Consider the following 67,639-nt stretch of genomic DNA (forward strand, 5'->3'; position numbering starts at 1 on the left):
CGACTCGATGTATTAGCTTGTCGTGCGGGGAGCAGTAGAAGCTTGGACTCGGCAACGGGGCAGCAAGGAGGCAGCTCCCCTGAAGGGTGATGGAGTAGGGCCGGGGCAGCGGACGGCGGGGACCCTGCAGACCCACCTGGGCCACTTGGACAAACTCACTCAGGACTCAGGAAGGGATGGGGAAGGTGGGTTTCAGTGACGCGTTGTCGCGGAGCAGACAGCCCCAAGTTAGCGACCTAAAACCGCCGTTTTTTACTTGCCGGGAGTCTGCATCCTGGGCTGGTCCCAGTGGGACAGCTGTCTGGTCCACACAGTGGCTGTTGGGGCTGGAGTCCCCTCACTGTCGGGGTCTAGCTGGGCACCGACCCAGACCTCGGTGTGGCTGCTTGGGCTTCCTCCCAGCGTGGGGGACGCAGAATGGTCAGCCTTCCTCCCCGGTGACCCTTGCAGTGGGCAGAAGCAGAAGCTGCAGGCCGAGGACCTCACGTCTGCCCCATTCTGCTGGCCAGAGCGTCCCCACCCAGATTCAAGGGGGATTTGACTCCACTGCTCCACCGGGGAGCTGCCAGATGGCACTGCTGGCTCTGGAGACGAGCCGCCCGCCGCACTGAGAGAGAGCCTGAGTGTCGGGCGGCATCCCTGGGTTCCGGCCCATATTCTGCCTCTGGACGCCCAGTTTCCTTAGTTTGAAATGAATGGATGTATTTCGTGCTTCGCAAAATCAGGGGTGACTTTCTCTGTGGGCCCTGCTGAATTTGGAGTTGTTTAAAAAGAAATTGGGTGGAGGTAAATTGTGAGACAGGTGAGGGGTGACCCAGCTGCTCATGTCTCTCCTCCTTCCCCTTTTCTCATGTGACCCTCTCTTTCTCTTTATTGAGGGAGATTTCAAGCAACTGCTGGTTTTTTAAATTTTATTTTATTGAAGTACAGTTGATTTACAATGTTGTGTTAGTTTCTGCTGTACAGCAAAGTGACTCAGTTATACACATATATTCTTTTTCATATTCTTCTCCATTATGGTTTATCAAAGGATATTGAACATGGTTCCCTGTGCTCTACAGTAGGACCTTGTTGTTTATCCAGCCTATATATAATAGTTTACATCTGCTAATTCCAAACTCCCAATCCATCCTTCCCCCACCCCCCTCCCCCTTGGCAGTCACAAGTCTGTTCTCTATGTCTGTGAGTCTGTTTCTGTTTCGTAGACAAGTTCATTTGTGTATATGTGACCGTCTCTTATTCCATCTATTCATCCATCCATCCTGCCATCCACTCATTCATGCTGTAAAGAACACCCATGAATAAGAACGTCATCAGTAACTTCCCCATCTACAATCTCCACAGGCAACACTGTCCTGAATCCTTTACACGGTCGCTGTTCTCTCCCTCTTAAGAGCCCATCACGTGCACATGTACCCATGTGGACGTGCTCTTTCCTCTCGGCTTTGCTCCTGAGCTGTGTCTGTGCTGCTCTGTGGCCGTGGTCATTCATGGTCCCTGCTGTACAGGACTCCGCTGCTCAGGTCACCAGTCTCCCATCCGCTCGCCTGTGAGTGGGGTCCTGGGCTGTTTTCTGCTCTTTCCCACTGCGAACGGGGCTGGTCTGAGCAGCCTTGCTCGGGTCTCCTGATGGATGTGCTGGGATCAATCCAGGAGTGAAATTGCTGGACGTTAGGGCAGACCAGTGTTCAACTTGATGAGATGATGCCAAATTGGTTTCCAAAGCTGGACCAAATCACTCATTGATCCATATCCTCTCCAACGTTTGAATGGTTGGCCTTTAACATTTCTGCCAGTTGAATGGATGTGAAATATGATCTTACTAGTCTCTGCCTTCACTTCCCTGACACCAGGCACCTGCTCCTTTTTTTCTTTTTTAAAATTAATTAATTAATTTTTGGCTGCGTTGGGTCTTCGTTGCTGCGCGTGGGCTTTCTCTAGCTGTGGAGAGTGGGGGCTACTCTTCGTTGCAGTGTGCGGGCTTCTAATTGCGGTGGCTTCTCTTGTTTTGGAGCACGGGCTCTAGGCGCGCGGGCTTCACTAGTTGTGGCTCGCGACCTCTAGAGCGCAGGCTCAGTAGTTGTGGCGCACGGGCTTAGTTGCTCCGCAGCATGTAGGATCTTCCCGGACCGGGCCTTGAACCCGTGTCCCCTGTATTGGCTGGCGGACCCCCAACCATTGCGCCACGAGGGAAGTCCCTGTTGTATTTTTTCAATTCCACCTACAAGTGTTGTCATACGGTATTTGTCTTTCTTTGTCTGACTTACTTCACTTAGTATAATACCCTCCACGTCCATCCACGTTGTTGAAAATGGCAAGATTTCATTCTTTTTAAATGACTGAGTAGTATTTCATAGTATATATGTACCACATCTTCTTTATCCATTCGTATGTCGATGGACACTTAGGTTGCTTCCATGTCTTGGCTATTGTAAATAGTGCTGCTATAAACATTGGGGTGCATGTATCTTTTTTTTTTCTCCTTTTCAACATTATATTGTGCACAATTTCAAACACATACAAAAGTAAAAGGAAACCATATTGCGTTGTAAACGTCAATCTTGTTTCCTCTGTACTTGTAGCCTTCTCTTACCCATGTATCCTCCACTGCTACTGAAGCACATTCTAGGCTTTCTCTTGACGAGATCTTTCATTGGATCCAGTGATAACTTAAAGAAACTGTTATTCATTGAGCACGCACTGTGTGCCAGGTGCTTTGCACCTGTGGCCTCATGCACACCTGAGGACTCTGAGGGAGGGGCTGGAGCTCAGAGCAGCAGTGGGAGAAAGGGGGGTTGGTTGTAATCCAGGTAAAGGCCAGGCACTGGGAGGGCCAACCCTCCCCGCTTCACGAGGGGCTGGGGTTCTCTCCTGTTCTTCCTGGGCTGAGCTCTGAGAAGCCCGTGTCCATCCCGTCAGAGGCCTGGGGAGCAAGAAGGGCCAGGGTGAGTTGGGGCCTCGCTCCCCGCCCTCTGCCCCTGCCCCGACACCCTGCTCGGCCCTCCCTCGCAGACTTGGGCCTCTTCTCCACCAAGACGCTGGTGGAGGCGAGTGGTGAGCACAGGGTGGAGGTGCAGCAGCCCTCAGACAAGAATTGGGACTCGACGGGCACGCGACAGATCCGGCCCTGCGAGAGCTCCCGTTCCCACACCACCATTGCCAGGTACACGCAGGACCAGGCCTCCTCCTTCCAGGAGTCCCTGCCGGTGAGAGGCGCGCACGGGCAGAGGCAGGGGTTGCAGAATCGGGGGACTTGGAGCCCCGGCTGCGGTGGGAGGGCTCCTGGAAGGCCGCTGACCCAGGCCTACCTACCCCTGTGGCCAAGCAGGAGGAGGAGACTGAAGACGAGGAGTGGGAGCCGGACAGCAGCACAGGAGCCCCTCCTAGGTAGGGACGCTTTGCCCCTGCCCTTCACGACTCCTTCCCTTCCCTGCGCTTCTCCACCAACCTGTGCTCTTCACCCCCGCAGCAGCGCACCGGGCCCGAAGAACCATCACATCGTCAAGTTTGGCACCAACATCGACCTGTCCGATGCCAAGCGGTCAGTGGGGCTGAGGCCAGCAAAGCGGGGGCGGGAGCACTGATGGGTCGGCGGAGTCGGGGTCGCGGCTCACTTGTGTTGCCCCCTCGCCACGGCAGGCGGAAGCCCCAGCTGCAGGAGCCGCTGAAGCTGCCCGCCTTCACGCGGGTAACCTCCACGGGCACCGTGCCGAGCCGCGTGGGCCGCACCATCCCGGGCACGAACACGGCGCAGCTGTACATGAAGGTCCCAGGCAGCCGAACCTATTTTTTTTTTTTATAAATTTATTTATTTATTATTTATTAATTATTTTTAGCTGTGTTGGTGCTTCGTTTCTGTGCGAGGGCTTTCTCTAGTTGCGGCAAGCGGGGGCCACTCTTCATCGCGGTGCGCGGGCCTCTCACTATCGCGGCCTCTCTTGTTGCGGAGCACAGGCTCCAGACGCGCAGGCTCAGTAGTCGTGGCTCACGGGCCTAGTTGCTCCGTGGCATGTGGGATCTTCCCAGACCAGGGCTCGAACCCGTGTCCCCTGCATTGGCAGGCAGATTCTCAACCACTGCGCCACCAGGGAGACCCCCCTAACTTTTTGAATTAGTGATTTTTTCCGGTTATATACCCAGGAGTGGGATTGCTGGATCATATAGTAGTTCTATATTTAGTTTTTTAAGGAACCTCCATACTGTTTTCCATAGCAGCTGTACCAATTTACATTCCCACCAACAGTGTAGGAGGGTTCCCTTTTCTCACACCCTCTCCAGCATTTGTTATTTGTAGACTTTTTGATGATGGGCATTCTGACAGGTGTGAGGTGATATCTCATAGTAGTTTTCATTTGCATTTCCCTGATGATTAATGATGTTGAGTGTCTTTTCATGTGTCTGTTGGCCATTTGTATGTCTTCTCTGGAAAAAATGTCTATTCAGGTCTTCTGCCCATTTTTTAATCAAATTTTTTTTTTTTGATGTTGAGGTTTTTGTTAGTTTGCTTTTTCTTAGTTCCTTGATTTCCTTTTTTTAAATTGAATTATACTTGATTTACAATGTTGTGTTAGTTTCAGGTGTGTAGTAAAGTGACTCAGTTATATATATATATATATATATACCCTTTTTCAGATTCTTTTTCACTGTAGGTTATTACAAGATATTGAATATAGTCCCCTGTGCTATACACTAGGCACTTGTTGTTCATCTGTTTTATATATAGTAGTTTGTATCTGCTAATCCCAAATTCCTAATTTATCCCTCTTCCACTCCATTTCCCCTTTGGCCATAAGTTTGTTTTCTATGTCTGGGAGTCTATTTCGGTTTTATAAATAAGTTCATTTGTGTCATATTTAGATTCCACATATCAGTGATATCATATGGTATTTGTATTTCTCTGTCTGAGTTACTTAGTATGATAATCTCTAGGTCCATCCATGTTGCTGCAAATGGCATTATTTCATTCTTTTTTATGGCTGAGTAGTATTCCATTGTATATATGTACCACATCTTCTTTATCCATTCATCTGTTGATGGACACTAAGGTTGCTTCCATGTATTGGCTATTGTAAATAGTGCTGCTAGATGTTGACTTGTATGAGCTGTTTATATATGTTGGATATTAACCCCTTATCAGTCATATCATTTGCAAATATTTTCTCTCATTCGGTAGTCTGCGTTTTCATTTTGTGGATGGTTTCCTTTGCTATGCAAAAGATTTTAAGTTAAATTAGGTTCCATTTGTTTATTTTTGCTTTTATTTCCTTTGCTTTAGGAGACAAATCCAAAAAAGTATTGCTGAGATTTATGTCAAAGAGTGTCCTGCCTGTGTTTTCTGGTTTCTCGTCTTACGTTTAGGTCTTTAATCCCTTTTGAGTTTGTTTTTGTGTTTGGTGTTAGAGAATCTTCCAATTTCATTCTTTGACATGTAGCACTCAGTGAAGAGACTGTCTTTTCTCCATTGTATGTTCTTGCCTCCTTTGTTGTAGATTAATTGACCAATTAATTAATTGCGTGGGTTTATTTCTGGGCTTTCTATGCTGTTCCATTGATCTGTGTGTCTGTTATTGTGCCACGTGTCTAGATTTTTCATTTTATTGTCTTTTGATGATCAGAAGAACTAAAATTTAGCACGGTCATTTATGATTAGCATTTTTGTGTCTTGTGAAATAAAAACCCTTTCCTACCCTAAGGGCAGAAAGATGGCTACCTTAATTTCTTTCCATAAGTTTTAAAGTTTTGTTTTGGCCTTTAAATCCTGAATTGATTTAGAGTTGCTTTGGAGTGTGGTGTGAGGTAAGTGTGGTGGAAAGAATAACGGCCCCCAAAGGTGCACCCATCTTAATATCTAGACCCTGGGAACCTGTCACCTTATATGGCCAAAGGGATGCAGACGGTGAGGTGGGCAGATTGGCCTGGTGACCCAGATGGGCAGAACTTAATCCTGTGGGTCCTTAAAAGCTGAGACCCTCTCCCGGCTGTGGTCAGAGAAGCGAGAAGAGAGTCTAAACATGAGAGAGACAGGCCTTGCCTTGAATATGGAGGAAGGGGGTCTGGGCCGAGCCATGCGGGGGACTCTGGATGCCGTGAGCGGCCCTCCGTTGACAGCCAGGAGGAAACAGGGACCCAGTCCCGGCACTGCGAGGAACTGAACTCTGCCGACCCCCAAAGGGGCAGGGGACTGGTCCTCTGGAGCCTCAGGAAGGAGCCAGCCCCACCCAGTGCAACCCATCTTGGACATCTGACCTCCAGAACTGTCAGATGTTACACCCCTCCCGTGTGAGCCTCTAAGTTTGTGGTGATTCGTAGGCAGCAGTAGAAGAGGAATCCAGAGGGATCCGGTCTTATTTTCTGCTGTCTGCGTGCCCCGGGCCCAGCACCTGCAGTGAGATGTCTCCCAGCTGCTGCCCCTGCTCTCTTTCCGTCAAAGTTCCAAATGCCCCTCAGCCTGTGCCAGTGCCCCTTCATTTTCTGCCCAGTGAATCTCAGCTCCTGGACTGTGAACTTCCTTGCTTCTTTACTTGTCCGAGCAGCAGAAATGGACCCCGGCTCTCCTTCAAGGGCTGGCAGAGCTCTGGCCCCTGGAACGCCCCCTCCTGACCCCATATGAGCGCCTGGCTGGAAAGAGGGATGTGGGGCTACGGTGAAGCCACACCCTGCCCCTGCTATGTGACTGTGGGTGGGGGAGGGCACGTCTCAGCCTCCCTGGAGCCCGATGCCCAGTCTGCACCCCAGGCTGTGACCAGTCCCCTCTCCTGGGGTTGTCATGGGGACAAATGCACTGCCTGATGGGCTCCCTCGTGCAGGATGGCAGACATGGTCGCAGCTCGTTGGAAGTGGGTCTAGTGAGCCATCTCGTAGCTAAGTGGCCTCGATTGTTTTAGTGTCTTAAAAAGATTTTTATTGGAGTATAGTTGATTTACAGGGTTGTGTTAGTTTCTGCTGTACAGCAAAGTGACTCAGTTATACATATATATATACATTCTTTTTTATATTCTTTTCCATTATGGTTTATTACAGGATTCGAATATAGTTCCCTGTGCTCTTCAGAAGGACCTTGTTGTTTATTTAAAAAAAATTTTTATTGGCATATAGTTGATTTACAGTGTTGTGTTAGTTTCTGCTATACAGCAAAGTGACTCAGTTATACATACACATATATCCACTCTTTTTTAGATTCTTTTCCCGTATAGGTTATTACAGAGTGTTGAGTAGAGTTCCCTGTGCTATATACTAGGTCCTTACTAGTTATCTATTTTATATATAGGACCTTGTTTTTTACAAGTGGCCTCACTTTTTTTTTTTTTTTTAATTGCTATTTTTTCTTTTTTTTTTTAAATTTATTTATTATTTTTATTTATTTTTGGCTGTGTTGGGTCTTCATTTCTGTGCGAGGGCTTTCTCTAGTTGCGGCAAGCGGGGTCCACTCTTCATCGCGGTGCGCGGGCCTCTCACTGTCGCGGCCTCTCTTGTTGCGGAGCACAGGCTCCAGACGCGCAGGCTCAGTAGTTGTGGCTCACGGGCCCAGTTGCTCCGTGGCATGTGGGATCTTCCCAGACCAGGGCTCGAACCCATGTCTCCTGTATCGGCAGGCAGACTCGCAACCACTGCGCCACCAGGGAAACCCCATGGCCTCACTTTTGAACAAAGATTTCTTATGGGACTTTGCAGTGATGACAGATCTCTCTGGTTGCAACAACGTGGAACTTATCTTTTTGTGAGTCACTGCATGCAAGGTGAGGGTTTAGGACACTTCACAACAATGGGATTTCTCGAGGGTCTCCCAGATTGGACCAGATGCTCTCTAAGGCCTTCCTGTCTGGGACCCTCACAGAGGTGATGGCAAGGCCACACCCAGGGGCAAAGCATCAGGGGCACGGGAGTCTTAAATGATGCATAGGGAACAGCCACGCAAAGGAATGGAGAGTCACGCTGCGTGGGGTCTCCACACAGAGGGTTTGGGGGATGTAGTCCTGTGATGCCCTGAGGGGGTTTCCCAAAGGCTGGATCCCGGGATGGGGGGCGGGTGTTGGGGTGGTGAGGAAAAAGCAGCTATCCTAACAATCACTTTCTCACTTTTTTTTTTTTTCCTCTTTTTTTGGCTGCATGGCTTGCAGGATCTTAGTTCCCTGACTAGGGATTGAACCCGGGCCCTGACAGTGAAAGCGCTGAGTCCTAACCACTGGACCACCAGGGATTTCCCATGATCACCTTCTTTTGACCACGTGAGACAGCCTATTTTGAACACCAGCTATCGCTGAAGTTATTTCTCGTGAAATGCTGGGGCTGGAAGGGTATGTATCAGGGCGCTTGTGGTTGCAGGGAACAGAAAGCCCAGCTACAACAACTCAGCCTTAAGAGAACTATATGTGTCAAGTAACAGGAAGCCCAGACACAGAAGGCTCCAGGGTCGCCAAGTCGATGATCTTTCAGCTCACATCCTTAGACTAGCAGGTCTCATGGTCACACTGTAACAGGGAAGAACAAATCTGACTCCATGTTAAGATCTGTTTCTTTTGCTTTAAACTTTGTGCCCTGTTGCCTGTGCTTAGTCATGCTGGCTCTGCAACTTTTGTACAAGAATGTTGCCTGTAGCCTGAAATATACAGGAGAGCCCTAGTCTCAGGGCTCTGACCTTTAAGAGCCCATTCATAGGGAGATAAAAAGTGCAGGACAAAAAAAAAAAAAAAAAAGTTCAGGACAGAGAATAACATTTGTCTTGCTGGAGGTTTACAGGAACATCATGACCTGACGTAGGTGCACGCCCCTCCCACACCTTGCCTTTAAAAAGGCTTTGCTGAAACCCTTTCGCGGAGTTCAGGGTTTTGGAGGCACTAGCACCCGTCTCCTTGCTCGGCCCTGTGATAAACCTTTCTCTGCTCCAAACTCTGGTGTTACAGTTTGCTTGGCCTCCCTGTGTGTCGGCCACATGGACTTGTGTCTGGTAGCAAGATGACTGCCTGTGCTCTAGACATCACACACAGTCCCAGAAATAACCAAGAAAAAGACACAGGGTCTCTTCCTCCTGTCTCAAGAGAGGACACCATCCCTCAGAGCCCTTGCAGACCTCCTCTCAGGTCCCATTCCTGAGCCAGTCCTGGGGAGGAGGTGGGACCCCTGGTGAACTGTCACCCCCAGCACCGACTCCCCCATCTGAACACAAACAGGTCCTTTACTAAGAAGAAACGTAGGGTGGAGCTGGGTGTGTGCCCCAGCACCGAGCCCTGTTCCCAGGGTAAGTGCTCACTCAGCAGCCCTTCCCCGAGAGCCCTCCCAGGCCCCGGGACACCAGTGAATGGGGCACTCGCGGCCCCTGGCCTGGAAAGGCGACTTGCTACAAGGCTGTGCCAAACACCATGGAGAAGTCAAACCAGTGCCGAGATGCAGGGAGACCCAGGAATGGGGCTGCCTTCCCGAGAAGGAGCCCCCAGGACGTGTGCGGGCAGAGGCACTGACAAGTGCAAAGGCCCTGGGGTAGGTGCATGTTTAAGGAGCAGGAAAGCAGAGCGGCAGGAGGGGAGCGGGCGGGCTGAGGTTGGAGGGGTGGGCAGCCCCACGAGGGGTGCCCACCGCCTCAGATGCTCTGGGCATGGAATGTAGGCTGAGAATGTGGGCGGGCCGTGCTCCTGTTGCCTGGTGACCACAGACAACAGGAGCAAAGCTGCAGGGCTGGGAAGGGCCCAGCACATGGGGGACCACCAGCAAAGCTCGCTCTACAGCCACCGCATGTCGGAGGCCGAGGACCAGCCAGAAAGGGGGCAGGATGACGGCACCCTGGGCCTCCAGGGCCCCAAGTATGAGAAACGAGGGTCCAGGAACCTCAAATACCAGGGTCTGGACGATGGGGACCTGGGATTGGAAGACCAAGAGGAGGAAGCTTCCTCTGAGGAGGTGACTGGGGAAGAATTCGTGGACGCCCAGAACCCGGAGGAGGCCCTCGTGGGGCTGGAGAGGGTTATGGAGAAAGACGCGGAGGAGGGCGTGCCTGAGATGAGGTGGGCAGGAGGAGCGGGCGCCCAGGCTGGGGTGGGCGGGGGTGGCCCTGGGGGTGGCTGCACTGGCCTGGGTGCTCACTCTAGGGGTGAAGTTGTCAGCACCTCGCTGCTCTGAGGAGGAGGGCGGCAAACAGCCCCTGTCCAGGTGGCAGGTGAGTCGTCGTGGAAAACCCTACGCAAATGCCAACTTTGGAGGTGGCAGAGTTGAGAGGTCGTGAGCCCTCCATCCCAACAGAAAGAAAAAGAAATGGGGGAAAATCTTCCAACCCCCAAAGCTGAAACCATTGCAAGTACCATAAATTGCCAGAAACGCTTTTGGCGGCCAGGAGGACACCCGGAAAAACACGGGTGCTCCCTGTAGGGAGGGACCCTGTGCCCTATTGTGTTCATGGGTTCCTCGGCTGGAACCCCTCGCCTCCTGGTGCTGGGTAAGCACGCGTCCCCTCAGGCACTGCGGAGGGGCCTTTGCCCTCCCGGCACAGTGATGGAGCTCATGTGATGAGCGCACAGTGTGGTGTGTGATGTGGCCGGCGGGGCAGGGGACGCGTGCCGTGTAGAGGGCGGCGCTCGGGGAGGGGTCTGAGCCGGGAGAGGAGACTGCATGTCTTGGTGCTCTGGGGGCTTCCTGGGGGCACTGTCCATGACTCAGCAGCCCCTCTGTGGCCCTGCAGGCGGGAGCAGGTCTCTGTTCCATTTCACAAAGGAGGGAACCCAGGGCACTGGCTGGTGGCAAAGCTAGGATTTCAGATCAGGTCTTTGTGGTGCCAGGGCTCTCCTCCAGAGGGTGGGGCGAGAACACAAGGATGGTTCTACCCCGCCGGGGGAGCAAGGGCTCTGGCCTCAGCATCCACCTTCCCTCAGCCGGCTGTCCATCTCCCAGAGGACCCCCGGCACCTCCGTGGGCTGGGAGAGGAGGAGGAAGAGGCGGCTGTTTGAGTTGGCGAAACCCAAGACCAACTGGCAAGTCTTGAAAGACAGGTGAGGTGTCGGGTGGCCTGGATGGGGGGGTCTGAGAGGGGACACGGTGCCCTCGGCAGCCTCTGGGTACCAGCCGGACCAGCGGAGCCCAGCGCAGAGGCGGGCGGGGGCCTGTCTCTCGCAGGATGGGGTGTTGCTGCAGGGGTTACGCCTGGATCTCCCCCCGCATGAGGAACCTGCAGTTCTGTGTCTACTGGTGAGTCCCGCCCCACCCCGCCCCCGCTGCCCACATCATCGGGAAGGGGGCCTTCACCGAACCACCCTTCCTCTCCTGGGACAGGGTTGGGGGAAGGACTCTGCACTGGGGGCCCCGCCCCAGGATTCCCAGCTCTACCTGGAGCTCTGGACCCCAGTCCCCGGCTTGAGATGGGTCTGCTCCTAGACGCCGGGCCGCTTCTCAGTTGCGCCTCTTTTTTTCCAGCTCCCTCCTTCTCTGAACACCAGCCTTGCTCAGAATAACCTACACTCCCCGTGCCTCTAAGACTTTTCTCCCGTGTCCGTCTCTGACCTGCCTCTGCTGCCCATCTACTTACTCTCTCCTTTCTTCCCACCTGGAAGCTCTCCCTTCCTCCCCCTCCAGCTGCCCCTCTCCCCGCTATCTGTGTTTATGGGGTGCTCTGAGTTTTGCTGCTGAATGGGGCGCAGACCGCCGGGGCCCTGGCTTCCCTCACGCTGAGCCCCACTGGGTGTGTTCCAGGCCATCTGTGTACTGGACAGAGAGGTTTCTTGAGGATACCACCCTCACCATCACGGTGCCCGGTAGGTTGACCCGCCTAACCCTGACCCTAACCCTAACGCCTTCTCCGCGGGGCGGGGGGGGGGGGCATCAGGGGGAGGGGAGCTGGCCAGGCGCCTGCGGCCGGGTCACCCCCATCTCACCGTGACCTGCACCTGGCTCTGTTTGGGGAGACCGAGGGGCCTCCCAGCCCCAACCCTCCCAGGGGTCCCTGCGGGACTGCCCCTCCCCCATCTCCCAGGAGCGCCCCCACCCCCAGTCTTCCAGGGGTCTCCTCTCTGGAGTCTGTCCCCAAGCTGGAGGCTGGTCCTGGCGGGGGAGGGGTGGGGGGCAAGCTCTCCAGGGGAAATCACAGTTTGCACCTCAGTCAAAGTGGGGTCGGTAGTAACTTCACAAAAGACCCCTTTCCTTCCCAGAGCCGCTGATCCCTTTGAATAAAACATTTCAAGAAAACTCATTTCTGGAGAGCCGCTCAGGGCGAGTTCTCTCTTGGATTTAGAATCCCGTGCAGTGAGCACGGAGGCCCCCGGAGCCCAGGCCCGTCCTGCAGAGGAGCCTGAGCCCCCGTTCCCCCCACCCCTGTGTGCCCCGCGGTCCCCAGGTGAGGGTGTCTGGTGCGAGCTGTCCCTTGTGTGAAGCTGGATGCAGGAGGAAGGAAGCCCGCGGGGAGGGGCGGGTTTCCAGGGAGCTGTTTCCCCTTTTGTGCAGAGGTGTCCCGCCGGTTGGAGGAGCTGGCCCGACCTAAGAGGTTCTACTCGGAGTATTACAACAACAGGTAGGGGGTGGCCGGGCAGGGACCCCTTTCCGTCGGGGCTTGCAGGAGAGGGCCCAGGTCCCTGGGACCAGGAGACCCATTCACGCCGGCCAGACACTGAGCCTTTGAAGCTCAGCTCCCCAGACAGGACGCAGGAGGCTCTCAGGGCTGCAGGGCAGGTGCTGGTGTCGCTCTGGGCAGCTGGTGGTTGTGAGACTGATGGTTTTAGGCGCCTGCCTCCTGGCACGACTCTGTCTCAGTTCTTGCGGCTTCCACGCTTGCTGACGTGGGGTTCGGTGTTATTAGACACAGACTGGTTTCCTATCTCACGCACGTGTGGAAAGGAAAACATGCCCAAGAGTCCCACTCACCCATGTTGACAGGCTCCAGCCACCGTTTCTGTGGCCGTCATTGTGACCACAACTTCTCACCTTAATGCTGGTTGGAGCGTAATCTGGAGGCACCTCTGTGTGACCTGTAATCTGGGGTGACCTCTGTGATCTGTAATCTGCGGGGTGACTTCTGTGATCTGTAATCTGGGGTGACCTCTGTGTGACCTGTAATCTGGGAGGTGACCTCTGTGTGATCTGTAATCTGGGGGGGTGACCTCTGTGTGATCTGTAATCTGGAATGACCTCTGTGTGATCTGTAATCTGGGGTGACCTCTGTGTGACCTGTAATCTGGGAGGTGACCTCTGTGTGATCTGTAATCTGGGGGGTGACCTCTGTGTGATCTGTAATCTGGAATGACCTCTGTGTGATCTGTAATCTGGGGTGACCTCTGTGTGACCTGTAATCTGGGAGGTGACCTCTGTGTGATCTGTAATCTGGGGGGTGACCTCTGTGTGATCTGTAATCTGGAATGACATCTGTGTGATCTGTAATCTGGGGTGACCTCTGTGTGACCTGTAATCTGGGAGGTGACCTCTGTGTGATCTGTAATCTGGAATGACCTCTGTGTGACCTGTAATCTGGGGTGACCTCTGTGTGATCTGTAATCTGGAATGACCTCTGTGTGATCTGTAATCTGGGGGGTGACCTCTGTGATCTGTAATCTGGAATGACCTCTGTGTGATCTGTAATCTGGGGGGTGACCTCTGTGATCTGTAATCTGGAATGACCTCTGTGTGATCTGTAATCTGGGGGTGACCTCTGTGTGACCTGTAATCTGGGGTGACCTCTGTGTAAACAGCTCCGTGGAGCACAGCCCGTCGTGGATGGCCTCGGGCCTTCTGGTCGGGCTGACGGTGTTTATCCGCTGCATTCCAGCCTCAGAGATGTGAAGATAAGAGTCTGCCTCGGATCAATGAAATACGGCTGTTTCTGGGGCAGAGGCAGAGCTGAGACCCGGTTTTAGGAGGTGGGGTGGTGGCAGGGCTGACTTTCATCCCTTTGATCCACCTCCTGCCCCCAGCCTGATGGTGGGAGTAGGGGAGACGGCTGGGAGGAGACTACCAGGGAGAGGGTTGCTCCATCCTCGGGAATAGGGGGGCTCTGTTAGGGATTCTTTTAGGAGCCCCTCTTGGAGGTATTTTGAAAACCCTGCACTGCACCAGGCTCTCCCTGAGCCCCAGAGTCAGAGAGGAGTCGTACACACACAAGCACACAGACGTAGCCCCGGGTGGCGGGTTAGGGTCTCAGGCCTGGCTCTCCCTTAGGACCACCCCCATCTGGCCCATTCCCCGGTCCACCTTGGAGTACCGAGCGTCCAGCCGCCTGCGGGAACTGGCCACCCCGAAGGTCCGGAATAACATCTGGAGCATACACATGTCTGAGGTGGGTGCCCTTCTCCCCCTGGAGCTCCCCAGCTCCCCCCGGGGGCTCAGCGGGTCCGGAAGGACCAGAGGCAACAGGTGTGTGACTGCTTCCCTGAACCATCGGGAGTCACCGGGGTTTGTTCAAGAAAAGGCTTTACTTTCCTCCCCTGGGCCTTGAAGGCAGCGCAGGGACCACCCTCCCCTGCCTGTCAGCTCAGAGGGGAGCCGGAGCTGTCTGCTCCCACGGGGGCGGGACAACCGCCGTTCAGAGGTGACAGCGGAGTTCAGTCCATTCTCAATCTGGTCCTTTGCGCTCCTCCAGTTGAGGCTCCACCCCCCCCGCCCCCGGCTCAGGCCCGACTCCGCCCCGGCGGCCCACAGCTACCCTCCGGCACCTGCGCGGTGCCCGGCCTGGCCAGCAGGATGGAGTCGTGCTCTCCTGGGAGGGGCCGCCATGGGGGCATCTCGCACCCACCGAAGGACACGCGCTTGTTTCTGGGTTTTGGTTCCTGCACACACGGCTGCCGTGAGCATCTGGGTCTCTGTGGGATACGTCGCCGTATCTCCAGGGTCAACACCCAGAAGCAGGGTCCTGGCCAGGAGGCCTGTCCGACTTTATCAGAGACTGACCACCTGCTCCCACAGTGGCCGCCCCGTCTGGCACCGTGTGTCCGTTTGCTGGTTTGTCCGTTTATTTCTTTACGGCCGGCCGCCCTGACGGGTGTGCGGTGGGACGGCCTTGTGGTTTAATGTGCGTTGGATCCGTGTCTTTTCATGTGGTTGTTTGACAGAACCCCAACTTGAACACTCTTACAACTAAATGCAGACAACACACTGCTTCTTCCAGAAACTCTTCATATGGATTTCTAACAGGTGAGGGTAGTTTAAAACCCCTAACAACAAAGATCCCACTGAAAGAATTTAACAATAATACTTTAGTGTCCAAATACCCAGTCCATGTTCCGTTTCCCCAGTTGTCTCAAAAAAAGGCTTCAGCAGTCAGTTTGGTTGGATCAGGATCCGGAGGAGGATCTGGCCCCACCTCTTACCTGGAGACGTACCTGCTGTTTTCCCGGACCCTGCCTTGCCTTTGCCAGTTTAGCCTTCGAGTCCTTCTGCGCTCCAGCACCCTCTGTGGCTCCCCAGTGCCCCGGGAAAGCCAGCAGGACGGGGCCTTCTCCATCCCTACTACCCCACGTGCCCCCTGTTGGACTTAATGCGGGTCCCTCAACAAGCCCCTGGGCCTTGGCATGTGCAGCTGGGCATGTTCCTGCCCAGCCTGGTGGGGCCCCCATCCGACACCCCTTCTTGCTCCTTCCCAGCCCCTTTCACGTGTGCTCTGGATGGGCTATCATCCCTCCCTCAAATGTGAGCTCCCCGAGGACATGTGTCCGTGTCTGCTGTGGCCTTACAGCAGAGCTGGCCTTGCCCCGTGCAGGGCACGAAGCGGTTGTCAATATTCTTCGAATGCATGGATAAGTGACTGTTTCCCTGCCTGTCACCCCTGCAGACGGGGGGCCCCTTGAGGGCAAGACCGCAGGCTGACTCACCTGCCTCATCTGGTGACCTGGGCTGTGGGGGCCGTCGTGGTGGGCAGAGAAGGAGGGGAAGAAAGGAGAGGGGATGGAAGGGGTGGTTGAGAGGGGCGTGAAATTGTAAGCGCCAGGATGTCTTTGACGAGAGTAGTGTCTGTGATTTCTCAGCAGGACACTTTCAGGAGGAAAGGGACTCATCTTTCAGTCTCCCTAGAGGACATTACAGCCAATCCTCTGCCTCTGGGCAGTCTCCTACCCAAAGTGCACCCAACAGAGAGCTTCTGTAAAACATTAAATGTTATACGCACACCAAGTGCTTGTACAATTCACCCTCCTACCAGCCATGTATCGGGATCTCTCTCCTCCCACCTTCCTGCCAGGGCTTGATAACGCCAGACCTTTTCACTTTTGCCAAATTTGTTGGCATGGAGTGATATTTTGCTGTTTTAATTTACATTTCCCTGGTGCACAGAGAGGATTACTGATCCTTTGGGTTTACTTTCCTGCACGATTAGCTCAGTTTCCTATTGATTTTTCATGTTATTGATTTAGGGAAGCTCTTTATTTATGATGGCTACTACTAATCCTTTGCTGAACACACTGCAAACTAACTTCTTCCCAGTCAGTCTTTTGTCTTTCAGTGTTGCCTTCAGGGTCTTTCTGATCCAGGGGCCATGAGGAATCATGGGCTGCTTTACTCTTTCCCCTCTAATTCTGTTTCTAGGTGTCCCAAGTGTCCAGGGCAGCCCAGATGGCCACCCCCAGTCCGAGGATCATCCAGCTGGCAAAGCCCAGGGCTCCAGCCACCCTGCTGGAAGAGTGGGACCCCATGCCAAAACCTAAGCCACACGTGTCAGACTATAACCGCCTCCTTCACCTGGCCAGTAAGCAGGTCCCCGGGGACTCGACATCTTATGAAGCGTCCTTCCCCACTGGATGTGGGCGGGGGCAGCCAGTCGACTTGGACCTGCTTCTGCCAGTTTTGTGCTTCCCTAGCTCCACCTGCACTGCAGACCAGCTGTCCGAATCCCTGTGGGCAGTTCATCTGTGGCCTGCATGGGCTCCCTGGGGGCTGGCAGAGAGAATTGCTCCCTCTGGGTGCGGGGCGGTTTGTGGGTCTCTCAGCACAGCAAGTGGGTGCAGAAGGGAAACTTGGGGTGCAGGGCCAGGGCCGAAGGAGCCAAGCTGGGGCAAAAGGGCTCTTTACATGGTGTTGGCCTGACTCTCTTCCTGTCCTTTATTTAATTTTTTTTTTTATACAGCAGGTTCTTATTAGTCATCCATTTTATGCACATCAGTGTATACATGTCAATCCCAATCGCCCAATTCAGCACACCACCCCCCCCACCCCCCCGCGGCTTTCCCCCCTTGGTGTCCGTACGTTTGTTCTCTACATCTATGTCTCAACTTCTGCCCTGCAAACCGGTTCATCTGTACCATTTTTCTAGGTTCCACATACATGCGTTAATATACGATATTTGTTTTTCTCTTTCTGACCTACTTCACTCTGTATGACAGTCTCTAGATCCATCCACGTCTCAACAAGTGACCCAATTTCATTCCTTTTTATGGCCGAGTAATATTCCATTGTATACAGGTACCACAACTTCTTTATCCATTCGTCTGTTGATGGGCATTTAGGTTGCTTCCATGACCTGGCTATTGTAAATAGTGCTGCAGTGAACATTGGGGTGTATGCGTCTTTTTGAATTATGGTTTTCTCTGGGTATATGCCCAGTAGTGGGATTGCTGGGTCATATGGTAGTTCTATTTTTAGTTTTTTAAGGAACCTCCATACTGTTCTCCATAGTGGCTGTATCAATTTACATTCCCACCAACAGTGCAAGAGGGTTCCCTTTTCTCCACACCCTCTCCAGCATTTGTTGTTTGTTGATTTTCTGATGATGCCCATTCTAACTGGTGTGAGGTGATACCTCATTGTAGTTTTGATTTGCATTTCTCTAATAATTAGTGATGTTGAGCAGCTTTTCATGTGCTTCTTGGCCATCTGTATGTCTTCTTTGGAGAAATGTCTATTTAGGTCTTCTACCCATTTTTGGATTGGGTTGTTTGTTTCTTTAATATTGAGCTTCATGAGCTGTTTATATATTTTGGAGATTAATCCTTTGTCCGTTGATTTGTTTGCAAATATTTTCTCCCATTCTGAGGGTTGTCTTTTCGTCTTGTTTATGGTTTCCTTTGCTGTGCAAAAGCTTTGAAGTTTCATTAGGTCCCATTTGTTTATTTTTGTTTTCATTTCCATTACTCTAGGAGGTGGATCAAAAAAGATCTTGCTGTGATTTATGTCAAAGAGTGTTCTTCCTATGTTTTCCTCTAAGAGTTTTACAGTATCCGGTCTTACATTTAGCTCTCTAATCCATTTTGAGTTTATTTTTGTGTATGGTGTTAGGGAGTGTTCTAATTTCATTCTTTTACATGTAGCTGTCCAGTTTTCCCAGCACCACTTATTGAAGAGACTGTCTTTTCTCCATTGTATATCCTTGCCTCCTTTGTCATAGATTAGTTGACCATAGGTGCGTGGGCTTATCTCTGGGCTTTCTATCTTGTTCCATTGATCTATGTTTCTGTTTTTGTGCCAGTACCATATTGTCTTGATTACTGTAGCTTTGTAGCATAGTCTGAAGTCAGGGAGTCTGATTCCTCCACCTCCGTTTTTTTCCCCTCAAGACTGCTTTGGCTATTCGGTGTCTTTTGTGTCTCCATACAAATTTTAAGATTTTTTGTTCTAGTTCCATAAAAAATGCCATTGGTAATTTGATAGGGATTGCATTGAATCTGTAGATTGCTTTGGGTAGTATAGTCATTTTCACAATGTTGATTCTTCCAATCCAAGAACATGGTATATCTCTCCACCTGTTGGTATCATCTTTAATTTCTTTCATCAGTGTCTTATAGTTTTCTGCATACAGGTCTTTTGTCTCCCTAGGTAGGTTTATTCCTAGGTATTTTATTCTTTTTGTTGCAATGGTAAATGGGAGTGTTTCCTTAATTTCTCTTTCAGATTTTTCATCATTAGTGTATAGGAATGCAAGAGATTTCTGTGCATTAATTTTGTATCCTGCAACTTTACCAAATTCATTGATTAGCTCTAGTAGTTTTCTGGTGGCATATTTAGGATTCTCTATGTATAGTATCATGTCATCTGCAAACAGTGACAGTTTTACTTCTTCTTTTCCAATTTGTATTCCTTTTATTTCTTTTTCTTCTCTGATTGCCGTGGCTAGGACTTCCAAAACTATGTTGAATAATAGTGGTGAGAGTGGACATCCTCGTCTTGTTCCTGATCTTAGAGGAAATGCTTTCAGTTTTTCACCATTGAGAATGCTGTTTGCTGTGGGTTTGTCTTATATGGCCTTTATTACGTTGAGGTAGGTTCCCTCTATGCCCACTTTCTAGAGAGTTTTTATCATAAATGGGTGTTGAATTTTGTCAACAGCTTTTTCTGCATCTATTGAGATGATCATATGGTTTTTATTCTTCAATTTGTTAATATGGTGCATCACATTGATTGATTTGCATATATTGAAGAATCCTTGCATCCCTGGGATAAATCCCACTTGATCATGGTGTATGACCCTTCTAAAGTGTTGTTGGATTCTGTTTGCTAGTATTTTCTTGGGATTTTTGCATCTATATTCATCAGTGATATTGGTCTGTAATTTTCTTTTTTTGTAGTATCTTTGTCTGGTTTTGGTATCAGAGTGATGGTGGCCTCACAGAATGATTTTGGGAGTGTTCCTTCCTCTGCAATTTTTTGGAAGAGTTTGAGAAGGATGGGTGTTAGCTCTTCTCTAAATGTTTGATAGAATTCACCTGTGAAGCCATCTGGTCCTGGACTTTTGTTTGTTGGCAGATTTTTAATCACAGTTTCAATTTCATTCCTTGTGATTGGTCTGTTCATATTTTCTATTTCTTCCTGGCTCAGTCTTGGAAGGTTATACCTTTCTAAGAATTTGTCTATTTCTTCCAGGTTGTCCATTTTATTGGCATAGAGTTGCTTGTAGTAGTCTCTTAGGATGCTTTGTATTTCTGTGGTGTCTGTTGTAACTTCTCCTTTTTCACTTCTAATTTCATTGATTTGAGTCCTCTCCCTCTTTTTCTTGATGAGTCTGGCTAATGGTTTATCAATTTTGTTTATCTTCTCAAAGAACCAGCTTTTAGTTTTACTGATCTTTGCCATTGTTTTCTTTGTTTCTATTTCATTTATTTCTGCTCTATCTTCATGATTTCTTTCCTTCTGCTAATTTTGGGTTTTGTTTGTTCTTCTTTCTCTAGTTCCTTTAGGTGTAAGGTTAGATTGTTTATTTGAGATTTTTCTTGTTTCTTGAGGTAGGCTTGTATAGCTATAAACTTCCCTCTTAGAACTGCTTTTGCTGCATTCCATAGGTTTTGGATCGTCGTGTTTTCATTGTCATTTGTCTCTAGGTATTTTTTGATTTCCTCTTTGATTTCTTCAGTGATCTCTTGGTTATTTAGTAACGTATTGTTTAGCCTCCATGTGTTTGTGTTTTTTACGTTTTTTTCCCCTGTAATTGATTTCTAATCTCATAGCATTGTGGTCAGAAAAGATGCTTGATATGATTTCAATTTTCTTAAATTTACTGAGGCTTGATTTGTGACCCAAGATGTGATCTATCCTGGAGAATGTTCCATGCGCACTTGAGAAGAAAGTGTAATCTGCTGTTTTTGGATGGAATGTCCTATAAATATCAATTAAATCTATCTGGTCTATTGTGTCATTGAAAGCTTCTGTTTCCTTATTTATTTTCATTTTGGGTGATCTGTCCATTGGTGTAAGTGAGGTGTTAAAGTCCCCCACTATTATTGTGTTACTGTCGATTTCCTCTTTTAGAGCTGTTAGCAGTTGCCTTATGTATTGAGGTGCCCCTATGTTGGGTGCATATATATTTATAATTGTTATATCTTCTTCTTGGATTGATCCCTTGATCATTATGTAGTGTCCTTCCTTGTCTCTTGTAACATTCTTTATTTTAAAGTCTATTTTATCTGATATGAGTATTGCTACTCCAGCTTTCTTTTGATTTCCATTTGCATGGAATATCTTTTTCCATCCCCTCACTTTCAGTCTGTATGTGTCCCTAGGTCTGAAGTGGGTCTCTTGTAGACAGCATATATATGGGTCATGTTTTTGTATCCATTCAGCAAGCCTGTGTCTTTTGGTTGGAGCATTTAATCCATTCATGGTTAAGGTAATTATCAATATGTATGTTCCTATGACCATTTTCATAATTGTTTTGGGTTTGTTTTTGTAGGTCCTTTTCTTCTCTTGTGTTTCCCACTTAGAGAATTTCCTTAGCATTTGTTGTAGAGCTGGTTTGGTGGTGCTGAATTCTCTTAACTTTTGCTTGTCTGTAAAGCTTTTGATTTCTCCATCAAATCTGAATGAGATTCTTGCCGGGTAGAGTAATCTTGGTTGTAGGTTCTTCCCTTTCATCACTTTAAGTATATCATGCCACTCCCTTCTGGCTTGTAGAGTTTCTGCTGAGAAATCAGCTGTTAACCTTATGGGAGTTCCCTTGTATGTTATTTGTCGTTTTTCCCTTGCTGCTTTCAATAATTTTTCTTTGTCTTTAATTTTTGCCAATTTGATTACTATGTATCTTGGCGTGTTTCTCCTTGGGTTTATCCTGTATGGGACTCGCTGTGCTTCCTGGACTTGGGTGGCTATTTCCTTTCCCATGTTAGGGAAGTTTTCGACTATAATCTCTTCAAATATTTTCTCTGGCCCTTTCTCTCTCTCTTCTCCTTCTGGGACCCCTATAATGCGAATGTTGTTGCATTTAATGTTGTCCCAGAGGTATCTTAGGCTGTCTTCATTTCTTTTCACTCCTTTTTCTTTATTCTGTTCCGCAGCAGTGAATTCCACCATTCTGTCTTCCAGGTCACTTATCCGTTCTTCTGCCTCAGTTATTCTTCTATTGATTCCTTCTAGTGTAGTTTTCATCTCACTTATTGTATTGTTCATCTCTGTTTGTTTGTTCTTTAATTCTTCCAGGTCTTTGTTAAACATTTCTTGTGTCTTCTCGATCTTTGCCTCCATTCTTTTTTTTTTTTTTAATTTAATTAATTAATTTATTTCTGGCTGTGTTGGGTCTTCGTTTCTGTGCGAGGGCTTCCTCTTGTTGCGGCAAGTGGGGGCCACTCTTCAGCACGATGCGCGGGCCTCTCACTATCGCGGCCTCTCTTGTTGCAGAGCACAGGCTCCAGACGCACAGGCTCAGTAATTGTGGCACACGGGCCTAGTTGCTCCGCGGCATGTGGGATCTTCCCAGACCAGGGCTCAAACCCGTGTCCCCTGCATTGGCAGGCAGATTCTCAACCACTGCGCCACCAGGGAAGCCCTGCCTCCATTCTTTTTCCGAGGTCCTGGATCATCTTCACTATCATTATTCTGAATTCTTTTTCTGGAAGGTTGCTTATCTCCACTCCATTTAGTTGTTTTTCTGGGGTTTTATCTTGTTCCTTCATCTGGTACATAGCCCTCTGCCCTTTCATCTTGTCTATCTTTCTATGAATGTGGTTTTTGTTCCACAGGCTGCAGGATTGTAGTTCTTCTTGCTTCTGCTGTCTGCCCTCTGGTCCGGCCCGCAGTCCCCAGGACTGTCGCGGCTTCGGCTGCTGGGGCCCCTCCAGAGCTGGCAGCCTCAGTGAGGCCGCCCTCCCCTCGGGCTCTGGGGCAGTTCAATGACGGTGGAGGGAAGAGACCCCAAGCCAGGAGTTCCAGCTCTGCAGAAACGCGGGCTCCATTCTGGGCTCTTCCTGTCCTTTAAAACAAAGGACATACCTGGTTCCCCCACAACAAAAGTAATACGCACTAATTGTGGAGAGTTTGAAAAATGCAGAAGAGCATGAAGAAAAGAATCTTGCCACCCAAAGGTAGTCAGAGGCGTAGGAAAATTCACTGTGTATCCCCGGCTCCTGGCACGTGGTCACCAGAGAGCTTGATTGGCTGTTTTGGTATAATCTGCTGTGTCATTTTCTCCGTTTCCTATTTCCTGTTTTTTTTTTTTTTTTTTTTTTTTTTGCGGAGGAGGCGGGTATTGATTTGCAGCAGCTCTTTATATAAGATGATCACTAACCCTATGTCAAGCATGTTGCAAAATAACTTCTTCCCAGTCTTTTTTCTTTTGAGCTTGCTTGTGGGATCTTTTGTTTGTTTATTCATTCATTCGTCTGTTCCCTTAATATTTGTTAAAGTATTTGTTGAATTTGTTACGACTGGTTAAATGAACAGAAACACAAATACACACGCATTTCTCTCTCAAACCATCCTGTCTCACACACATATGCATGAACACACACGTCTGGAATATAAGCACACGTACATTTGTACATACACACGTGTGTATATTCATCCAGGCTTCAGGAGCACATATCAATGCACATCCGTGTGTGTATGGATAAAACTGGTGTAGGGCTGTGTTTTTCAAACCGCAGACTTCCACCCACTGATGGTTGTGACCAGCATTTAAGAAGTGAAGTGAGGACGCATGCAGTGCAGGGGCCACGTGGGGTGGGCACTGGTCCATGCCATTTTGCATTTGTGGGTGCCGTGTGGCCGTGGACCAGTCACACTCTCAGGCTGTGACCAGCAGATTTTCGGAGCCCAGATGTTACAACAAAGGGAATGCCCTTGAGTCTCCCTGAGGACTCCCAGAAAGGTGGGCTCTAGGCAGGTCCTCCCGAGGTCCCCCAGCCTCTCCCTTTTGGGGGCCCCAGCACATGTCACCTGCCCAGGAGTTGTAGTCCAGCCTGAGGCTGGTGGAAGGGCACCCCTTCTTTTCACCGAGGGCCTCTCCCCCGAACTGTGGGTTGTCTGCTGAGTAGGGGGAGGGCCCTTTTGCGATTGCAGGGTGTTGGAGCAAAGAGGGGTTTGGAAAGGCAGCCCTCAAAACCGAGGGGCCCAAAGTTAAGGCAGTGGTCACCAGTGGCCACCAGTGGTCACCTCTCTCCTGGTCCCCATGCAGGCCATGCCCCGTGGCTCCTGCTGTGGAGGAAGGGGTGGCAGAGAGGTGGCGAGGGGGGCTGAGCAGGAGAAGGGCCGGGGGTCCCGGCAGGTGAACGGAGGGGGCCTGGCTGAGCCACAGGTCTGTTCTGAGAGCAGTCTGTCCACGACTAAAATGGAATGAAAGTCAATCCATCCATTGATTTAAATCAACTAACAGATTTTATTAAAATTAAAAAGGATAAAAGTCTAGCCCATATCGGGTACTGGTCACATGTGGCTGGTGGGACCCTGTGGAGAGGGCCCAGCTGGGGCTGCAGGTACAGGGGCAGCGGGGGCTGCCTGAGCCCCCTCCTCACCCCCAGCCGCCAGGGCACCTTTTTCTGCTCCCTCTGAGTCCCCCATCTGGTACCCATGGCCATTTGAAATATTTTTTCTTTACAGTTCACCCTTTCACAGTGCACAATTCAGTACTTTCCAGTACGTTCACAGAGCTGTGCAACCACCACCACAATCAATTTTATTTTATATCATTTATGTCATTTAAAAAATTGTATATTATTTTTTAAATTTATTTTTTATTGAAGTATAACTGATTTACAATGTTAATTTCTGCTGTACACCAAATGACTCAGTTATACACATATATATATTCTTTTTCATATTCTTTTCCATTATGGTTTGTCACAGGATACTGAATATAGTTCCCTGTGCTATATAGTAAGACCTTGTTGTTTATCCATCCCATATATAATAGTTTGCATCTGCTAATCCCAAACTTCCAATCCATCCCTCCCCCATACCCCTCCCCCTTGGCAACTACAAGTCTATTCTCTATGTCCCACACAGTCAATTTTAGAACGTTCCATCCCCCAAAAAGTGAAGCCCTGTCCCCATCAGCAGTCACCCCCCATCCCCTCCCCCAGCCCCTGACAACCAGGAACCCACTCTCGGTGTCTGCGGATCTGCCTGTTCTGGACGTTTCCCATCAATGGAATCACACACTGTGTGTCCTTCTGTGTCTGGCTTCTCTCACTGAGCATCGTGTCCTCAAGGTCCATCCATGTGGTAGCGAGTGTCAGGGCTTCACCCCTTTTCACGGCTGAGTGATGCTCCCATGTGTGGAGGGACATGTTTGTTTATCCATCGTCTGTTGACAGACAGGCCATTAAACTTGGGAGCTCTGACCCAGAAGGCTGATCTCCGCGGGGCGGGCGTGTGTGTGGCCGCATGCTTCAGGCTCCGGCTCCTGACGCCACCCCCCTCTCCCGCCCTCTCCAGTGCCCAAGGCCCAGTCGGACAAGTGTGTTCCTGACCGAGAACCGCGCTGGGAGGTGCTGGAGGTCACCAGGAAGGCGGTGGCCAGTCCGCGCATCGTCTCCCTGGCCAAACCCAAAGTGCGGAGGGACCTGAGCGAGGGCTACAACCCCTACCGCGTCTCTCCAGCCTCCCTGGTGGCTCGTGCGTCCCCTCGCCTGTACGAGCTTGCCACCCCCAAGAGCGTCACCAAAAAAGTATGAGCAGCCCAGGCCTGGCCCCTCAGCCTGTTCCCAGTAAAACCCAAGTGCAACCTGACCCTGTGTGTGGCTCTGAGCGCTTTGGCCTGGAGCCGGGAGGGCAGCGGGGGCCCGGAGGAGACGGTAATAATAATGTTTATGTTTGCTTCCAACCTGCAATCCTGCAGCCCTTTTTCTCCAGTTACGTTCCCCTGCCGTCGCCAGCCCCTCGGATGGCAGACTCCACGCTCTCCCACATCAGACCTTTCCCTCTCAACCTCTTCTGTCCCAACTTGCTTATCCAGCCGCATCCTGGGCGTCCACAGCACCTCAAACTCAGTGACCCCCATAATAAACCAGCCAATGCCTGTTGCGTGATTATGATCTTTGCAGTGACCCAACGGGGGGGACTCTCAGTGTCTCCCCTGTGCTGAGGTGGAGGCTGAGGGTCACAGAGTTTGTGAAAGACCCACAGTCCCCCCAAGAGTTTCCCGTGGCGGCTGGGACAACTCACCATGAACCGGGGGCTGAAAACCACACAGATTGTTTCTCTGACAGTCGTGAGGTCAGGAGTCCGGCTCGGGTCTCACGGGGCTAAATCCAGGTGTGGGCAGGGCCGGTCCTTCCGGAGGCTCCAGGGGAGCAGCGGTTCCCGCCTTTTCCAGCTTCTAGAGGCGCCGCATCCCTGGCTCGCGGCCCCTCCTGCATCCTCACAGCCAGCAGCGCAGCATCTCCCGTCTCTCTCTGCCTCTGACCCTCCCGCCTTCCTCTTATAAGGACCCTGGGATGACGCTGGGCCCCTCGGGGAATCCAGGGTCCTCCCCATCTCAGGGGCCTTAACTTAATCCCAGCTGCAAAGTCCCCTCTGCCCTGTGAGGCGACACATCCACAGGGCCCAGGAAGGACGTGGGTGTCTTTGGGAGCTCTTATTCTGCTGAGCACAGTGGGAGAGAGATCTTTTCTGTCTCTGCAACCCTAGAGAAAGCCTCGTTTATCTCTGGCTCCGGCTGGACCACTTGGGGACTGATTGCTGGGTCCTGAGGGTGTGATGTGCTGACAGCCCCTCACATCTCTCAGAGCCCAGCAAGCATCAGGTCCCGAGCCACGATCTGAGACCCAGTTATTCCCAGACTCTTTGAGGACATTACTTCACTCAGTAACTTAAAGGACATTTATCGAGTATTTGTAGGTACAGACCTGGACAGAGGTTCAGAAGAAAAAGGTTAATGATGCAGTGACACACACGGATGGATGGATGGATGACCTCGCTCGCTCGAGCCTGTGGGCGCTGCTGAGTGAAGGCTTGTCGCGGGCGGGGAGGGCAATGACAGTGCACGCTTTTGCAGTGATGACAGAATCCTCGGCTCTGTCCCCGTTGCTCTGGGGGTACAACCGGCAGCTGGAGGCTGCTGTGATGAACGCCAGGAGCAGGTCGACGCAGACTCACAGCCCCGATGATTCGGGAGTCCGTCCTAGAAGCAGAAGGCCCTGCACCCAGCAGGGTGGACCGAGGGGGCAGCTGAATACCAGCCCCAAAGACGTCCGGGTCCTAACCCCCAAAACCTGTGGACCTGGCACTCTGGATGGCACAGGGGCTCTGCAGACGAGGTCCAGGATTTTGAGATAACGGAGGTTATCTTGGATTCCCTGGTGGGTCCAATATCACCACACAGCCTTCTAAGAGGGAGGCCGAGGAAATTGTGTGACACCAAAGCCACCCGCTGTGCCCCAGCTTGCAGAGGGAGGGATGCAACCCTGAAAGGACCCACGGTCTCCTCTTGGGGCCTCGGGAGAGAGCGAGGCCCTGCTGACACCGTGATTTCTGCCCCCCCCAGATAACGAAGGTGTGTTGTTTTAGTTACTGGATTTGTGGTGATTTGCCTCAGCAGAAGGAGGAAACCAGTGCAGATTAGAAATCTTAGAGGTTCCGTCTTTAGACCCTTGGTGACTGCAGTGCTGGCGAACAGTGCACGTCCACCAGTGGGGGATGGTCAACCTTAGGGACCTTGCAAGACAAAACAAAACAAAACTTTGCTTTTTTATAAATTTATTTATTTATTTATTTATTTTTGGCTGTGTTGGGTCTTCGTTTCTGTGCGAGGGCTTTCTGCAGTTGCGGCGAGCGGGGGCCACTCTTCATCGCGGTGCGCGGGCCTCTCACTGTCGCGGCCTCTCCCGTTGCGGAGCACAGGCTCCAGACGCGCAGGCTCAGTAGTTGTGGCTCACGGGCCTACTTGCTCCGTGGCATGTAGGATCCTCCCGGACCGGGGCACGAACCCGTGTCCCCTGCATTGGCAGGCGGATTCTCAACCACTGCGCCACCAGGGAAGCCCAAAACTTTAAACCAGCTGAATGTCCAAAACAACGTGCTCGTTCTCTTGTCAAAGACCTCCTCGCATTGTAGTGTTCCTCTTCAAGCTGAGAAAAAACAAACTTCATACCGCATCTCCTGAAGAAATAAAATGTAACTTTACCTACACTTAAATCATTATCTCAAGAGTTAATGAGTCGATAAAGAAGCGTGTATACTGCATGTCACCAATGCGATCCATGGTCCGCTTTGTTGAGACGGGACAGGAAAATCTACCTTTTCCGGGTTTACCAGCACTGACGCAGGTAAACTAGCCACCGCTGCAATCAACATACACAAGTTTCATCTCCGCCCAAAACCCTGGGGCTGCTCTGTATTCAGGCTTTTCTCCCACCTGGGCCCTGGCAACCGCTCACTTGCTCTGTGTCCCTACAGGCTGGAGTTTCTAGGGCGCAGGTAAACGGGGCAGGTGTGCGGGCGGAGGAGACTCCGTGTGACCTTCTCACTCTCGGGTTTGATGCTGGTTCACAGCTTAGGGTCGGGATTTGCCCTGTGACCCACTCCGAGATCACGCTGAGTTTGGCTCGTTTACATCTCCTGATAGGACCAGTATCGGGGCTTAGTTCTTCCTATTTACGTTACACTTTCAACTGGTGTTACTTCTTTTGTTTGTTTCTTAAATCTTTCAAAATACGACTCATGCTTTGCGTCAGAGCCTAGGTCCCCACGAAACAGACTGCGAGACAGAGGCTGAGATAGGAAAATGAGTGGGTACGGCCCTTGTGGTCACCACCGGCCAGGCGGCGAAGGATGCAGGGCTCTGAGCAGAGATGACAAAGTCTCCGTAGATCCCATGGGGAGCTCTGGAGCTTCACCCCTGTCCCCTGTTGGTCACAGGTGCTGGGCCGGGACGCGGCAGCCTCCGCGACGGATAGGTGACATCTCTCTTCAGTCACCGACGCTCCTAGCAGCTGGGAAACTGCTTGTGTGTGTGTTTGGGGGGCGGATGGTGCCCACAGCACCCACTAGCCCACCCCTGAACTGCTCAGCTCGGGGTGATGTGTTCTGGAGATGGTTCCTCCAGGATCCCTTTTTCTAGGGGAAAACTTGGAATAGAAAGATTAGTGGGTGAACCACAGCCCCACCGCTGACCCGAGCTGCACGCACCCACCACCCCTCACCTCCCCCAGCTCTCCCTCCTCCAGGCTAAGACGCTTAGCTGCTGGGGTGGCCCAGACCTCACCCCACGTGCCGTCGAAATGGCAGAGAAGCGCCAGGAGCAAGGGACGCGGGGACGCTCTGCCCGGCCGCCCTCCTGGATGGCGTGTCCTTCGCGCCTTCACCTTGGCTGTTCCTGCTGCCAGGAATGCCCCCTGCAGCCTCCCCTCTTCCTCTCTGACCTCTCCGCTGAACACACTGCTTTTTATTTTCTTAGTTTCATTTTTTGTACTCTTTATTTGAAAATCATTCAGGTTTACAGAATAATTGCAAGAATAAGTATAGTAAAAAAAACCAAACTGCATACCTTTCCCCAGATTCAGCTATTAACAGTTTGCCCCCCTTGCTTGCTCATTTGCTGTCTCTCCCTGTCCGTGTTTTATAGACAGAAAATATACTTTTCTGAAGTACTTGTGAGCTGCATACATCGTGGCACTTTACCCCTGTCATCGTCCACTGGGGCAGCTCTAACAAAAAGGCCATGGACTGGGGGCTTATAAGTAACAGAAATTATTTCTCACAGTTCTGGAGACTGGAGTCCAAGATCGAGGTGCCAGCAGATTTGGGGTCTGGTGAGGATTGCTTCCTGGTTCTCGCTGTGTCCTCACAGGGCAGAAGGGGCGACGGAGGTCTCTGGGGTCTCTTTAACCAGGGCACTAATCCTATTCATGGGGGCTCCGCCCTCATGATATAATCACCTCCCAAGGGCCCCACCTCCTAATACCATCACATTGGGGATTATGTTTCCATATACAAATTTTTAGGGTACACAGATATTTAGTCTATAGTAGCCCCTAAATACTTCAGCGTGAATTTTCAAAGAAGAACATTCTTTTACATAACCAGAGAACAGCTACTGATTCCAGTAAACTTAATGTTGATGCAATGCGTTTATTCCGACTACATCTGAATTTCAGTTTTGTCAATTGACCTAATAATTTCCCTCTGCCCAGGGACTTCCCTGCTGGTCCAGTGGGTAAGACTCCATGGTCCCAATGCAGGGGGCCCGGGTTTGATCCCTGGTCGGGGAACTAAGATCCCGCATGCATGCCGCAACTAAGAGTCCGCATGCTGCAACTAAGACCCGGCACAGGCTAAATAAATAAATTAAATAAATAAATATTAAAAAAAATTTCCCTCCGCCCTACTGGAGCCAGCCTCGCATCAGGCATTGTGTTTAGTTGTCACGTCTGGAAGATTTCCACAGATCAGCCTTTTATGGCACTAATATTTCTGAAGAATACTGTCCTTTTCTCCCCCTGTTGATAGAATGTTCCTTATTTCGGGTTTGTGTGAAGCTCCTCAAATACAGACACAGGTTATACATTCCTGTGCATAAGTGATCCTTCCTCTGGGCACCCATCTGCCCCTCACTTGTGGTGTTCATTTTTCTCACCTGGCTGAAAAGTTGCCTCATTTATCCACTCTAATAATAGTCTGTGGGAAGAGACTTTCACTTTTTTATTTTTTATATTTATTTTATTGAAGTATAGTTGATTTAAAATGTTGTTTAATTTCTGCTGTACTGCAAAGTGATTTAGTTATACATATATATACATTCTTTTCATATTCTGTTTCATTATGGTTTATCACAGGATATTGAATATAGTTTCCTATGCTATACAGTAGGACCTTGTTGTTTTCCGTTCTATATATAATAGTTTGCATCTGCTAATCTCAAACTCCCAAACCATCCCTCCCCACCCTCCTCCCCCTTGGCAACCACAAGTCTGTTCTCTATATCTGTGAGTCTGTTTCTGTTTCGTAGAACATTTCGTATTCATTTGTGTCATATTTTAGATTCCACATATAAGTGATATCATACAGTATTTGTCTTCCTCTGTCTGGCTTACTTCACTTAGTGTGAAAATCTCTAGGTCCATCCTTGTTGCTGCAAATGGCATTATTTCATTCCTTTTTATGGCCGAGTAATATTTCATTATATATATACCACATCTTCTTTATCCATTCATCTGTCAATGGACATTTAGGTTGTTTCCATGTCTTAGCTATTGTGAATAGTGCTGCTACGAACATTTGGGTGCATGTATCTTTTTGAATTATAGTTTTCTTCAGATACACACCTAGGAGTGGGATTGCTGGATCACATGGCAACCCTATTTTTAGTTTTTTGAGGAACCTCCATACTGTTTTCCATAGTGGCTGTACCAATTTTCATTCCCACTGACAGTGTAGGAGGGTTCCCTTTTCTCCACACCCTCTCCAGCATTTGTAATTTGTAGACGTTTTGATGATGGCCATTCTTACCGGTGTGAGCTGGTACCTCATTGTAGTTTTGATTTGCATTTCTCTAATAATTAGCGATGTTGAGCATCTTTTCATGTGCCTGTTCACCGTCTGTATGTCTTCTTTGGAGAAAGGTCTATTTAGGTCTTCTGCCCATTTTTTGATTGGGTTGTCTGTTTTTTTGTTGTTGACTTGTATGAGCTATTTGTATATTTTGGAAATTAAGCCCTCGTTGGCTGCATCATTTGCAAATATTTTCTCCCAGTCTGTAGGTTGCCTTTTCATTTTGTTTATGGTTTCCTTTGCTGTACAAAAGCTTGTAAGTTTGCTTAGGTCCCATTTGTTTATTTTTGCTTTTATTTCTGTTGCCTTGGGAGACTGACCTAAGAAAACATCGGTACGATTTATGTCAGGGAATGTATTGCCTCAGTTCTCTTTTAGGAGTTTTATGGTTTCATGTCTTATATTTAAGTCTTTGAGCCATGTTGAGTTTATTTTTGTGTATGGTGTGAGGGAGTGTTCTAACTTCATTGATATACATGAGGCTGTCCAACTTTCCCAACACCACTTGCTGAAGAGACCTTTTTCCACTGTATATTCCTGCCTCTTTTGTCAAAGATTAATTGACAGTAGGTGTGTGGGTGTATCTCTAGGCTCTGTATTCTGTTCCATTGATTCATGTCTGTTTTTGTGCCACTACCATGCTGTTTTGATGACTGCAGCTTTGTCGTATGGGGAAGAGAGTTTCAGAGACGGATGAACGCATCCCTCTCTTCATCCGAATCGCCCTGCTCCCCCGCATTTCACGGCTATTTGATGATTCTTGTCAAAGCTCCCTCCAAAGAGTCTCCTCTGGTTGCCCCAGGCTGACTCAAGCCCTTTCCCTCGGTTCCTGCCACGTGTGATGATGACACAGAGCCCCACTGTCACTGCATCTGTTGGTGCATCTTCCTGCCTCACTGGAACTCTGGCTGTCCAGCACCCAGTCGAGGGCGGCAGGGCACACTGATTGACTGACTGATTGAGCAAGGACCCTCCGTCACAAGGGCCTGAACTCTCAGTCTGGATGATGTATGCCAAGGTGAGTGGGGGCCCACGACTCATGTAACATGTGACTCGCGCAGAGAGCAGGGCAGGCCTTCTAACAGGGGTTCTCTCTCCTGGCTGGTAGGTTCTTGGAGCGCTGGCATAATGCTTTTACATCAAGCATCGAACACGGTGCGCCTCACCTCCTCAGCACCCCGATGACACTGATATCAACAACAGCTTGGAAAGGACTGGGGGTCCTGAGTCCCCCCTCTCCCCCATTCCACTCTTCCCGGTTTGTGCAAGCCAGAAACCTGGGGGCATGCTCTCTGCTTCTGCGCCAGCCACACCCTAGTCCCTGCTCAGGCCTCCTCACTGGCCCCCATGCCCCCTCTGTCTACACCTTCTGCCTGGATGCCCCCAGCTCGTCTCTGTCTAAGATGCGAGACGTGGGGGAATCCTTGTCAGGACCACTTTGTTCACTCTCCCCCTCAGTGCCCAGCGCAGGCCCATCACGTTTCATCCATGAGTTACAACCCATGACAACCACAGTTCCAGAGCCAGCGGCCGGGCAGGCCTCCACCTCCCTTGCCCACCTTGCACTCGGGTTCCAAGCCTCCAATGAGATCCATCATCACTGGTGCAAACGTGCGGAAAGTTCTAGAACCTCTTTGCCCAGGCTTCAGTCCGGGCTCCACCGCTCGCTCATGCCCGGGTGGCCCGTCACTCCTGGGCTCCGTGTCTTTACCTGTAACACGGGGGCACTACAGATTGGAAGGAGGAACGGGGACCAGTGCTTAAGGTGTGCTTATCAGGAATTGGCACTTCCACCACGGCATCGCCACCTCCCAGACGAGGCCAAGGTCCGCGAGACCCCGCAACCCGCGGATCCTGCGCATCCCGCGCCCGCCCGCGCGTCCCCGTCCGCGCACCTACTACGCGCCCGCCCGCCCGCGCCCCGCCCCCGGCCCCGCCCCGGCGCCCCCGCCCGCCCAGGGGCTGCAGCCAATGAGCGCGCGGCCCCGCATCCGGGGATCCCGGCGCGGCCACCGCCTCCCGCGCACACACGGCCATGGCGGAGGTGAGTGAGCGGGCCGGGGGAGCCGGCCCCCGCCCAGGCTTGCGCCCCCGCCGCCCGGCCCGGCCGCGTGGGGGCCCCGGGCGCCGAGACCCCTCCCCGGGGCTCGGGGCCGGGCCGCGGCGCTGCTCCCGTCGGGGCCCGAGGGGCGCTGGGCTCCGTCGGCAGCCGCCCCCGGCCCCCCCTCCCGGCTGCCACATCGCGGGCGGCAGTGCGCATGTGTGGCGTGGGGGGGCGGGGGCGTGGGGTGGGGAGGGGGCTGCGGGGGCGGGGAAGGGGTGCGCGCCCGAGGTTTCCCGCTCCCCCGCCCGCCGCCCCCGGCGCCCGCCCCGCGTCTGCCAACTTCGCGGAGCACGCTCTCTCTCCGGACCCCGACTCACCAGACCCTCGCCCGCTGGACCCCCGCCCGCTGGCCACCCCCTCCCCCCACGCCAGCGGGGCTCGCCCTGCAGAGTCGCACTCCCTCCGGACCCCAGCCCGCTGACCCCCACCCCCACCCCTGCGGCACTGACCCCAAGGAGTCGCGCTCCCGCCGGACTCCGAGCGGGACTGGAGCTCTGACCTGGGGCCCTCACGGCGCGGATCCGGCCCGCGGGGGGCGTAGGACTGCCTTTATCGGCGGCTTGAAGTTACTTCTCCGAGCTTCCTCTCTCTGTCCGGAAAGCGGGCCCAAGGCCCCTTACCCCAAATCCTTGGGGCCAGATGGATGTTGGGAGTTCAGTGTTTCGGATTTGAGGGTTTGGGGTGTGATGTTTGAGCAAACTCACCTGGGATCGTCGGGATCAAGACACTGAATAGCTTCGTGGCGGGTCAAACCAGGGATGAAAAACTTTCACTTTGAGGGCTTTTTTGAATGTCGGATAAAACAGTGCGAACCTGCTCTCACTTTATAGGGCCCTAGTGAGGATGAAATGAATAATGCACCTATTAGGGACTCAGCAAACGTGACTCTTAGCGCAGACGTTCAGTTTGGGGATGCCAAGAAGGTCCCTGGACTCAGCAAGTGATCCTCATCCAATGGGTGGGGCCGCCCAGGCCCAGAGAGGAGCAGGCACCCACGCGGTGAGGTGCAGCCGGGTCCTGGGATGCTCGGCCTGGTTATGGGGCCACACTGGCTGTTTGTATCTTGGCACAGTGTGGGTGGATGTTGTGGAGGGCGGGACTGGCCATACTCTCCCACCAGTGACCGTCTCAGGGGCAGCGACAGGCCCTGCATTTGCGCCAAAAAGGGTGTGGGCATCTCAGTCCAAGGCCAGACCTCCCCAGCTAGTTCCTGCCTTACGCTGGGTGGCTGGACCCAAAGGGCCCTTCCAGAGTAGTTCTCCTACCTTTCCTACCTTAGAAGATGTTTGGGGAAACAGGCCTCCTGGGTGGTGGCTGGACTTGTGGGACGGAGGCAGAAGCTGGGTCTCCCGATGGCCCAGCAGGGGCACGGCACTTTGTGTGTGCGTCTGCCCCAGGGGCCAGCTGTTTTGGCCCGGCAGGTAGCTGCGTGTTACAGGTGGATGGGGCAGACTCCCAGCCAGCCCGCCCCGAGCGCTGCGGGGTTTGGCTGTTGACTCTGCCCTGCCCAGTGTCACGGCAGCCGGGTGTCCAGGGTGCTCCTGTTGTCCTGTGTCCAGTTTGGGGTGGTGCCTGTTGAGTGAATTGGGGTTGGTTTCCTAAAAGAAAGTCCGTATGCTTGGCTCAATGGGAGGCGCTTAGGGCCTGGCAGTGAAGGACAGCAGGTGTGCAAATTCCAGTCGTGGTGGGCATGGCCAGCCTCTGCCCAGGAGACCCGTTGCATTTCTGGAGCCTCTTCTGTGTGACCTTGGGTCGGTCACTCTCTCTGAGATGGGGAGGTCTCATGAGATCTTGGATCCGCGCTTGCACAGAGAAGCTGAAACTTGTGCAATCACTGTCTTGAACTGATAAAAATGGCGATTCGTAACCGAGCAGTAAGTGCTTGATCAGGATTAGCTGCCTGATTTTTGTTGTCGCCAAAGTAGCCGTCAGCACCGTGAGAGAAGGCGGGGTGCTTCATATTTTCCTCGAGGATCCCAGCTTACTCTTCGAAAAACCTGAGTCCACCATCTCTGTCTTGTGCTTAAAAGACACGGCCTTTTGTTGTCCTTAGGGGAAAGTGCATCTCCTCCCTGTGACCCTTGGCCCGGTGGCGTGATCTCTGAGGATCTCCCCCTGCACCCTTCTCCACCCCCTGGGCTCCTTCTGTTTCCCTGTGCTGTCTGCAGCCTTGGGGGGACTCTCTGTGTGGTGCCGTCCCGCTGCCCTGGAGGCCTCTGCCTGGAGACGGGCACACACGCCCTCCCTAGTTGTGCAGGCCCCCTACCCCATTTTCTCCCCTCAGTACTGTGCACATCTGCTTGTTTGTTATCTGTATCCCCGACGAGATGGGTGACTCGTCAAGACTGGACAGGCAGAACCTGTTTGTCGATTGACTGCTGTGCACCCAGTGCCTCTTGCCTCCCGGCCCAGAGCGGGTGCTCTGCAGGCGGTCAGACAGGGATGAAGTGCTGGGTGGCCCAGCGGGACCAGGCATCTTTGCTGGGTGTGGGCGGGGGGTGGGGGGGTCTGGTTAACACTGCTGCCTGATGAGTCACCTCGACACTCAGTTGCTCAGAGCAGCCCTCGGTTTTTAATTACCTGTCACGGTTCTGAGGGCTGACTGGTCCCTCATGTGGTTGCGGTTGGTTGGCGGCTGGGCTGAGCCAGCCCCAGTGGAGGGAAGTTTCCTCGCCCACGTGTGGCTGTGATGCCGCCTGCTGGCGTGGCCTCTCCTTGTGGCTTGTGCTTCCTCACAGCATGGGCGGCTGGTGGGAACTAAACTGCATTTCACAGCTTAGTCTTGGGGGTCACGTGGAAGCCCTCCCACCAGAGTCCCAGGCCCAGCCCTCGCACAGGGTGGGGAGGCACGTCGGTGTCCCGTGCCTGGAGGAACGCCTGTGGGTGGCGTGCCTGGGTGCAGCCACCTTGGAGGATGGCCTCCCACACGTCGCTGTGGGTTAGGCTCGGAGGGCTGAGCAGGAACCAGACGCTGCTCTGCTTCTTCCAGCAGTGCCTCCGTCTGAGCACTGGGCCCAGCCTTCCCGCCCTGGGCTTGCTTCTCCACCCCACTCGCCTTTGGGACCAAGTCCGTAGAATGCTGTCTTCCTTCCTTCTTTCCTCCCCCACCCTTTTTTTTTTCCTTCTTTTTCTTTTTTTAAACAAAATTTTTTTTTTTTAATTTTTATTTATTTGTTTATTTATTTATGGCTTGTGTTGGGTCTTCGTTTCTGTGCGAGGGCTTTCTCTAGTTGCGGCAAGTGGGGGCCACTCTTCATCACGGTGCGCGGGCCTCTCACTATCGCGGCCTCTCTTGTTGCGGAGCACAGGCTCCAGACGCGCAGGCTCAGTAATTGTGGCTCACGGGCCCAGCTGCTCCGCGGCATGTGGGATCTTCCCAGACCAGGACTCGAACCCATGTCCCCTGCATTGGCAGGCAGATTCTCAACCACTGCGCCACCAGGGAAGCCCCCTTCTTTTTCTTTTTAACCCAGAACGTGCTTAGTCAGCTCCTCATCCGTTTCCTTCTCCCACCTTGGCAAAACAGGGGCCTTAGGCTTGGGCGGGACCATCCAGGGTGCTGTGAACAGTGGATGACTGACTTGACCTCTCTGAGCTTCAAGTCCCTTATTTCTCTTATGAAGAAAATGATTACACAACCTCTTGAGGACCCAGTGAGGAAATCAGTGTGGAAATTCCTACTAAACTTCTTTTTCTAAAATTTGAAAATTTAGTTTATTAACTATTCTATTTTTTTTTTTTTTTGTAAACAGCCTTACTGAGGTATAATTCATTTACCATACAATTCACTCATTTTAATGTGTGCGATTCAGTGGTTCTTAGTATTTTCATAGAGTTGTGCAGCCATCACCAGTCAATTTTGGAACATTTTCACCAGCCCAAAAGAAACCGTGCACTCATTAGTCATCTCTCCCCCATCCGTCTCCCCAGCCCCTGACAACCAGGAACCGACACTCTGTCTGTGGATTTGGCTGTTCTGGACGTTTCCCGTCAATGGAATCACACCCTGTGTGTCCTTCTGTGTCAGGCTTCTCTCAGTGAGCATCGTGTCCTCAAGGTTGTCCACGTTGTAGTGAGTGTCAGTGCTTCTCCCCTTTTCCTGGCTGAGTAATATTCCATCTGATGGCCATTTGGGTTCTTTCCTCCTTTGGCTGTTGTGAATCGTGCTGCTGAGAACACTCGTGAACAGGTCTCAGCGTGGATGAATGTTTTTGTCTGTCTTGGGTGTTTCAGGGAGGAGAGGCTTAACTTTTCCCTCTGCCCCCCTGGGTCCCTGGCTGGCGCCCCATGGCTCAGGCTGATAAGGGCAGCTTTGCAAGAGAGAAACAAGCAGCTTGTTAACCAGGTGGTGTGCCTCATGCGGAAGAACCCGGCGAGGAGTCCCCAGAGGGGTGGTCAGGGCTCAGGAGCGTGTGAACAGCAGGGCGGTCAGTGCAGAGGGAAGGCCTTGACCTCTGGGGGCCATGCCTTGCGGGCGGAGGGGAGCGGGGCTGGTCAGTAGACTGTGTGTGCTCTGCCTCGGGGCCGGGTCTGCTTTCTCACCTGCCTTCACTGATGGTCACCCTGTGCCAGGGTGGCATGTTGGGGGGCATCCGGTGACACCCAGGTGTGTTCCCTGTGCTGTCCCATTGCACGTCCCCCCCCCCCCAGTGCCCGCATTCCCCCCACACTTGATATCATGTGTCCTCCTGGTCACAGAAGTGGTGTCTGACATGTGCTGATTTGCTGTCCCTAATGCTGAGCTTTGCTTCCACCTGCCGATTGGCCATTTGTGTATCTCTTTGAAGAAATGTCTATTCAGAGACTTTGCCTGTTAGTCTCTTTAGAAAGGGACTGTATGATTTGCAAATATCTTTTACCGGTCTGTGAGTTGTCTTTGCACTTTTATGATGGTGTCCTTTGAGGCACAAAAATTTTTAATTTTGATGAAGTCCAGTTTATCTATTTTTTGTTTTGTTGATTATGCTTTTTGTGTCTTATCTAAGAAACCATTGCCTGGTAAGAAAGATTTATCACTATGATTTCTTCTAAGAGTTTTATAGTGTTAGCTCTTATATTTGAGGTCTTTGATCCAGTTTGAGTGAGTTTTTGTGTGTGGTGTGGGATAGGAGTTGAATGTTATTATTTTGCGTTTGGATATCCAATTGTCCTAGCACTGTTTGTTGAAAAGACTCTTCATTCTGCATTGAATTTTTCTGTCACCCCTTTAAAAATTCGCTTGACTGTAAATATATGGGTTTGTTTTTGAATTCTCAGTTCTATTAACTTGATCTAAATATCTAGCTTTATGTCACCACCACACTGTTTTGATTACTGTAGCTTTGGAGTACTTTTGAGATTGGGAAGTGTTCTTCCTTTTCAAGATTGTTCTAGCTGTTTGTGGTCCCCTGAGTTTTCATATGATTTTTGGAGTCTGTCAATTTCTACGTAGAAGCCTGGTGGGATTCTGATAGGCATTTTCTTGAATCTGTAGATGAATTGGGGAGTATTGACATCTTAGCAATAGTCTTTTGAGCTATGAATATAGTATGTCTTTCCATTTATGTAGATCTTTAGTTTCTTTCAATGTGTTTTGTACTTTTCAGAGTATTAGTTTTGAATTTCTTTTGCTATATTTATTCCTAAGTATTTTATTCTTTTTGGTGCTATTGGAAATGGAATTGTTTTCCTTATTTTCTTTTTGGATTGTTCATTGCTAGTATATAGGAGTAAAGTTGATTTTTGTAGGTTATCTTGTGTCTTGCAGCCTTGCTGAACTCATTTATTAGTTCTGGTTTCTTTAGTGGATTCTTTTGTATCCTCTGTGTCCCAGGTCATGACTTGCCTTTCCAATTTGGATTCCTTTTATTTTACTTTCCTGCCCCGACTGGTGCCTCCTCCAGGACTACGTTGTGAAGAGACGGTGCCCTGGTTTTGGGGGAGGCGCTAGCCATTCGCCTCAGGGTTGGCAGTAGCTGGGGTTTGGATGGACGCCCTTTTCAGGAAGTTTCCTTGCAGCCTTCATGTGTCGAGTGTTTTCATCATGAAAGGGTGTTGGACTCTGTTAAGTGCTGTCTCTGCATCTGCTGAGATGATTTTGGTGTGGATTTTGTGTTTAGTCTGTCGCTGTGCTGGTTGTGTTGGGTGTCACACCTGTGCTGCGTCCCTGCACTGAGCCTCTCCTCATTGGTGTGCGGTGTTCTCTGTATGTCGTTGAACTCAGTTTGCTTGGGTTTTGTTGAGTTTTGTGTTTCTGTTTGTAAGAGATATTGGTCTAGTTTTCTTGTTCTTAATAAATTTTTGAACATCGTGATAATGGTAGGTTTTTTTTAAGACAATTAAAAAAAAGTTTATTTACTTATTTATTTGGCTGCCCTGGGTCTTTGTTGCGGCATGCGGGATCTTTAGTTGTGGCATGTGAACTCTTAGTTGCGGTGTGTGGGATCTAGTTCCCTGACCAGGGATTGAACCCAGGACCCCTGCGTTGGGAGCATGGAGTCTCAGCTACTGGACCACCAGGGAAGTCCCAGTGGTAGCTGTTATGATGCTTTCATTTGCACTTTTAAAAAATTTGAGGTATAACTTATGTGCTTAAAAATATACCCATCTAAAGTGTTTAATTCAGTGATTTTTAGTATGTTCACAAAGTTTTGAGACCTTCACTTTTATCTGGCACATTCCATCATCCCAGAAAAACACCTGACCACATCAGCAGTCACCCTACCCCTTCCCCAGCCCCTGACAACCAGGAACCCACTGTCTGTCTGTGGATTTGCCTGTTCTGGACGTTTCCCATCAGTGGAATCACACCCTGTGTGTCCGCGTCTGGCTTCTCTCACTGAGCATCGTGTTCTCAAGGTCTGTCCACGTGGTAGCGAGTGTCAGGGCTTCTCTCGTTTTCAGAGAGAAGTAATATTTTATCATAAGGATGGACACATCTTGTTTATTCATTCACCTGTTGATGGGCATTTGGGTGTTTACACCTTTTGGCTGCGGTAAGTCATGCTTCTGTGAACACGTGTGTACACCTTTTATGGACATATGTTTTTGGTTCTTTTTGGTGTGTACCTAGGAGTAGAATTAATTGCTGGGTCATTTGGTAACTGTTTACTTTTGGAGGAATTGCCAGATTTCTCCATAGCGGCTGTTTGCCTTTTTAAGACAAAGTTTCGGAGGCTGGTCCCTTGTGCAGTGGCTGTGGTGTCAGCACCTGGCTGTGGGGTGTGGCACCAGGGCTGTGTGTGGGCCTGGGTCACCTGGGCCCCGTGTCCTGGGCTGTGGTCAGCACTCCTGGTGGCCGGCCGTCCCAGGCTGCTTACGGTGCCCGTGGGTGCCGTTCCCGCCGCTGGCCCTAGGCCCTCCCTGCCTGTCTCCGCAGGGACGCTTGGACTCCAGCGCGGCTGCACACCTGGCCCGCCTTGCCCCACCCCCAGCCCGCGGAGGCCTCCTGTTACCTGGTGCACCATGCCCCCGGGGCTGGCTCTGACCCTCGCCTGCCCTGTCTGGCCGCCGGCCCTAACCCTGCTCGTCTCCTCCGCAGGCCTCCTCGCTAGAGAGGCGGAGCCCTGGCCTGGCCTCTTGCCTCTCTCACAGCCTGTGCCCCGGGGAGCCCGGCTTGCAGACCACAGCAGGTACCTTCCTCCCCGGGGCCCGGGCCTTGGCAGGTGCGAGAGACGGCACACCGGCCCCTGGAGCCCCGGGATGGGGCGTGCGGGCGGGGTGGCCAGGGCTGTCTCCCGTTCTCCAGACCGAGTGCCTCCGTTCTCCAGACCTTCCTGGCCGGCCCGGGCCCAGGCTGGGGGCGGGGGCTGCAGGAGGGGGCGGTGCTGGGCAGGCACTCTCCCTCCCCGGGGCCCTGCGCTTCCCCTGAGCTGGCTGCCTGCCCCTCCTGTCCGCTCCCTGTGGCTCTGCCCCCTCCTGCTGCACTCGGGACCCACGTGCAGGTCCAGCCTGGGCCCTCACTGCTCCCTGGCTGGGGTTGAGTGAGACCTAGCTATTTCCTTTTTTGTTTGTTTCTTCTAAAAATCAACTCATTGAAGACCAGTCATGGAGAGAGAGCAGTGAACATATCCTGGTTCTTTTGGGAAAACCCGAGATCTGGTCACGTCCCCCAGCTGCTGGGCCGAGGCCAGAGGAGGGCTGAGCATCGGTTGGGCTGCTGCGTGCCAACCCCGGCCCGCGTGGACACACGCGCGTGCATACACCCCTGTGGTGGCAGCTGGGCCCCCGAGGCTTTCTCCGCCCTGTGGTCCTCTGCAGAAGCTCGATGGTTGGGACGGTGGCAAGGAGCTCACACGGGCCGCTGTCTCCCCACAGTGGTGTCCATGGGGTCCGCGGACCATCAGTTCCACCTGGCGGAGATCCTGTCTCGGAACTACGGCGTCCGGGAGGAGCATGAGGGGGCCGCGCGGGGCCCGGAGAAGCCGGAGGAGGAGCTAGAGAAGGACTTCGTCTCCCAGGTACCCGGTGGGCGGGGCGTCCAGGGGGCCTCGCAGCTGCTCCATCAGCTTAGTCTCCGAGCTCCTCGGACTCCATGGTGACCTGTGCCACCGGCCCCCTGTCTGCACAGGCCGGACCATGCTGGGCACTGAGGTCAAGGGATGGACCAGGCCAGTCCCGCCTTCATGGGGCGCTGGGCTCCAGACGAGCGGGTGGCTGGACATTGAACTCACTGTTCTCAAACTTTTTGGCCCCAGAACCCCCTTTTGTGCTCTTAAAAATTATTGAGGGTCTCAAGGAGCTTTGTTTATATTGGTGATATGACAAACCCATTGTTAATAGAAAGAACACATTTTTAGGAAAATGAAAAATAACTATTTTCCAGACAAAAAAATTAGGGAGAAGAGTGGACTAGTTTGACATTTTTGTAAATCTCTGTGAACGCTGTCTTTTAAGGCAGACGTTAGTCTGTTGTGATTTGTTCTTTTGGTTAAAGTGTAAATCTAGCCTTATATAGATCTGTTCTTGGAAAAGGGAGGAGTATTTAACAATATTTTCAGATAATTGTGGATATTCTTTGATGCTGCTCCAAAATGCAGCAAGTGGTAGTTTTGTGAAGTGAATTCTATAACCAGATCCAGTAAAGTTTCTGTCCTTGGTGTTAAGATCCATTGGTCTTGACCTTGGAGTGATCTTGACCCGTGTGTGATCTTGTCACCTTCTGCGTGGATGAGATGTTTGGTGAATATTGGTTCCGTGACGTATGAGTCTTGCACATGTCCACAGAGTTCGCCGTATGAAATCTAGAAGGCACACGTTTGTTAATACCACAGACTGTGCTGCTTAAACAATAGAGATTTATTTTCGAGCAGTTTTGGAGGCCAGAAGTCCCAGACCAGGGCCTGGCAGGGCTGTGTCTGGTGGGGGCCTGCTTCCCGGCTGCAGACACTGCTTTTCGCCATGTCCTCTCGGGGAGAGCTAGCTCTCTGGTGTCTCTTCTTATGAGGACACTGATCCTGTTGCATCAGGGCTCCATCCTTGTGGCCTCATTTAACTTCCATTTATTTCCATAAAGGCCCCATCTCCAAACACAGTCACATTGGGGCTTCATCATATCAATTTGGGGCGGGGGGACACACAGACATTCAGTCCATTAAATGTCAACACTGATCTCACCAGATGTCTTTTAAGTCCTGGGACTTGAGTGTTGTTTTAAGGAGTAATCATAGGGCATTTATTTAGCTTGGTGCTGTGTATCACTTGGTGCCCATTTGGTCTTATAACCAAAACATGTCTTCTGTTCAAAAAAGAAAAATCAATTTTAAGGAGTTCAGCTTGAATTCAGAACTTCTCAAAAGTAACCAAAAACAAAAAAACAAAAAAACAGCTATTCATTAGCTAAATTACCTCAGCTAAGCTTTCTTCAGGGGAGTTCTCTGGAGGTCCAGTGGTTAGGACTCTGCGCTTTCACTGATGTGACCCCAGTTCAATCCCTGATCAGGGAACTGAGATCCCCCAAGGCATACGGCACGGCCAAAAAAAAAAAAAAAATTTCTTCAGATATAATTTTTGTAAACTGATTAAGTAAAAGAAAGAACTTAATATCCAAAGTGAAATCAGAAACACCTGCCTTTTATATTCCCTTACCAGCAGGCATTGTGGTTTATGAAGTTCATGCTGTCAGATCCAAGTTTTCCAAAATTGGAATTTTGTGCTTGAAAGCTTTTACGCTGAGTTTTACTCCGTCAAGAAGCGCAGTCAGTGGTCTCCCTCGTCTGCCCAGTGCCTGGCGGGAGGCGGGAGGCGGGAGGCGGGAGTTGTCCGCCAGCCCTGAGCTCCAGGGTGCTGTCTCCATTACCTCCCCTTTCCTCCCACAGAAGATCAAAACGACACCCGCTCAGGGTGAGCTTTCATAAAATCCGTAGTGTCACACAGGAATTGCAGGGTATTCTTCAGTGAGACGGGCATCTCTTGAAGCCCTTAGTGAGCACGCGTTGACGCTCGCGCACTTTGGTGCCCCTGCCCTGACCTCAGAGGCTGCCCCAGCCGCCCCCGTGCTGCTCCCTCAGGTCGCTTCCCGGGGAGCCACTGTGTCAGCTCCCACCCCACCCACAGGTGCACAGTTAGAAACTGGGAGAGGCACAGTGAGTGATCCCCACCGGCGGTGCTGTGAGAATAAAAGAGAGCCTGGTCAGGGAAACCCGAGGAAGGGCTGGGGGTCGGCGGGGAGGTCTTCCGCGGGGATCCGAAGCCCCCCAGGCAGGACTTGACAGCGAGAGAACGAGAGGGCGTGTCCAGGAGTCTGGAAGCCGACTGTGACCCTCAGGGGTCAGGACGCAGCATGGCCAGCGGCACTGGCCTCGAGCAGGCGAGGTTTGCAGAAACAGGATTGGAAAGCAGTACCAGAGTGGAAGGTAGTGGTAGTTTTTGTCTCTTCCTTCCCGGTAATTAAGGGTCTTATTTCTGTCTCTTGTCATATCGCGGTGGCTCCAAGTGTCAGCAGTGTTAGGCCGTGGGGCCCTCGAGCGTCCTCTTGTTCGTTGTTGGTGCGGCGAGGGTAAGCTGCCTCTCTGTTACATTGATGAGGCGTCCATCTCTTTACTTAGCATACTGAGGGTTTTAAAAAATCAGGAGTGATGTTGGTTTGACCAGATGCCTTTTTTACGTTTATTAAAGGGCCATGTTTTTCCCCTTCTGGTTTATTGGTGTCCCGTGTGGTGACAGTTGATTTCCAGACACTGGGTGTCCTTGCGGTGCTTGAGTGGAGCTTGCACTGGCCTGGGCGGGCAGCTGGAGGTGGACGGGAGCCCGCCCGGCTCCGCCCTTCGCGGCCAGGGGCGTTGGGCAGACAGCGGCTGCCTCTGGGCTCAGGCGTCTCATCAGTGCCCTCCTGGGGCTGTGAGGGGCCCTTAGACGAGGGGCTGGGCCTGCGGTTTGGCTGGGGTGAGTCCCTGTGACTAGTCGTGGGGCTGACGGGTTCAGGGGGTGGGGGAGCAGAGCCCCAGAGCAGCCCTGCCGACAGAGCCCTGCCCCCCAGAGCAGCGACATGCCCCTTGACGAGCTGCTGGCCCTCTATGGCTACGAGGCCTCGGACCCCATCTCGGAGCGCCAGAGCGAGGGCAGCGACGCCGCAGCCAACCTCCCGGACATGACCCTGGACAAGGTGAGGGGGCGGTTTTGGGGGTGGGCAGGAAGGCCCTGGACAGGCAGAAGCGCGGCTTATAGCCTGGCAGTGCGGGTGTAGCTAGTGCTGCTGGCTGTGGCCACACACCCAGGGTCAGGGTGGCCGCAGGGACGGCTCTGGGAGGGAGAGACGCTCTGGGTCCCGAGCAGGTCGTGGCCTGGCCAGGAGGGAGGGGCTCTGACTGTCCTCAGCCTCGGGTGGAGGCCGTGTCCCTCCCCGACTCGGTGGCCCTGGCTGGCCCACCCTCGTGCCAGTGCTTCGTCCGCGGAGCAGGGAGAGCAGCCCCGTGGGAGCCCTGCGTGCCTGGAGGGAGGCTCGTCCGCGTTGGCACCGTTACTGCCGTTCGGGTTAGGGTTGTTTGAGATTGTGAAGACGAACTGCAAAAACGTTCTCTACTTTCTTGTTAAAAGGAACAAATAGCGAAGGATTTGCTTTCAGGGGAAGAAGAGGAAGAAACACAGTCCTCAGCCGATGACCTCACCCCATCTGTGACCTCCCATGAGGCCTCTGACCTTTTCCCTAATCAGAGTGGACGTAGGTGTCCCACCCGCTCCTACCCCTGGGCTGGCGGGGCAAGGAGGGGCCCTGGGCCGCTGGGGGCACAGACATCGGGACCCCTGGGGGTGCCCTGCTCTTGTTTGAGCCCCTGTAGGGACCCGTCTCCCCTGCCCTGCCCCGCCAGTGAGCTGAGGCTGGTGACCTTGGTTTATGTGAGGAGGGAACCTGTTGGTTCCTGTGGCTGAAAGTCTGTTAGATCCAGCGTCCTCGGACCATGCACCCCTCACTCCTTGTGCGTCTCTGTGGCCTGAGCAGCAGCAGCGTGAGGTGCTGGGGGTCTGGGCCCCTGGTTTACGACTGCAGCAGAGGGCGGCCTCCTGAGTCCCCGCTTCTGTGCCCATCACACCCCATCACCTGGCCAGGGCCTGGACCCAGCCGCTTCTCAGGAGGGGCACACGTGGGGGTCAGGTGGATGGAGAGTGGGGTGGAGGCCCCGGGGTCTGCTGGCTGGGGGGCCGCGCGGGGCCGAGGAGGTGCCTCACCTGCTCCTCTTTTCCCAAAGCCCGCTTCCTGCCTGATGCAGACAAGGAGCCTGGCTCCTCCAGCTCATCAGACACCGAGGAGGACCCGCTTCCCGCCAACAAGTGTAAGAAGGTGCGCGGCCCTGACCCTGCGGTGGCGCCCTCAGCGCGGCCTCTGCTGGGCTGGGACTCGACTGCGAGTGAGTGCCGTCGCCCCGAGGCCCCCCCCCGCCCCCGCCCCAGGAACGGCTGCACTGGACACAGTCACACGCACAGCTGGCCTCTGCCTCCCCCCTCACACCTCGGGCCAGGCGGCCTGGCTCTGGGCGGCAGCCTGCAGCCCCCATCAGCACCGCGCGCCTGGGCCTCCGTCTGCCCTGACTCTCCTGGGCCTTTGCCTTTGCAGGAGATCATGGTTGGGCCTCAGTTCCAAGCCGACCTCAGCAAGCTGCACTCGAACCGCCAGGGTGAGAAGAGTAAGTGGGCCTGGGAGGTGGGGGGACAGGGAGCCGGAGAAACGCCAACCCCACTCCTCCAGGAGAGACTTGCGGGTCCAGCCAGAGCCAGTTCCCAGGTCCTCGGAGCGAGCCTGAGGGTCCTGGCCCAGGTCCGGTGGCCACCTCCCCGGGGCAGCTGAGCCTGCAGGACACTCTGGGAAGGGGCCATCCCTCCCCGCTGGCTGGTCCTGGGCCCTGTGGGCCACCCTGCCCCCCCTCCCCGTCCCCACCCCCAGGGCTGCTGCGCTTGTTCTCCTGGGTGTGTGGGCTCTTCCCACGTCACCCACGCGTCAGTCCCTCACCTCGTCCAGGGCTCGTCCCACATGCCCTCAGAGACGTGTGTCTTTCTGCGTTCCGCCTGGCCCCGTTCTTCAGGGCGCTCACCACCCTGGACTTGTTGTCTGTCTCTCGATCCCACTGGCGTGAGTGTGCGTCGCGTACGCTACGGTGTTGGGTTCCCTCGTGTGCACGCGCCGCGTTGGCTCACCCTCCTGCTGGTCAGTGTTCACAGTGGTTTGCCGTGTGGTTGTCTTTGTGGACACACACACTTGTTCCTGGGGCGTCATCAGTAGGCACCGAGCGGGGCCCCCGCCAGCAGTGTGGGAGTTCCAGTTGCTCTATGTCCTCATCAGGGCTTGGTGTGGCCTGCCTTGTTGACGGGTGTGGAGTTGTGCCCTGTTGTGGCTTTAATTTGCAATTACTGGCTGCTTGGTATCTCTTGCGAGGTGCCTGCTGAGGCCTTTCCCCTTTTAAATTGGGTTGCCTTTCTCCTGTGACTTGGGGGGGTCCTTTCTGCGTGGATGCACATCCTTGGTTGGCTGTGTGCACGGCAGATGTTTTCTCCCAGTCTGTGGTGTCTGGTTTCAGTGAAATCCAGCTTATCTTTATTTTAACCACAGTGTGTTTGTATGCTGTCTAGGGAGTCTGCAGGTCTTGAAGATACGCTCTTTTATTTAATTTAATTTTAATGTGTGGTTGGAGGTATGGGTCAGGGCTGACCCCCCCACTCCAGCCCTGCATATGGAAAAGTCCATTCTTTCCCCACTGAATTGCAGTGTTGCCTTTATCAGAAATCGTGTCCGTAATGTATATCTGCCTTTTGGGGCTTCTCTTCTGTTGTCCTCTTGTCTAACCCTGGGTCCTTACCACTCTCTTAATTATTGCAGCTTTGAAGTTAGTCTGAGATGGTGCAAACCCTCCAACTTTGTAACTTTTATTTGTATGTCCATATAAGTTTTCAAATTAGCTTGTCATTTGTCTCAAAAATGCCTGCTAGGATTTTGATTATGGTTGCATTGGCTCTTTATTAATTTGGGGAGATTGATACATTAACGATATTGACACTTCCAGTTCACAAACATAGCTTACTCCTCTGCTTAGGTCTTCTTTATTTTCAGCAGTTTTAGAGTTTTCAGTGTAGCAGTCTTGTGAAATGCAGAAATGCAGTTTATTATTTTAAGTAATCTTGTACACAGTGACTTGGCTAAATTCACTTACTAATTTTATTACCTTGTAGATTCTTTTGCACTTTTAGACATATACAGTCATATCATTTGTGTATGATAACTTTACTTCTTTCTTTGTGATCTTTTTATGTTTTATTTCTTTTTCTTGCATTACTGCACTGACTCCTTTTTTTCTTAAATTTATTTATTTATTTATTTATTTTTGGCTGTGTTGGGTCTTCATTGCTGTGTGCGGGCTCTCTCTAGTCGCGGTGAGCGGGGGCTACTCTTCGTTGCGGTGCACAGGCTTCTCATTGTGGTGGCTTCTCTTCTTGTGGAGCATGGGCTCTAGGTGCGCGGGCTTCAGTAGTTGTGGCATGCGGGCTCAGTAGTTGTGGCCCATGGGCTCTAGAGCGCAGGCTCAGTAGTTGTGGCGCACGGCCTTAGTTGCTCCGTGGCATGTGGGATCTTCCCGGACCAGGGCTCGAACCAGTGTCCCCTGCATTGGCAGGTGGGTTCTTAACCACTGCTTTGCCATTATCTCTTCAAAATTGGTCCTATGCTTTGTCCTCTTCCTCCGTGACTCAGTTATACATGTCTTAGGTTGCTTGACCATCTTACACATGTCCCACACTATGTTCTCTTTAAGCTTCAGTTTGTTTTTTTTGAATGAAATTCTTTCCGATTTCACTAATCATGTCTTCTGCGGCTGTTGAAGCTGCACAGTGGGTGCATAATTCACGCACTGCATTTTCCAGCCCTAGAATGTCCGTGTGATTCTTTTGAATTGATTTCAGTTCTCTGCTGAAATTCTCCAGCTTTCCATTCATCTTGTCCTTTTCCCTAAGTCATTAATCATAGTTATACTGAAGTCCTGTCTGCTAGCTCTGATGTCCAGCTGTTTATGGAGTTACGTGTTGTCACGTGGTTTTCCTCTCACCTTCACACCATAGGTAGACACACGGCGATGGTGGCAGGTGTCGCTTTTTCTCTAGAGAGGGGCTGGGACTCGGGGTTGACTTTGCAGATGGAGAGAGGTGGCCGCAGGTCTACAGGGGCGCCAGCCCCAGAGTCGCTGGTTCCCCCGCAAGAGCGAGCCCAGCATGGAGCTGGTTCCACTCTTCAGCCACTGCACTGGGTGTTTGGCTTGTGTGTGTTGTTTAGTTTTTGGCCCCTGTGGTTCTTCCCTGGGTAATCGAGAGATGCTGACACTGGGGTCTCCCCGGGCCTGGCCCTGAACTCTCCCTTCTGCCTCTTCCCCGCCACGTCCTTCCCCCCGCTGGAGGCTGTCCCCCCGCCCCCCACCCCCCAAAGCAGACTGCAGCCAGAGTCCCTTTCCTATCCTTCCTTAATGCATCTGCCCCCCTCCCCCGCCAGGGCAGGACCTCTACTGCCCTCTCCTCTCCTCCCCTCCCTCCTCTCCCGGGAGGTCTGCTCTCACGTGGCTCGTGTGATGCTGAGGCGGCGGTTATGGGGACTGAGGCAGCCGTGGGCGCTCTTGCCCGAGCGAGGCCGCTGGCACCCAGGTCTCCCCACTGTGCTTGATCGAGTCTGGGCTCTTCTCGCTGCTCCCTTGGGCCTCTGCCTTTCGCCTCCCTGAGCTCGTCCTGCAGCCCCTCCTCACGGGCCACGCTCAGAAGTCCCCCTTCCAGCCTGGGCTAGTTGCTGTCCCCTCTGGGACGCTGGCCTTGATAACTGGCTGCTCAGGGCCCACTGACCTCCCACCCCTTCCTGCCTTCCCGCCACCTCGAGCACCCAGGTGCCCGGAGCTGGCCCTGTGAGACGCGGAGGTGGAGGCCCAGGCCCCCGATGGGCCCTTGTCCTCCAGAGGGGCCGAGTTGGCCTGCTGGTGATGCTTTCGGGGAGGCGGTCAGAGGAGGTGCAGACTGCGTGCCGGCACGTGAACTTGCCCCATCCTGCACAGTCTATGAGAATGAAGACCAGCTGCTCTGGGACCCCAACATCCTTCCTGAGAGGGAGGTGGAGGAGTTCCTGTACCGGGCGGCGAAGCGGCGGTGGCACGAGGTGGCTGAGTCTCAGCTCCCGGAGGGAGAGGCAGTGAAAGACAGCGAGCAGGTGGGCGGCCCTGGGAGTGGAGCAGCCGTGGGGCGGGGGCCGGCGTGGCTGTGTGATTGTGACGAACTCAAGGGGAACCACTTGTCCTGGGCAATGGTGGCTCCCCTCCCCCAGGCACTGTATGAGCTGGTGAAATGCAACTTCAATGCCGAGGAGGCCCTGCGGAGGCTGCGGTTCAACGTGAAGGTGATCCGAGGTGAGCGCAGCCCCAGCCCCGGCCCCCCCTCCGCCTCCCCCCCGCCGTGGACCACGCTGACCAAGCCCCCCCACCGCTCCAACCTTCGCAGACGGGCTGTGTGCCTGGAGCGAGGAGGAGCGCCGCAACTTCGAGCACGGCTTCCGTGTGCACGGCAAGAACTTCCACCTGATCCAGGCCAACAAGGTGAGGCCCTGCCCACCCACCGCGCCCCCGGCCCGCTGGGGCTGCTCTGGGGCTGGAGGGCTTGGGAGCCGGCACGGTGGTTGTCCACCCGCAGCGGGGGGTCAGAACGAACCCCCAGGCTCGTGGTGGGCTCCCCGGCTCATCTTCCTCTAGTTCCCCCATCCCCCGGAAAGGTTCCGATCTGGGGAAGGGTCTCGTGCTCACTGCCAGTCCCCCAGCGCTGACCCCCGCCTGGATCCCCTCCATCACCCCCTTGTCGTGGGCACTGAGGGTCTCCATGTTCACTCCATCCAGGGACACACACTCTCCCACCATTGCACCAAATAGGCATGACCGAAGTGGCTGCTAATGCCGGGTCCCCATACCCTTCTCCACATCCATGTCCCCCCCCGCTCCTCCCCGCCCCATCCTCCCCAGGTCAGTGTCCCTAACACCAGGCCTGGGTCACTGGTCTCCCCACACCCTGCTTGGGTGCTCCCTGCCTGTGGCTCCCTTGTAACGACTCCCACGCTGACCTCTGTCACTGCCCTGGCCCTCTCCCCCCAGAGAGGTCTGCCTGGCCAGGCGCCTGTGGCTCGTCTGGGAACCTGACTGTCCCTCTGCGCTGTCGCAGTGGCTCCCACTCCTGCCCCTCGCCCCTGTCTTGTCTTGCTCCCCTGGGGCCAGCAGCCCTGGCCATTCCCACTCCCCACAGGGATGCGGCAGGTGGAGAAGCAGGGCCTGGCCGGTACCGGGCTCACGCTTGGGGTCTGGGCATCTTCCCTGGGAGGTTGGAGTGGGTGAGGGGCCCTCGCGGGGCTGCTGTAGGACAGGGATGGTGCCCCCCTGACCGAGCCCAGCGCGCCCAGGCAGCACTTGGTCCTCTGGGACCGGTGCCCGCGGCTCCCGCCGCGCCTGTCCCATAGCGGAGGCCGCTTCTGCCCCAGAACCCCCTGGGCTGCTGCCTTTGTGTCCTGACCTGCTGTCTGCTGCACGCCCCCCACCCAGCTTAGGGCTCGTGGCCTCTCTCCCACTGGAGTCTCAGGTCTGCCGTGAAGCTGGCCCCGGGGAGGCTTGTTGCACGAGGGGGTTTCGGTGAGAAGATCAGGCAGTCCTTGGGTGCCCCTGCGCCTGCTTGTCTCAGCCCTCCCCGGGCACAGGCGTTGGGTCCCGCGGTGGTGGGGTTGTCAGCTGCGGGCGCAGCCCTGGCCTTGCTGCAGGTGATCCTCCGAGATGGGAAGATGCCCCGATCGCTCACCCTGGACACGAGCCCGCGGGGCCACCCTGGCCTTCCAGGGTGCAGGCCTTGGCTTTTCGTGCTACGTTGTAAACATGCCCTCAAGTTGGCTCACGCACCCGGCGTGCCCTTGTGCAGATGGCTCTCCCTGGAGCACCAGTGACGCCCACGCTCAGCGAGAAGTGGGCTTGCTCCGCATGCTCTCTGGGCCGGGGTTGTCCGACCCCCTCCGCCGGGCCTGTGAGGAACAGAGCACACGTGGGTGCGGCCGTCCTTGGGGCGTCTGGGGCGAGGGAGGCGGACGGTGGGCCTGGAGCTGAGGCCGGGCACGGAGTGGAAGCCACGAGATGGGGTGCTGAGCTAAGGGCACGGGGCAGTGGGGAGCAGGCTGGGAAGGGGCTGGGGGCCAAGCTGACCGGCACCGCCCGCAGGTGCGCACACGGTCTGTGGGCGAGTGCGTGGAGTATTACTACCTGTGGAAGAAGTCTGAGCGCTACGACTACTTCTCCCAGCAGACGCGGCTGGGCCGCCGGAAGTACGGCCCGTCGGGAACCACGTACGTGCCGGGTGCCCGCGGGGCAGTGGGGGAGGTGCCCTGGCCCGAGGCAGCCCCTGCCCTCACCTTTCCTCTCCCTGCAGGGACGCGGACCAGGACCTGGACGGCGGTGACCCCGATGGCCCTGGCCGCCCCCGCTCCTCGCCGCCCCTGCCTCTGCCCGCCACTGCCGACGGCCCGGGCCCTGAGCGGGACGCCCTGGCCCGGATGCGCACCGGTGAGTGGGGGGTGGCCCCTTCTCTCGGGGGGCACTTCTCCCTGGCAGCCCGACCTGGGCTGGTGGACACGGAGGAGCGAGTGGCATTTGGGGGCCAATGTCCCTTCACCCCCACGTGGTCTCACAGAATGTCACACACGAGTCATCCTTGGGACTTGGCTCTCCACATGGGGGTAACTTGTGCGGCCTGGGCCCCAAGTGGGGCTCCTCTGCAGTCCCAGGTGGCAGCCCAGGGGGTGTTGCGCCCCCTTTGGCGTCCGGACCCAGGGCCGTGCGGGAGCAGGACAGAGCCCAGGTGGCAACTGCAGTTTCTGAAGGGGACCTCAGGGGACAAGGATGCTGCTTTGTGGGGCTGCTGGATGCTGGGGCTTCCCTTGTCCTGGTTCCAGGGTCCAGTTGGGTCTGTGGTTTGCCCGGAGGGTTGTCCGCGTGCCTGGCCCCACGGCCGTGTGCAGAAGCTCCCCGAGTCCATGTCCCCCTCACTTTGTGAACGTGCTGCGTCCTGTCCTGCCCTAAAAGATGGGGGTCACGACCTTCCCAGGCAGGGCCCTTAGTCTCAGTGCGCTCTTCTGGTGTGACAGGGCATTTCTGCATCCCTGTGTGTCTTACGTGTTTGTGTGAGAGCATTTTGTGAGGAGGGGTCCTTGGCTTTGCTGGACCCGGCAGGTTGGAGCCCCACACCGGGCACAGCCTGAGGTGACCGTGGCTTTTGGGCGAGCGGGCCGTACCAGGTTGCCCTTGACCCGGTGGAGCTGGGCATGGGTGTTGTCGGGGCCTGGCCACAGCCATGTTCTCCCCCCACAGAGCCCCTGAGTGTGGGCAGCAGCACGTCTGGGAGTCTCGGCGAGCCCGGGGAGGCCCCCGATGGTCCCCCGTCCTCGGAGCCAGGGCCCTGTTCGTTCCAGCCACTGGACGTAGACGCGCCCTCGGCCGTGCCCTTGCCTCGGCGGCCCCCAGCCCTGGCTGAGCCGGCCTTCTACTCCCCCACCACGGCTGCTCCAGAGCCCGGTGCCAGCCCAAGGCTGGCTGTGGACTTGGCCCTGCCCGGGGCCCTCCCCGAGGAGCTGCCCCTCATCTCCAGCCACGTGGATATGGACGGAGAGCCCGAGGAGGCCGTGGCCCCCGCACAGGTGGCTTTGTCGGTTGCCGAGTTTGGACTCATCGGCATCGGGGATGTGAATCCCTTCCTGGCCACCCACCCCGCGTGCCCGGCCCCTGGGCTGCACTCGGAGCCCCTGTCACAGTGAGTGTGGCCCCTCCCCGCCCCACCCCCAGATGCTGTACCCCAGCCTCAGGCCAAGCTGAGGCCAGCGGGAGGGGTTGCCCCCAGGGCCCGAGGATGGCGTGGCCCCACGGAGCAGGCTAGTGGTTTCTTTAGCTTTATTCTGTTTTTTATTTGGCTCATTTAGCTTCCTGGCTAGGTAATACATTCATGTGGCTCAAAATCCAAGAAGGTACAAACGGGGCCAGTGCCAGGTTCCTCCCGGCCCTGCCGAGCTGCCAGCCCTCCCCAGGCGGCCGCCGAGGACAGTGCTGCCTTGGTAGGGGGAGGCCAGGCGGCTGTGGGGGCTGTGGGGGCGGCGGCGTCTGCTGGCGAGGCGGGGGCGGGGCCACGGTCCAGCCCGCGTCCCGCCCACGCCCCGCGCCGGGCCTCTTGCTCTGGGGTTGCACTGACCTCCTGTCTCTCCCTCTCTCACCCTGCAGCTGTAACGTGATGACCTGTTGATCCCTGGCCACAGGCGGGCGTGTGTGGCCCAGACTGGACTTGGGGCCGCCGTGAGGCCTGCCTGTCAGTCTTCCTGACCCTCCCCTCCTCGCGGGCCTCCGGTAGCTCCTCTGCTCGGAGCACGTCAAGGACCGGGCTGAGCGGTGGCCCCTCCCCACGCCACACACGCACCAGCACCGCTCTCTGGCTCCAGCCTCTGCGCCCACCACAGGAGCGGTTGGGCGGCTGGGCGCTGAGGGCTGGCCCATCCCGCCAGCAGAGGCGAGGAAGGCGTCCCGGCCCCGCCAGGGACGTGGGGAGGTGGGGCCGCACGCCGCCCCTACCAGCAGCCTCCGCCGGCAGCCTCGGCACTCTGCTCGCCCGTCTCCCTGCGCCTGGCCGGACTGCGGGCTGCCCCCGCCCAGGGCTCAGGGGGCAGCTGCTACTCGGTGCCAAACCCTGTGGGGCACAGAGCCATATACCTCGATGTCGGCCCGCCCCGCCCTGACGTCCACCCGCTCTCTCCACTTCAGGAAAAGCCGCACTTTATGCCCCCACCCCGCCCCCACCCCGGGGCCCCCGTCAGCTTCGGGCGTGGGTCTGAGGACGCAGAACTCACAGCCCCTTGGTACCGAGGCCTTTCGCCTGCCGCACTGAGGGGCCCGGCTCCAGCCCGTTTCCCTGACCCCCTAGGTCGTGTTTCTGTTGAGGCTTTCCAGCAAGACGGCTTGGGGTCCTGGGCCTTCTCCTCTCCAGCCTCCTCGTTTTATTTATATTTCTGTTTACAAATCGGAGTGGGGTCCTCCAGGGGCAGGGCAGCGCTTCCGGCCCCGGTGTCACCAAGGGGGGCTTTGGCTTGAGCCCGTCCACAGGGCCGGACTCGACCTTCCCTCGGACCACCAAGGACCGCACTGTGAAGTGACAACTGCCTTGACCCCCTTGCTGTTTTATTTATTAAACTTGATTTGAAGCCCCGTGGGTGCCTCGTGCTGGGTCAGGCGGGTGGGATGCAAGGAGGTGCTGGTCCCTCGGTGGACCCCGTGCTGGGCCCCATCCAGGGACATGGGGGCACGGGGGTTGTGGGGGAGCGTGCTCTGTGTCTCAGTGATGGTGTGAGGGAGGTGGCCGGGCAAGTGGAGGTGACTTTCAAGCTGGACCCTGACGGGGACAGGCCTGCCTGTGAGCGCACGTGAGGGCGAGGCTGGGGCCTCACACGTGCGGGGCAGGGGCCCGAAGGCCGGTGGGGCAGAGACGGCAGCCCCTGTGGAGACTGTGCACGGGCTGGGGTGAGGGCCGCCTGGACTGGGAGGGAGGCCGAGTGGAGGAGGAGGCTCCGGGGCCAGTCGTGCTGGGTGTGTGGAGTCGGGTCTCAGTCCCAGCAGAGCTGGCTGTGCCAGCGTGGGAGCCCGGGGCGTTTGGGTGGGACGGGAGGGATTGGAATGGTTGTGACGGAGTTTTCTGTGTTCATGCTTTCAGTGCTTCAGAGGTGGCGTTTGCTATCCTCTGGTTTCCTCCTCTCTCAGTAAGTGGCCTCTCCAGGCCGGCTTCTTGCCCCGCTCAGTGTGTTTAAGGTTCCTCCGTGGCTGTTCGTGGCTTCGTTGTTCACTTACTTCTTCGTGCTGAGTAACTGTGTGTTTTCTGGAACGGACTGTGGCGTTGCTCCGCTCGCCTGCCCGAGGGCGCCTCGGTGTCCCCGGTGTGGTGGCGGTAGACACAGCGCCCGTAAGCCCCTCGTGTGCAGGTGTGTGTTTGGTGAACACCCAGGAGCTGGACCGCGCGGCGGTTCCCCTGTGCTTTTGTGGGAACCTCCAGGGTGGCTGCCCGTCCGTGCGCCCCTGCCTGAGGCTGGCCGGCCTCGCAGCGCTTGGGGCTGCCGGGACCGTCCCAACAGGCGCTTCCCACGGCCCCCAAAGGCAGGCTCACCCTCCTGCGGCGGGAGGTGAGTCTGCGCAGTGTGCTCTTCGCGCTGGTTGGCTGAAAATGTCCGTACCCCTCCTTGGTTTTTCAAGCACTACTTTTCTTTTCAACTTGGTAGAAGATTCTAGGTTTCCTTTTTTTCTTTCGGCATTTTTAAGATGTTCCATTTATTCCTGGGTTCTCTTGTTTCTGACGAGAAATTTGGCATTTTCACTTGTGTTCCCTAAGTACGATGTCTTTTTTTCCTACCGTGATTTTCTCTGTATGTTTGGATGTGTTGCGCCTGGTGTTTCCTACATGGAGCTCCTTGGACCTGAGGGTTGATGCCTTTCATCGCTGGGGGGCTTCCTGGCCGTCATGTGTCAGGTATTTCTGCTGCCCCTTCTGGACTCTGCTCCTGGGTCCCTGGTTACTCAGCAGACCCCTGTCGTCATCCGCAGACTCTGCATGTGTCGTCCTGCCCTCCCTCTGTGTCTGGACCCATCCTTGCTCCCTATCCCTCCTTCCACTGCTCCAGGCTGCCACCTGGCCCGTCCCACTGCGTCTGTGACGCACATGCTGTATATTTTGATTCTAGTATTTGCAGTTGTTTTTTTTCTATATTTTTGCTGAAATTCTCCAATTTTTTTCTTGTACGTTCTTTATCCTTTTTATAATAGTTACTTTAAACCTTTGGATAGTTCACCATCTGGGCTATTCCTGGACACACATCTCTTAACTGTTTTCCCATGGTATGGGTCACAGCGTCTCCCATTCCTGTGGTTGTTTTAAAGGAGTCTCTTGCTTAGTGTCGGCTCAGATCTTGCCAGTGCCCTGCCCGGCCTCCCTGTGGCCGTGGCTGCTGCTCTGCGGGCCTTCCTGGCCGTAACCGCGTTGGTGTCTGTCTGCCTCGGTTTTCAGAATGTTAGCGCCTGGCACAAGGCTACGGGAGTCCCGCTCGTGGCGCCGTCCAGGGATGCCCGTGGACGGGAGTGGGTTCAGGAGTCAAGTGTCAGCGTCACTGCGGTGTTTACTGCTTCTCTTCCTTCTGCTGCTTCTTACTGTCATGCCTGGGCACATGGCCCCTTGTGGTGACCGAGGCGGCCACCCTCAGTCTGTGGTCCCTGCGGAAGGTTGGGTGAGCCTTGTTTCTGGGTCTTGTACCCATAACCACACTAGTAACTCTGGCGGGGCAGGAGGGGTCTTCAGATTGGCTCGGCGGGGGCCACCTCCTCCCCTCACATGGTCCGACAGGCCTCACAGGGAGGGGCCGGCGTTCCAGGGGGAGGAGTGACAGGAGCACAGAGCACGTGGGCAGGAAGGGTGGCAGCTGGGCCCACAGGAGTGGCGTCAGCAGTGGGGCCAGGGGGCAGTGTAGGGCCAGGCGAAGGAGGCTGTCCCTCTAGGCCCGGGGACTGGAAATCTGCTTGCAAGGTAGCAGGGGCCTCCGACGCTCCTGAGCTGGTGCAGAGTGACCGTCGCTTCCCTCAGGGGCATCATCTGCTGACCAGGAACCTTCCGTACTGTTGGTTATCGCTGGACGTCGTGTCCAAAGAGGCCCTGAAAGTGGAGCGGGAGGTGATGTGCTGTCCACCTCTGGTTCAGGGGTCTTGATGGTGAGCCAGACTCTGCCTGCCTGCAGGTCCACTCGTTTCCATCCCAGACCCGAGGGCAGAGTTGCCAGCTGCACCGCACCACACCCAGGTCCCCCGTTCCGTCCCCGGTGGTAGGGGACACCTGCACAGCCCCTGGGATGGGCTTCTTACAAAGTGAAGTGTCGTTGTACTTCTACTATTACTGTTTTCCAGGTTGTCCAGGGTTTTCTCCACTCTACACAGGGGCAGTAGAGCTCTTTTGTGACCTACATTCTAACCATACCGGGTGCTTGGTTTGAGGGGCCTTCCCAGGGGACATGCCAGGATTCCATGGCATGGAATCAGGTGACCCTGATTCCAGCCCCTCTGCTGAAGGAGCCTGGCATCAGCCAGGGCCACACTGGAGGCTGGACCCACAGGCAGCTCCCGGGGTTGGGAGGGGGACGGAGGAGGTGGCCACAAGCTGACAGCCCTGGGCTGGGGCCTCGGCCTCCCTGGCCCAGGACCCTGGGCTCTGGAGTGGGACTGGGCTGTCCAGACCCGACCCCACTGTTTAGCCAACCCTTCTGTCCCCACAGTTCTTGTTTTCCTGGTTTGTGGTTCTGGGATGGGGCTGCCAGATGAAATAGTGGACACCCAGTTAGATTTGAATCACAGGTAGACAGATATTTCAGTGTAAGTATATCCCATATCACATTTGGGACGCACTTATGGTAACAAGTGATTTGTCGCTTATCTGGGATTCAGATTTAATGGAGTCCTGTGCATGTCTTCGTTGAATCTGGCAGCCCTATTGCTGGGTTGCTATAAGGATATGGAACCTGGGCGCCTGGCACATCGGACACCCTGTGAATGTCCAGAGGTCGGGGCTGGGCTGTGGTTTTGTCCAGCAGAGGCCGCTCCCGTCCCACCGGTCTGGGGGCTGACTGGAGCCTGTAGCGCCTCCCTATCTCGGGGGTCCAGTGGGTGGGGCTTGGCCAAGCCAGCCCCTGGAGTAACCCTCCCCCCCGAAGCAGAATTGGAGGGTGGGCAGTGGTGCCTCCAGAGCTGGAGTGTGGAGGCGTCTGTGGGCGTCCGATGCCTGCTCACACAGCCCCCGCCCCCTGTAGTTGGAGCCGCAGCCCTTGCTCAGAGGAGACTTGGGATTGAGCTCCATGGTGATTACTTGGGAAGTGAACTCAGCCCCTGCTCCGGTGGGCTGTCCCTACTGGGCGACACACAGGACAGTGGTGGGGTCACGGAAAGGGGGTTCTTGGCCTCTGAGGTTTGGAGGACTCCCTGGCCCTCCTGTGCCACCTGTGTCACTTTTCCTCATCAGTCATAACCTGCCTGAAGGACCCGGGCCTGTGGCTTTGCGGGCAGGGACGGAGGGGTGCGGTGGGAGCTTGACAGCATGCTCGATGGTGTGACCTGCCCAGTCTTCCCTCGTTTCTTGAGAAGTAGGTGGAGACCAGGTCTCGTGAAGACGGCTCTGTGACCGTCTCGCACGGCTGTGATCCTGCGAGAGTTTGGGCTCTGGCCCCTGGGCTGTTCGTTGCTCATGGGCTCACCCTCATTCAGAAGCAGTGACTGAGCGCCGGGTCTGTGCTGGCCTGCCTCCTGGGGCTCAAGCCTGGGGGTCGGCAGATACAGTCTGAGAGCACAGGAGGGGTGGGGAGGGGGCCGTGAGGTCGGGGTGGCCTGCACGAGGGGCGACGTCACTGGGACTGGGGCTCCCGGATGGGAACTCAGTGCTAAACTGGGAAGGTCACCCTGTCCCCGACTGGAAGGTAGTGCGCCCTTGAGGGGTGGCGGAGTCCTGGGAGCAACGCGGTTCTGGGATTCTGGGTGGATTGACGCTGGGTTCTGACGGAAGCCCACCTTAGGTGCCCACCTCCACCATTCTGTCTAGTGGTTCCTAGCGGGGCAGGCCACTGGTTAAGCACTTCACTATGACCCCAGGGCGGGTGCTGGCCTGTGCCCATCGTGCAGATGGAGAGACTGAGGCGCCGACTGCCCGCTTAGCCTTCCCTGCCTGGACGCACCCGGCACAGCCACCTGCGGCACAGCCACCTGCGGCACAGCCTGGGCTCCAGGACCCTCGGCAGGGAGTGAGGCCCGTGTCAAGGAGCTGACTCCAGGGTGGCCTGAGCCCCGTGAGATGTGCAGAGAGAGGCGGGGCTGCAGGCTGCACTCAGTTGGCACCTACTGTGTGCCAGCACCTTTCTGCCCACGCCCAGCACCTCTTCCTTGAGACAAGCCTGGGCCCCTCAGGTGGGGTGAGGCAGCGGTGACCGCCAGGCACAATGGGAGGCCCAGTCTCCAGGAGACACAGGTGAGGCTCGGGCCCCAACTAGGGGCTCGGTTACATCATGCCACAGAGCCCGGCCCCCCCCCCCCCCCCCCCCGCCCCGGGGCGGGCCTTGCTGGTCCCAGGGGGATTCCCCAGCTAGCCGGAATTTTAACCCTGATCATAATCCTTGCTGCCCTCACCACATTTTGATCTTGAGCCCGCCCAGGTATTTTAAGGGCAGGGTGAGACAGGTCAGCAGGGAGGGGAGGGTGGCCACATCTGCTCCAGCCGCATGCTCTCCCTTCAGCCACTTGGTCTCCCAGCTCGTCAGGAACAGGCCATGCTCCATCCCACCCAGTCTCTGCCCGCGGGAGCCTCCCGTGTTCAACCCCACGGTCTCCACCCAGGTCGGGCCCCACCACACTCCTCTTTGGCTGGCCCCGCCCGGCACGCAGTAGGTGCTTAATAAAGAACCTCACATTTCATTGATGCCAGTATCATGTTGCACCTTCCCTACCTAAACTGAAAGTGTCACGACTACACAGAGAGGAGTAGTCACCCGATTGCCACAAGGCTAAAGTGAAAGAAGTGCCACGATAATGACGCCGGCTAACATTCATGTAACTTGTATGCCAGGTACCTTCACACGTATAATTCCGTTGCGTGAATGAATGAACGGATGAATGAATGACAGGGCCCACCCCTCCCTGTGATTACAGCAGGAGGAGCCAGTGGACAGAGCCGGAGCCTTCCCGGTGCGGGGCCACGCTGGCAGGAGTCCAGGGCTGCTGGATCCCCCTGAGCCCGAAACTGCTCCCTGGCGACAGCCCCACCCCTGCTCAGACAGAGAAAAATCCTCCGGGCAGGTAATCTGATTCTTCTGGAAGCCTTGGAGAAAGTCTGGGGGTGAGGGAGGAAGCTGCATTTTTAGGATGTGCCTTCCCAACTCCTCAGGGTGTGCGGCTGGAAAGGAGGGTTGCTGGGATGTGCTTTCCGCACTGTCTCCGCCACGCCGCGGGCGGAAAATCCAGCTCCAGCAGCTTCCATGCAGAACCTTGTTATGTCCTGGGGGTGGGCTGACTTATTTTGAGTGTGTGTTGGGGGGGGGGGGCGGTGTCTGATGGCCTGCTTAGGGAAAGTTGTTCCGGGGTTCAGGGGCCTCGGCCCAGAGACACCCCCCTCAACCCCACCGTCTGGCCAATGGTGGAGGAGCCACAGATCAGCTGTGCATTGGCGCCCCCCACCCCACACCTTGGCTCTCTCCCAACCCCCACTCCCCCCACGGTGCAGGCGTCTGTTCATCCTCCCAGGAAGCAGGGTCGGGGACTCTGAGTTCACGTCTCAGCTGCTTGACCTTGGGCCGGGGGATGCCCCTCTCTGGAAGCGGCTTCCTTCATCTCTAAAATAAAGCCGGGAAACATCTTTCTGTTTTAAGATTGTTGGAGGGGGTGGGCCGGTGAACGTGGTTTGGGGGTGGGGCTGGGGCCAGGCTGCTTGGGTTCAAACCCCAGCCCTGCCTCTTGCCACTGTGTGACCTTGAGAGAGTGGCAGAACCTCCCTTGTGTCTCGCCAGGTCCAGGCAGGGCTCTCCAGGAGGTGGTGACACTCCCCAAGGCCTCTCATTTGGTTCCAGCCCCAAGGATCCCGTGTGGGTGTGTGGACCTCCTTCGCCTCCCAGCTCAGGGCTGCCTCGGGACCAGGTGGGCGTGCAGGGCACAGACCCTAACCCTACCCTTCCTAGCGTGCGGGCACGTTCCTACCGCCCGCACGATTTGCTCCCTGTAAAAGGGGGTAGGAGGTGTGCCACCCAGGAGCAGGGCCTGGCACAAACAGGGTGGGCGTTGAGGAACTTTCTTTCCAATGCCAGGGATGGAAGGGCTGCCAGGATTTTAAGCATCAGGAGGAAAGAAAAAAAACCCTGCAGTTAAGCCGTGACACCCCCCATCTATTTGTAGGCACTTCCTGATTCAGACGTGTTCAGACAGGCACACAGGAGCTCAGTGCCCCAAAGAGGAAACCGAGGCGCAGCCTGCGGGAGCCCGAGCTCCGTCCTCCTCCACACCCCTTCCTGCTGGCCTGTCCGTTCACCCCTCACTCATTCCTTCGTTTGTCCGTTTCTTCTCCCGACCCCCGACTCAGCCGACCCAATCCGTGGGTGACCGGGGCGTGCGGCCAGACGCGGACGCTCCGGGGTGACCCCGGACTGGCTGTCCCTGAGCCTCAGCCTCCCGGCGGGGGGCGGGGGGAGTGCTGGGCGCCGACGACCCCCCCTTCCCCCCCGCAGCTCGGAGACCCGCAGCCCCTCCTGCCACGGGTCTCGTACCGACACTGTTCCCCTGCCACCCCCGCGCTCTCCCCACGCCCCTCCTCCCCTCGCGCATCGGGCGGGGCGGGGGCAGAGTCCGCCCCCTCCCCTCGGAGGCTCCGCCCCGCCCTCCGCTCCCCTGTCCTGCCCGCCCCTCCCGGGTTGGGCCAGGCTCCCCGGCCATGTGATCCCGCGGCCCGGCTGGGACGCGACGGGACGCGCTGGGACGGGCGCCGGGGGTCGCGGGCGGCATGGAGCGGAGGTGGGTCTTCGTGCTGCTCGACGTGCTGTGCGTGCTGGCCGGTAAGAGCCGCGGGGACCCGGGTGTGTGTGGGAGGACCCTTTCCGAGGCGGGCCCATCCCCGGTCCCCGCAAAGTTTTGTAGGACGGGCTGGGGGCTGCAGCGGCGCTACCTCTCGGAGGCCCCCTGGAGGTGGGGGCAGCCGGGGGAGGACCCTCGGGCCGCGGATCGAGCAACGCGCCCCCGCCCCGCGTGCCCCGGCGCCCGCGCGCGCCCTCCCAGGCTTCAGTTTCCCCCGCGCATCCCCGGTCGGAGGGGGTCGGTGTCCCCCGCCCGCGGCAGCAGGAAGTCGCTGCCGGGGGCCGCTCATGCCTCCCCCTCCCGCCCTGCCCGGGGCGGTGATTCACGCGGGCGTCGGCTGGGCTCGGGCGGGCCGGGCGGGGGGCGCGGCCGCGGGTCGCCCCGGGAGGCCCTCCACCCCACACCTTGGGTCGGCTGGTCCAGTGGGCTCTGGGAGGGCGGAGCCCTGGCTGGGGGCGCACGGGCAGTGGTGGGATTCGAACCCGCGCCCCGTCGCCCTCCTCGCTCGGGCCCAGGAGAGCCGGGAGAAGGACTGGGCCGCAGGCTGTTGTGGAACTGGGGGCCTCGGCGTGGCGCGGGCCAAACCTGTCGGGCGGGTTTGCGGGCCAAGCTGGGGGCAGAGGCCCCCTCCCCGCCCCTCCTCCAGGGTCCCGGAAACAAAGGCTGTGTGTTTGCTCCGGGGCTGTGCGGACAATGGGCCCGGAATTCTACCCTCGGCGCAGGGAGGGGCCCCTCCAGCCTAAACTGCCCTACCCCCAGTCTGGCTCCTGCTCCTCCGCTGGGGACCGGGGGGTCTGCCCTGACTGCTGGCAGAGGCCAGGCTCTCCTCCCATGTCCTAGAAGAGACCCCTTTTGGGATGCGCCAGGTGGCAACTGGAGGTCCCCAGGTGGTGTCTGCCAACCCTGGGCATCGTTTCCTGAGCACTTATTTATTTAAACATTTGTGTGGCACTGACTTGTATGCCAGGCACTAAGCAGCATGCAAATAATTAAACCTTTTTCTCCAATCAGCCTATGAGGGAGTGCTGTTATGCTCCCCAGTTTCCACCCAGAGATGTTCAGGTGCCCGCTGGAGGTCACACAGCAGCGGGGGAGAGGGGTTGGAGCTTAGATTAGGTTGGGTGCAGCTGCCATGTGCCAGGTGCTGGGGGCCCGGGCAGAGCCAGCTCCCAGTCTAGAAGCTTCAGGACACGAACAGTTCAGTCTTAGATGGTGACAAGGGCCCTGGGGAAAACACCAGGGCTTGACACCAGGGCAGGGAGGCTCTGTTGGTGTCTGCTGTGGGGACATCTGAGCTGGCGCGGCCCAGGCACAGGGAGACTCCATTCCTGTGCTCTGAGCTCTGCGCCCTGAATCCCGGGAGAGCCCAGCTCCAGTTCTGATCGGGGGTGCCCGAATCTCCAAGGGGGAGGGCTGGGGCTTGGGGACAGGAGGTGGGGGGCTGACTTGATGCCCGGGCCCCCATGGGAGCCCCTGCCCTGCTCAGGCCATGGGGTTTCTCAGCCTCTCCTCTTAGGCCTCCACCCTGGCCAGAGAGGTCTTTTGGAAACATGCTCCCTCCCTCTGCTGCAACCCTCCTGAGACCCCTGCCCCCCCGCAGAGCCCCTCTCTCCAGCACTCTGCTCTCCAGGCTCAGGCCCATCTCTGGCCTTGGCACTGGCCACCCCTCTGGGGGATGTTCTTCCCCAGGTCTCCCCTGTACTTCTTCCTTTAAGGCACCTTCCCTGTGTGGCCTCCCCGACACCCTACTGAAGGCTGCAGCCACCTCCCTGATTCCGGTCATCGTGTGCCTATTATTTTTATTCCCAGCTGCTCTCAGCTCCATGAGGCAGATCTCTGTGTTCTTCACCGAGTCTTTCCCTATATCAGCACCATCACACGGTGGTCCCGGAGGCTCTTGAATTTGGCCTTTGGAAGGAGGAGTTGGCCCTGCCCTCCCCCTGCTCCGGTCGTCAGGCCCCAGCAGAGCCACACCCTTTTCCACGTGTCACCTGCCCTGCCAAGGCCAAAGGGCACCCTGCCTGGGTTTGTCTCTGTGCACCCACCCTGGGGAGCAGGGAGCCCTGTGCCCCAGCCGCCCTTGGTCACCCTTGGCTGGCGGGGCCTCTGGACTCCGGGGCTGCGGCCGTGCCAGGCAGGGCCCGGTCATGACTTGTGGCTCCTGAAAGTACCTTTGGACTGAGCTCCCGGGGCCTGGGCCGGGCCTGTCGGGTCACCGTGTGGCCGGTTCAGGGACAATGTGTGGATGAGGTGTGTTCCTGATCTCTCTGGCCGGCCTGTTAAACACTGGACTCGGCCAGGCCCCAGCAGGCTCCAGGGACTCAGCCTTGAACACGACAGGTGCGCCCCCCGCGCCCCCCCCTCCGCCCCCAACCCCAGGTGCTCACAGAGCGCTGTGTGTAGCCGGGGAAATCATTCGAGTATCACACGGTGATTGCACAGTTGCACACAGGCAAGAACCATGAAGAATGGAAGTTTCCTGCTGTGAGAGGGCTCCCAGAAGCACGGAAAGGAGTTAGAGATGTTCTGGGCCGCGAGGAGGACGTGAGCAGAGGCCCTGCCTGCCGGCTTCGTGCAAAGGGCAGAGAGGAGGCTGGAGGGAAGCGAGGTGGGGAGGGGGTGGGCGACCTTGAGGGGGTGGACACTGGGCCTGGGCAGGACGTTGGTGTTTATCTGATGACGACGGGGAATCACAAGGGGGTTTAATGGGGCAGTGACCTCCCATTTGCTGTGACAAAAGCTTCTCCTGGCTCTCGGGTGGGCTCGGAGGTGAGGAGACCCGGAGGGAGGCCGAGGCAGGCGTCCAAGCGCTCGGTGCCGGCGCAGGCCCGTCTGTGTGGCCCTGGGGCTCAGAGAACCTCGTGGCTACCGGCTTCCTCTCCCCAACCCCAGCCTTTCTGCCTTCCGCCATCCTGATGCTCGTGAACACCCCGTACAAGCGAGGATTCTACTGCGGAGATGACTCCATCCGGTACCCCTACCGTCCAGACACCATCACCCATGGGCTCATGGCCGGGGTCATCATCACCGCCACCGTCATCCTTGTAAGGCAGGAGGGGCGTGGAGGGCGGGGGCTGGGGCGTTAGCAGGTCGAGTCCTGCCCGGGGTGGTGTCTGTGGGGAAGAGGGCCCCCTTGGAGTTCCCAGCTCCCCAGTGACCATAGGGAGGCCACGCACCCTGACCCCTTTCAGCGGCCCTGAAGTCCCTGGCTGTTCCCCGCAGGTGTCGGCCGGGGAGGCCTACCTGGTGTACACAGACCGCCTCCACTCCCGCTCCGACTTCAACAACTACCTGGCCGCCCTCTACAAGGTGCTGGGGACGTTCCTGTTCGGGGGTGCAGTGAGCCAGTCGCTGACAGACCTGGCCAAGTACATGGCCGGCCGGCTGCGGCCCAACTTCCTGGCCGTGTGTGACCCGGACTGGAGCCGCGTCAACTGCTCCGTGTACGTGCAGGTGGAGGTGTGCAGGGGTAGCCCTGCTGACGTCACCGAGTCCAGGTGGGCACTGCGGGGGGCCCGGGCTTCAGACACCCCACCCGGGGAGGAGAGTGCGGGCTGGAGAAGGGCCCTCGGGAGCTGGATATCGAGGGACGGGTTGTCAGCTATAGAAGGTGCAGAGGCTCCACGCTGGGCAGAGAACAGGCAGGAGCAAGGCCTGCAGGTGCCCGTGGGCCTGTGTCCTGCAGGCAGGGGGGTGAGGTGGCGCCGGGGGCGTCGGGCCCTGGAGCAGAGCAGGAGGGGTCAGGAGTGACCCACCTCCCCTCAATTTCAGGCCCCACCCTCACGCTTCTGCTCTGTCCTCTCACCGTCTCTACTGGGAAACTTTTCATTTAATTGATGTCCTTATTTTCCTTCTTTAAAAATTAGATAAAAATTCACAAAGCATACAATTCACCAATTTAACCATCTTAATGGGTACAATTTGTTGGTTTTTAGTACATTCCCCGTGTTGTGCATCCATCCCTGCTATCTTATTCCAGAATATTCTCATCACACAAAAAAAGTCCATGTCCATGAGCTATCGCCCCCTCCCCAGCCCCTGACAACCACTAACCCACTCTCTGTCTCTGTGGATTTGCCTGTTCTGGATGTTTCACATCAGCGGAATCACACACTGTGGCCTTTTGGGTCTGGATTCTGCAGTGTTTCCAAGTTCACCCACGTCGTAGCTTCTGTCAGTTTTTGCCTCATGTGTTTTGGGCTCTGTTGTTAGGTGCTTATATCTTTGTAACTGTTATCGATATACCTTCTTTTTTTTTAAACATTTTTTTTCAATTATTAATTAATTTATTTATGGCTGTGTTGGGTCTTCGTTTCTGTGCTAGGGCTTTCTCTAGTTGTGGCAAGCAGGGTCCACTCTTCATCGCGGTGCGCGGGCCTCTCGCTATCGCGGCCTCTCCTGCTACGGAGCACAGGCTCCAGACGCGCAGGCTCAGCAATTGTGGCCCACGGGACCAGCCGCTCCGCGGCATGTGGGATCTTCCCAGACCAGGGCTCGAACCCGTGTCCCCTGCATTGGCAGGCAGACTCTCAACCACTGCGCCACCAGGGAAGCCCCAATATACCTTCTTGATGGATTGATCCTTTTCTCACTATATAATGTTCTTTGTCTTGTTATTTGTTTTCTGTATATTGTATCTTTTTCGTTTGTATTTCAATTTCTCCATTACTGCCTTTTCTGTTAATAGGTATTTACTCTGCAAAATATTTGCAGCTATGTAGTTCCACCCCCACCCCTTATGAGGTTATTGTCACAAATTATATCTTTATGCATTGTGTGCTCATCAACATAGATTTATAATTACTGTTTTATGCTGTTTTTAAAAAATTGAGCTATATTTGCCATATAACATTATGTTAGTTTCAGGTGTACAACATAATAATGAGATGTTTGTATTTATTGTGGAATGATCCAGTAAGTCTAGTTATGTGCAGTTTTTTCTTTTTTTAATCATGTAGGGAAAAGCAGGACTATAAACCAAAATACATTAACACTGCTGTTTATGTTTTGTAATTACTTTTACTGGTGACTTTTACGGTTTTTTTGTGGATTTGAGTTACTGTCTAGTATCCTTCATTCCTCCATGAAAGACTCCCTTTAGTATTTCTTGTAGAGCTTGTAGGTGTATGAGCTATGAATTTTCTTGGTTCTTGTTGGTCTGGGAATGTCTAAATTTCTCCTTTATTTTTATAGGATCATTTTGCCAGATGTAGAATTCATGATTCACAGGGGTTTTTATCCTTTCAGTACTTTGAATATGTCATCCTTCTGGCCTCCATAGTTTCTGATAAGAAATTAGCTACTAATCTTACTGAAGATTCCTCGTACACAATGAATCCCTTCTCTTGCTGCT

The 67,639-nt window shown here is 54.8% G+C and overlaps 3 protein-coding genes and 3 long non-coding RNA genes across 14 annotated transcripts in view; 4 read left to right on the forward strand and 2 right to left on the reverse strand.

Moving 5' to 3' along the window:
- LOC309624210 overlaps positions 1 to 3,495 on the forward strand; it is a 6,996-nt gene extending 3,501 nt beyond the window's left edge. Inside the window, exons 1-4 of the long non-coding RNA XR_014241815.1 lie at positions 1 to 86; positions 3,013 to 3,163; positions 3,329 to 3,387; positions 3,470 to 3,495. The exon at positions 1 to 86 is cut by the window's left edge and continues 3,501 nt beyond it. This is a non-coding gene — a long non-coding RNA (uncharacterized lncRNA). The remainder of the gene's footprint in view (positions 87 to 3,012; positions 3,164 to 3,328; positions 3,388 to 3,469) is intronic.
- Positions 3,496 to 7,657: 4,162 nt separating this feature from the next.
- Positions 7,658 to 25,317, forward strand: SPMAP2 (sperm microtubule associated protein 2). Its single transcript, XM_082382031.1, has 10 exons — positions 7,658 to 7,736; positions 8,118 to 9,474; positions 9,720 to 9,995; positions 10,857 to 10,973; positions 11,098 to 11,169; positions 11,671 to 11,732; positions 12,418 to 12,484; positions 14,122 to 14,239; positions 16,480 to 16,639; positions 25,024 to 25,317. The coding sequence occupies exons 2-10, from the start codon at positions 9,296 to 9,298 to the stop codon at positions 25,260 to 25,262; spliced, it is 1,290 nt and encodes a 429-aa protein (XP_082238157.1). The 5' UTR covers positions 7,658 to 7,736; positions 8,118 to 9,295; the 3' UTR covers positions 25,263 to 25,317.
- Positions 25,318 to 25,515: 198 nt separating this feature from the next.
- Positions 25,516 to 40,694, reverse strand: LOC309624209. The gene is made up of 3 exons (XR_014241814.1): positions 34,456 to 40,694; positions 33,886 to 34,015; positions 25,516 to 28,655 (listed from the first exon to the last, which is right to left on the reverse strand). It is a non-coding gene; the product is annotated as an uncharacterized lncRNA (long non-coding RNA).
- On the forward strand, positions 33,060 to 54,871 carry MIER2 (MIER family member 2). Of its 9 annotated transcripts, XM_082382024.1 has the most exons (15): positions 33,060 to 33,121; positions 40,701 to 40,791; positions 41,477 to 41,619; positions 44,637 to 44,762; positions 45,194 to 45,317; positions 45,844 to 45,935; positions 46,209 to 46,278; positions 49,669 to 49,820; positions 49,935 to 50,016; positions 50,108 to 50,202; positions 51,557 to 51,676; positions 51,850 to 51,974; positions 52,058 to 52,191; positions 52,996 to 53,434; positions 53,896 to 54,871. In XM_082382024.1, exons 1-15 carry the CDS (start codon positions 33,113 to 33,115, stop codon positions 53,915 to 53,917), a joined length of 1,824 nt encoding a protein of 607 aa, XP_082238150.1. In that variant the 5' UTR covers positions 33,060 to 33,112; the 3' UTR covers positions 53,918 to 54,871. The 9 variants fall into 9 exon arrangements, with proteins under 9 accessions (XP_082238150.1, XP_082238152.1, XP_082238149.1 ...); XM_082382026.1 differs by lacking the exon at positions 40,701 to 40,791 and having other exon boundaries at positions 33,069 to 33,121; XM_082382023.1 differs by lacking the exon at positions 33,060 to 33,121 and having other exon boundaries at positions 46,209 to 46,269.
- A 5,363-nt stretch (positions 54,872 to 60,234) lies between these two features.
- On the reverse strand, positions 60,235 to 64,626 carry LOC309623267. The gene is made up of 2 exons (XR_014241296.1): positions 62,691 to 64,626; positions 60,235 to 61,058 (listed from the first exon to the last, which is right to left on the reverse strand). It is a non-coding gene; the product is annotated as an uncharacterized lncRNA (long non-coding RNA).
- PLPP2 (phospholipid phosphatase 2) overlaps positions 62,104 to 67,639 on the forward strand; it is an 8,459-nt gene continuing 2,923 nt past the window's right edge. The window contains 4 exon segments of the mRNA XM_082379986.1: positions 62,104 to 62,267; positions 64,739 to 64,894; positions 65,179 to 65,330; positions 65,509 to 65,783. Coding sequence (XP_082236112.1) covers positions 62,216 to 62,267; positions 64,739 to 64,894; positions 65,179 to 65,330; positions 65,509 to 65,783 — 635 coding nt within the window. The 5' untranslated portion in view covers positions 62,104 to 62,215.

Source organism: Balaenoptera borealis (assembly GCF_965194805.1).
Source record: "Balaenoptera borealis genome assembly, chromosome: 2".
Classification (NCBI taxonomy): domain Eukaryota; kingdom Metazoa; phylum Chordata; class Mammalia; order Artiodactyla; family Balaenopteridae; genus Balaenoptera; species Balaenoptera borealis.

Coding starts and splice junctions, on each gene's coding strand:
- SPMAP2 (XM_082382031.1), top strand. CDS start 9,296: ATGGGGCACTCGCGGCCCCTGGCCTGGAAAGGCGACTTGCTACAAGGC. Junction 9,475..9,719: donor ACAAGTGCAAAGGCCCTGGG/GTAGGTGCATGT, acceptor CTCGCTCTACAG/CCACCGCATGTCGGAGGCCG. Junction 9,996..10,856: donor GAGGGCGTGCCTGAGATGAG/GTGGGCAGGAGG, acceptor ACCTTCCCTCAG/CCGGCTGTCCATCTCCCAGA.
- MIER2 (XM_082382024.1), top strand. Junction 40,792..41,476: donor CGGCTTGCAGACCACAGCAG/GTACCTTCCTCC, acceptor GTCTCCCCACAG/TGGTGTCCATGGGGTCCGCG. Junction 49,821..49,934: donor CAGTGAAAGACAGCGAGCAG/GTGGGCGGCCCT, acceptor CCCCTCCCCCAG/GCACTGTATGAGCTGGTGAA.